The sequence below is a fragment of the Ovis canadensis genome, chromosome 10 (assembly GCF_042477335.2).
Source record: "Ovis canadensis isolate MfBH-ARS-UI-01 breed Bighorn chromosome 10, ARS-UI_OviCan_v2, whole genome shotgun sequence".
NCBI classification, from domain to species: domain Eukaryota; kingdom Metazoa; phylum Chordata; class Mammalia; order Artiodactyla; family Bovidae; genus Ovis; species Ovis canadensis.
Window position 1 is genome coordinate 65,717,263 of NC_091254.1, and position 72,089 is coordinate 65,789,351.

A 72,089-nucleotide genomic window follows, 5' to 3' on the forward strand; every position below is an offset into this window, starting at 1 on the left:
TTCATTTGTGTAACATATACAGACCAATTTAAAACATTATGTCCAACATGATCATATTTTATTCCTGCTATAATCTTAAAAGGTTTTAAATTATTTTCTAATTTCACACATATTGGTAATTGCCACCAGTAACTCCCTCTTCACAAAATTTATTTAAAAATTGTCTTGCACTATTATTATGGATGTAAGGCTCAGCTGAGAGGATGAAAAAAATTCATATATATCAGTAATACTATCCTCTATTTTTGAAGCATAGCAACCAAATTTTAAAGCATAAAACTAAAAAATATTGGCTCTAATTAGCCATGAAAAATTAGAAATGACAGGTTGCAAAATGATTTGAGGAACAGAATTTTATTTCCTCGTCTTATAGTTTTACATTCAATATCACCATTATTCACTGTCTGGAAACCACAGAGACATTACCAAAGTATGTTAGGAGAAATGATAATACTTCATAAGAGGACAGGTATCAGGGCTGCAGAACTGAAAAATACAGAGGATGTGGGGAAAAGGGAAATCTAAAAGGTGCTACAGATGTCAAACATGCTCTCCCTACAAGAACTGTAAAGTGGTTACCATGAAAGAAAAATTTCAAAGTGGGTGTAAGTGTAAAGAACTTGGCAATGTTAATCCACCAGTTAAGACTTTGAGCAAAACTCGAGTACTGACTTTGTTTCATCAATACCATGATCCTCTAAATTGTAAGGAGAAGTAATCTAAAACGTATGTGGAAAAGAGCAAGAATAGCAAGATATTGCCAGCCTGGTACCTGATCCCTCTGAGGCTCATAGAACTGAACTTGTTATGAAGAATCCCCAGCCACTGAAAACTCTTTGCTCTGATTCCAGAAGACTATAAATCTTTGGCCACTTCTAGGCATCTCCATTGGAGAAGGCAATGGCACCCCACTCCAGTACTCTTGTCTGGAAAATCCCATGGACGGAGGAGCCTGGTGGGCTGCAGTCCGTGGGGTCGCTAAGAGTCGGACATGACTGAGCGACTTCACTTTCACTTTTCACTTTCATGCATTGAAGAAGGAAATGGCAACCCACTCCAGTGTTCTTGCCTGGAGAATCCCAGGGACGGGGGAGCCTGGTGGGCTGCCGTCTATGGAGTCGCACAGAGTCGGACACGACTGAAGCGACTTAGCAGCAGCAGCAGGCATCTCCATATCAAGCTATTTGAAGGATTCAGGAGAGTTGAATTGATGTTGGCTGTAAGCTTCAAAGGTTTTAGATGACACTGACAGGGAGAAGGAGGAACCCATACCTGACTAAGTTAAAACTTTAATGAATGTTGTAAAACAAGAGACAGGAAGAAATTACTTCTGAGATCTGTAAACAATAATCCCCTTGTTGGTTCTGAGCAGGGTTTACTGATTGAATAGAGATGCTTCAGTTTCTAATACAGTGGATGCAAGCATTGAAGGCAATTAGTGAGATTCAAGGAGACATTGAAATACGAAATCTGGCAAATAATGATTTACATGGCTTTGAATATGGTGATTTCCAAGTTCTGAGGTTGAATATTTCTATAAAACCTTTACTGTAGACACATGTTTACATTTTTCCTTCTTGTTATATGGTGATATTTTACTGACATAGCAGTATATAATAACATTCATTCTTTTTTTGTGTCTACTGTGAATTTATATTAAAAGAAATATGAAATATTAGCTTTAGAGCATCAACTAGCATAAGTTAAAAATCCTGGTAATCTGCTTCCTGTCTCTATGTACCTATTCTAGATGTTTCGTATAAAAGAAATCCTGCAGTATATGTTCTTTTGTATCTGTGTTCTTGCACTTAGCATCATATTTTCAATGTTCATCTATCATATATCAGTATTTTTTTGGTCACTAAATAATATTCCTTTGTAAAATGCATTTTAACTATCAATATATTATGATGATAATTACTGTCTCTCTTTTTTTTTTTCAAAAAATTACATTTATCCTGAATTCTTGGACAGCAAGAATTCAATAAGAAAATCTGATATATTTTAAAATTAATTGAAAGAATTTAGAAGGCCAAGATGTCAGATAAAAGACCCAAGATGGGAAAATCTTTTAAATATATTTTCAAAGACTGAAAACAGAACTGCTCTCTTGTGTGTGTACTCCCCTGAAAGCTTGCCAGTTTTTCTTTTTTTTATTAGGTGGCTTTTGGTCACTTAATATATATATTTTTTCCATTTTGTTCTTTGACTACTCAGTTTTTTCTAGGATTTCCATAGTGTTTCCTCTGGTCTCACTGTCTTCAGTGAGTTTAAGTGGTGACTTTTGGTCTCTACCTGAAGATCCATATGCTGGCATCATAAAAACAGAGATCACAAATAAGAAATAAGTATGTGATTTCTAAAACTAACTAAGGCTGAAGCACAAAAATACATGGTTAAGATTTCTTTAAAATAGCAAATAAAATGCAAATGAAATAAGTCCAAATTTCTTGTAATATCATAATTTTGAAGTGTGGTTTCATATGGAGAAATGACTTGCTTTAACTCAAAACAATAAAATGAACTGGCTGGAGAAATAGGAGTTGCAATTTTCAATGCTGATATAAAAAAAGGTATTTTTCATTAGAAGTTCATTAGGTTGTAATGAACTTACAGTGATATTTTGAGAACAGTAATCAGCCAGGAATAATCACTTGACTCAAACAAATCATCTATGAAATGGAATTCTTTTCCTATACAGGAGCATGTTAATATTAATAGATTGTATGTCACTGTATTATAAGGAAATGATGGTGCCCTTCCCTGGACCACACAAAGGAAATACGGATGAACCTCCTAATAGATATTTAACTTTTTGACTTATTCAAGCAGCAAGTCTGGGGTGAAATTGATGTGTAAGAAAGTAGGGAGAGGAGCCTAAATATGTAATTTCATCTTCTGTATCAAGAATAGAATAGATGTTTTCCTCTTTCCCTTTGAATCACTAGTTCTATACACATTTATTCTGATCACTCCCAAAGAGAAGCACTTAAAAAATAGATTTCCTTTAAAAATTTCTCATAAGTGGTTTCTGTTGACCTAATGCTGTAAAACATTGTAAAGAGATTTTACAGTAATAATTCTCAGTGCTCTAAATTGAATATAAAACATTACCTTTGCCTTCCTTATATTCAGGGAAATTGAACATAATATTTTTGTTCTGCCAAAGCCCAAACTGTGCATGCTTTATATATTTGATGGACAAAAAACAGCCATTCCTAGCAACAAACTTAAATTGCAATATGCTACAAGTCACCAGCATTTGTAGCATGTAGTTTTTCAAAGATAACTTGTAGAAAGACATCTTGAAAGTGACAAAAAGGATCAATCAAATTTCAAAAGCTGAGAATGTGAGCAATACTAATGGAGACTAGTGTTGACTTTTATCTTTTCCTTTGATCATTTTGGCTATGCTTTCAGGTAATTATTTAACATGAGGAGTGGAAAAGATATTTGGAGAGGAGGGAACTGACACTAATTACTAGGAGAGATTTTTAAAAATGTCTCTTTGTGAGTGGGCGTGCACACATATGTGCTCCATAGTAGAACTGGGAAAGAGGTTAATTTCATGGTATTGAAAATTATTTTATTCTACTACTTTAAAATGTAATTATGGCATATAGTGTTAAAGTGGTTTGAGTCCATAATATTGCAATTTTCTCTTTACAATATCATGAAAAACTGTCATTGACTCTCTCCTTGGACCATCAACTGAAAAGGGAATCATCAGTATGCCAAATGAGCTCATTTGATTATCAGGCAGTCCTAAATGTTAGTTTTTTCCTATTTCAGTTTTCATTTTGATTTTTGGAGCAACAAGAACAAAGTCTCCTGCTTGATATTCTTACATATTTGAAATAACTATTGTGTTTCCCTGTAGGCCTCTCTTCTACCCAATAGAGTTCCTAATTCCTTCAATTATTTCCATTCATCAAAGATTCTCATACCTCTCATCATTCTAATAAAATTTCTCAAGCTATCTTCTACTTTGTGCCTTATAAAATGATCAAAATTGAAAATAATGCTTTAATATAATCTAAGCAGTTCAGTGCAGAGGGAGAGTCTAATCTACCTACTCTGATTTGAACTCAAAAATTCAATTCATGTAGCCTAAAATTAAAGCAACATTCCACTAGCTGTTAAACTGTTGGCTCACATTAAACTTGTGGTCAACAAGTGTAAGCATAAATGCCAGAAAGCCAGTTCTTTCCCCTCTCTCTTTTTCCACTTAGAAGTTTGTCTAGTTTTACACCCACTAGTATGGCTACTATCAAATAATTAGACAATAATAAGTGTTCTTGAAGATGCAGAAAACTGAAACCCTTATAGACTGGTGCTGGGAGTGTAAAATGGTGCAGCCATTATAGAAAACAGTGAGGAAGTTGTTAAAAATAAAAAATAGAACCATATGATACAGTCATTTCACTTCTAGGTACATATCCAAAATAATTCAAAGCAGGATTTCAAAGAGATATCTGTACACCCATGTTCATTACAGCATTATTCACAATGGCCAAGAAGAGAAGGCAACCTGATCTCCATAGGTGGATGAATGGAAAAAGAAATATGGTATATGTATACAATGGAATATTACTTAGACTTGAAAAGGAAGCATTCTGACACATGCTACAACATGGATGAACCTTGATAATCTTATGCTGAGACAAATAACCTGTCATAAAAAGACAATTACTGTATGATTACATTTGTATTGGCCATCTAGAGTAGTCAAACTCATAAAAACAGAGAGTATCTAGGATGAGAAGTGGGAAATTAAATGTAGTTAATTTTAGACTCATTTTAACTGTTAAAGAAGAAAGTTTAATTTTTAAAAAGCTTAAAACATCTATCCTTTAAAGATGTTATTGAGTTAAAATTGTATTGTATGTACTATTAAATAATGAATGGTTTTCTGAAAAGAAGAAAATGTAGCCCTACATAAAAAAGAAGTAACATATCAAAAATACTTTTGCTTGATCTTGCTACATTATTAGCTAGTTCCTAGATAACTTTTAAGTGTGTATATAAGATGTTGGATTTAAAATTACCTATGTGGTGTTCTAACTCTCTATTCTTTTTTAAACTCTCTGTTCTTTATGTTTCACATTCTTTTTAAAAATCGCCAAGTTTTAACTTTTTATTTTGACATGTGTTTATAGGTTTGGCTTTCTTGTCATTAATGAGATGCCAAATGTCAATAATAACTAGCTGCTTAGGTGATGATGAGATAGGGAGAGATTAAGTAGGTTATCTTTATAATACTTACCAAGAAGATCGGCTATTTATTGACTATATCTGGTGAAAGCATTTTTCCCCAGCTTGCAGATTTTTAGATTGCTGAAATTGAAACTGAGGGTTTTAGAATAGTTGACTTTTGCTGACTTTTTTTCCTAATGAATTCACTTAGGAACCATAGAGTATCACACATAGTACATGATTTGCAGAATCAAATCACTTGAGAGTCATAAACCATTGTGTTATTGTAATCAGAGTAAGACCTTCCTTATACATGGAATCATTAAAGCAGTTGAAATTTAAGTATGGCCTCATTCCAGCTACTAAAATTTAACATCAGGGAATGGGGAAGAATTAGTTTTTCCATTAGGCACCATACCTTTGGTCTCTTTATTATACAAAAGGCTTATCAAGTCAAGAAATTCATACTTAAAATGCATAATTGGTTTTTAGCTTTTAAATAGAACATGAAATTTGTTATGCAAGATGCTGATGTAGAAGTTATAATTTTAAAATATGGGAGGGCATCTTTGTATAGAGCATAGGATAGGCATACAATTTTGTTTCTCCATATAGTTATCAAGTTTTCCTAATACAATCTACCAAATTATCTATCATTTTCTCCTTGTTTTGAGGTACCAGGCTTACTATATTTCAGGTTCTGCTGGGCCTAATTCTGGACTTCATATACTAATCTATTTTTCTATTTTCTGTTTTCCTATTACTGTGGCAGAAGCACACAGACACCCAAATGCTATGGTTCTGACACTCATTAGTGAACTGAGGGAAGGAACCAAAAGTCAACAATTCTTCACCACCTTGTCGGGAACACATAGTGCTCTTTTTGTTTTTGATCACCTTAAAGCCCTAGACATACACCACACCTAGAGGAAAGCCAAAAATAATAGATAATATAAAGAGAGTGATGATTCCTAGTGACTTCAAACATTTTGGCCTTGAGACTCGTACATATTGTTGACTTTCTTTTGATGAAAAAGAATGCTCTTCTTGAGGTGTATCTCCAAATGACTTAGTGAATTAGGCTCACCTTGGATAGATGCAGCTTTCTTACAATGTTTCTCAGGTGGAATATTATTATTTCCATTCCTACCACAATAGCACTAGTTCTCTCCCCTGCTGACTTAAAAAATGTGCGAATTTTGAATTAAGTTTTACTTGGAGCAAAATGAGGACTATAGCCTGGGAGACGGTATATCAGATTGCTCTGAGAAACTGCTCCAAAGAGGTAGAGAGGAAGGTAAGTATATATGTGATTTTGGTGAAGACAGAGTACACAAAATCAAACATTCTTTTTTTTTTTTTTTTTGAAGGTTTCTGCTAGTCCTGAGGAGCAGCCATCACTATGAAGTGCTTTTCTAGATATGAAGAGATGCAAGAATTGGGCTCATAAAATCATCTCTTGAAAATATATAACTAGCAAAAGAACTGTTCTGCTAGTTTTCCTAAGAGTTGAAAGTCAACAGTTGCAGTAGTGCATGGTTTAATTCTTATTGAAGTAGATGGCAAGTGCCAGTTTGTAGTTGACACCCCTATTACTCATAATTTGGTCTTATAATAGCTATCTATATTTTCACTATAATCATACCTCTTGGTCACTTCCCACCCTACAAACTTATCAGATTGATTTAAAATAAATCTTGGGTGGTATGGGATATCCTCATTGGATTTCCCTGGACTTCTGTCTACAGACCCAATTCCTAAATCAGCATTTAAAAACCCTGAGACCCTAATCAAGTCTTCCCACCTCATTTCTCAATACCTGTGTGTATCAGATCATCTTCAGATAAGCTGTATGCTTTGCTGTTCTTCAAGTATGCTCTGTGATTTACCACCTCTGAGTTTTAAAATATCATAGAATTTTAGAGCTTGAAGAAAACTTGAAAATGATCTCACTCAATGCTCACTGAACAGATGCAGAGACTGAGGACAATGTGGTTACAAGTAAAAGGATTTGCACTGCCATTAGGATCCCAGACTCAGAGACCAGTGCTATTTCCACTATACCAAATTTACTTTTTTCTTGCCTTTTCCTCTCACTCCAACAAACTCTCCTTCCCTTTCCCTGCCTGTCAAAACCCTTCCCTTCCTGAAAGGATTAGGTGTTACTCTCCATAAAGATTTCTCTGATCATCTTAGTTAAAATGATTTAATCTGGAACTCTGCACTCCTCTTCATGAACTTATATTCAGATCTGTACTGTGGTATTTATGTTGTATTATCTCCCTCCTCCAAGAATGTATGTGTTTTGCAAGAAAGGGATGGCAAAAGAAGCACCCTTTTGGTCCACAGCACATTGAAATTACTCAAATAAAAATATTTGAGTAAAGGCCCAGAAGTGACTGGGTAATGAATCATTCAAGAATGATTGATCACCTGTTTTTCCATATTATATGTGTGCTGGGGTATAAGAGAGAGACCCTGGAATAGTATGTCTTTTTCCTTGAGCTAAAACTAAACATCTTGAAAGCTTGCCATGAATTTCCACTTCTGTGATTTTATAACTAACCTTACATCATCTTGAAATGAGAGTGGTAACAGCTCCTTGTCAATTTTCCAAATATTAAACTAATCACACTGCTATTAGAAGAATCATCAGAAAGAATCTAATGAGAATCAGAGGGCTGTAAACTCATTTGATACTTTTTTCATTTCCTACTTTTCTTACTTTTCCCCCCAAAGCAACATGTATGGATGGGTGTCCAAAGTGTGTTAATGTGAGTCAGCAGATAGTCAAAAGAGAGGAATGAATATGGAAATAATATATGATTATTAGATTTATTTTTTGAAAATAGAAACTGTATGGTAGTGAGTATTAGATGATTACTGATAAGTAGAAAGCAAAAATAGTTAAAAGACATTTATAAAATTCTAAGTAAAAATCAGTTCACCAAAAATGAAGTGGTGTTCTGGCTACAGGTCTACTGGAAGACTTCAGGTTGGTACTAAAACAATAGTTAGCACTGTTTATTTATTTATTTTTTTTGTAAAGGAAAAACTGGATTGTTTCTGGCTGTATTCCAGGCCCCAGTTATTCTGAAAGAAAAGCACAGATGAATTCATTATTAAGGAAAGATTTATTTAGTAATTTAAAAATTTCAACCTATTAGAATTCGGAGAATGGGCAAAAGGTGTCATTCACTCCTTCGTTTATGAGAGGTTGCCACAGTGTCAATCAAGACAGAAAACGCTACAGCAGGTTTAATTTCTGTTTTTCCTTTTTTTATTGACTGAAATGCCACTGATTCAAATGGAATTGTTTTGCTAATGCCTCTTAAAATTATCATATTTCAGGGATAGTACAATTTCCAAGTACTGTATTGACCAAAACTTTGTAGATTAAATGACAGTGCCAATATTGTAATTTGTCCTCATCTTGCTTCTTTGTAAAAGAAAAAATAATGAATGCTAATGGAATGGAGTTCTAGATCTTTCTACTCAAAATCAAAATTTGTTGTCATATCTACTTAGTGGAGAAAATTTAAACTTTAAATTAAAAAGAAAATTGTTGGGTTCAGATTTTCTAAAAGGAACTTTATCAGATTACATTTCAGGACAGAAAGGTGTAACATCTAAAATTTTGCTTTATGAAGTGAAATGAAGTCACTCAGTCATGTCCAACTCTTTTTGACCCCATGGACTGTAGCCCACGAAGCTCCTCCATCCATGGAATTTTCTAGTCAAGAGTACTGGAGTGGGTTTCCATTTCCTTCTCCAGGGGATCTTCCTGACCCAGGGATTGAACCCAGGTCTCCCACATTGCAGGCAGAGGCTTTACCATCTGAGCCACCAAGGGCCACCAAGGAATCCCTGGTGGCTTTATGAATCCCTTTGCTTTATGAAGTTAGATAAATCTTGAATCAACTCATAATTCATTATCTAATCTGCTTGAAATCAGGGAGGCCTCTTAATCATTCCAAGATTGTTTACTCATCTATAAAATGGACATTGAATGAGGTTTTGGTAAGTAACAAATATAATGTATTATACAAATCATTCAGTATGGTATTCAAAACATAGAAAGTTCTTAATAGATGGCTCCTTCTACTAATGGTGGTTTCATTATCATCATTGCTGTCATCAGTAGCATCACAATAGTCAGAGCTTAGGGCACACAAAAATTAAGGTGATTCATACTGATGTCCTGTCTAGACATGCAATTGGTTCCAGCAATCATTAGCATTATGCATGGATGATCCATTCATTTTAATGACCAAGTCATACAAAATTGTGCAAAATTAAATTGCTTGATAACTTCTAAATATATAATCAAATTAGTGCTGTAAATAATAAAATATCCAGCAGCTACTTCTGGAAATGCAGATCTAATTGTATTAACTCTCCTGCTTAAGGCCCTCTAATGACTTCTCACTCTACTTTGAATACATTCAGATACTTTAAAATACCCTTACAGGGTCTACAAGATCTGACTCCTGGCTCTCCCTCTGGCCTCATTCCTTCCCTTTCCCCTCTCTCCTACTCACTCTATTTACTAGATATTCTTGCCTTTTGTTTGGTCCTGAATATGCCTACCATCATCTCTGTTATGTCACTGTTTTCTTTCTTTCCTGTGTCTAGTTACTATCCAAAGTTGTGTGTCTGTGTTTGTGCAAATATAGTAAATGTATATACATATATATGAGCCTGGCAGGCTGCAATCCATAGGGTGGCACAGAGTCAGACACAACTGAAGTGACTTAGCATTTGCACATGCATATATGCATATACAGTGGCATCAATATATATTTATACTTATTTTTATACATACAATCAAATACATATATTTACATTTTATCTCCCTTTTAGAATGGAAGTTTTACAAGACCCAAGACAATTGACATAATGCATAACTTTTGTGTCTTCAGTGCTAGCAACAGAGGCACATTGTAGGCACACAAATATTTTGTGAATTAATAAACAAACGCATAAATGAATGGAATATGCTGAGATGTGGTCAGTTCATTTTTACCTTAAATTGTACCTTAACCTTGAAAGATCTTCCCATTTTGTAAGTAAAGAAAAACTGTTGTTTATATGTAGTATTTATTTTTGTTTTCTATTTAGAAATCTTAGTATATAAATTAACTGTAAAATTTCTGTAGGAAAAGACCTACTTTTGTATACTCTATTGCATGCTTTTTAAGCTCAAAAACCAAATATCTAAAAAGTTAATCATGATGTTTTTTGTAAGGTCAAAGTTGTTATGTACAGAAGCCTGGGGACAGGTTCTAACAGAATTTTTCATAAAACTAGTTTCACAATAGCTTGATAATTCAAGGCACAGAGACTATTCACACTTTTCTATTCTGAAATGCTGGGAATTTACATTGGATAGAGTTTGGAACAGAGCAGCAAAACATGCATTTTCATAGATTTGTCCACTTGAGGGATTTTAGAAGTTGCTTTTCCGCCTTTTCTATATTGCTCGTTTCAGAGGGTCAAAGCTTCAGAGTTCAAAACAGTGATCTCCTGGGAGCTATGGATTTGTCACTATGGCAACAAGCACAGTAAATCAGTAATCAGGGACAGGAGAAAAGATTGTCTCTTATTGTTCCCCAAGTAAAAATGGTAGCAATAAAACTCTACTTCTTCAAAACAGATACATAATCTTAGTGTAAAGGTGACCAGTCTCTTCATTTCTGGCATTTTATTCTCCTGACCTAAAAATTGAAACAAGTGAAAGAATATCAGTTTTGAGGAAAATAATTATTTACCTGCTCTAAATTGCAGTGCCACTTATTAATGTCAATTTCTAACCTTAATATACAAACTACTCAAGGTCAGAGTAAGCATAAGTGAAGGTTAATTGCTATTCATCTAATAGAATAGTAAGAGAAATGTAAGAGACATTTAGATTAACAAAGAAGAAACGTTAGAGGTCAAAACAGTATCTTACAAAGCTAATTGCATTTCAGCAATCATGAACAAGGCTCAGAAGTTTGGGCACCTGGAGAAAATCTACCTTCTGGAATCTAGAAATGAAGTAACTAGAGTTGTGAATTCTGCTGTTTCTCTTCATTAAGAAGCCACCTGCTTTATAACGAACCGCCACACAGTTCTCCATTGTGGTAGTGTTAATTTGTATTCCCACCAACAGTGCAAGATGGTTCCTTTTTTTCCCACACCCTCTCCAGCACTTATTGTTTGTAGATTTTTTGATGATAGCCATTCTGACCAATGTGAGGTGATACCTTATTGTAGTTATTTGCATTTCTCTAATTATTAATAATGTTGATCATCTTTTGGTGTGCCTTTTGGCCATCTGTATGTCTTCTTGGAGAAATGTCTATTTAGGTCTGCTCATTAAAAAATTTTTTTTTAATATATTGAGCTGCATGAGCAGTTTATGTGTGGACATGATGGGGTAGGGGAGGAGAGGTGAAATGAATTGGGAGATTAGAATTGACATGTATATACCACCATGTATAAAACAGATAGCTGATGGGAACCTGCTGCATAACATAGGGAGCTCAGCTTGTGGTGCTCTGGTGACCTGGGGGTGGGGGCGGGGATGGGGTGATGAGGAGGGTGGAAGGGAGGGGTTATATGAAAATATATAGCTGATTCTATAAAGCAACTATACCCCAATAATAAATAAATATTTGTTGGTAAAAAAAAAAGCCATCTGCTGGTTGGCGTTGGGACTGGGTGGCTTCACAAGGAAGCACTATCCATGGAGACTTGAGGCATGTGACAAAGGTCAGAGCTTGACATAACTGTTGGCATCAGCGCTCTTGGGAGCACTGATCACATTGTACTGTAATGACTGTTTACATTTTGTCACTGTTGCCTAGACTGTGAGGTCTATGTGGGAGGAGACTAGATTTTATCATCTTTCTAATAGTAAATGCCTATTCACCCTGCCTAATATTTAGAAGCTGCCAAAAAATCACATTGAATGGATGCAAAAAATGACCAAATAAATAGATTCTGTGATGAATTCAGCATTCTGTCCACTTCCACCCAGTCATCTGTCTCTGATAATGATGCTCAGGGACCAGTTATTAAAGGATATGAATTTGTCTTTAATAGGACTAACTAGTTCAGAATCAGTAAGTCATCAGTTCAGTCGCTCAGTTGTGTCTGACTCTTTGCAACCGCATGGACTGCAGCGTGCCAGGCTTCCCTATCCATCACCAACTCCCAGAGCTTGCTCAAATTTAATGTCTATCAAGTCAGTGATGTCATCCAACCATCTCATCCTCTGTCACCCCCTTCTCCTCCTGCCTTCAATCTTTCCCAGCATCAGGGTCTTTTCCAATGAGTCAGTTCTTTGCCTCAGGTTGCCAAAGTATTGAATAGGCTATGCAAAAGCTTTTTTTTCTTAATTCTCCTTTCTGAATCTGACATGTATATGTTATGCTAATAATTCTTTGAGGTGACAAGAGTCAAAGAAAATTGCACCTGGTGTAATTAAACAGCCAAGGAAGACTTTATTCAAGACTATTGTGTAGGAGGGTTCCCTTTTCTCCACACCCTCTCCAGCATTTATTGCTTGCAGATTTTTGGATTGCAGCCATTCTGACTGGTGTGAAGTGGTACCTCATTGTGGTTTTGATTTGCATTTCTCTAATAATGAGTGATGTTGAGCATCTTTTCATGTGTTTGTTAGCCATCCGTATGTCTTCTTTGGAGAAATGTCTATTTAGTCCTTTGGCCCATTTTTTGATTGGGTCGTTTATTTTTCTGGAATTGAGCTGCATAAGTTGCTTGTATATTTTTGAGATTAGTTGTTTGTCAGTTGCTTCATTTGCTATTATTTTCTCCCATTCAGAAGTTGGTGGGAATGCAAACTAGTACAGCCACTATGGAGAACAGTGTGGAGATTCCTTAAAAAATTGCAAATAGAACTACCTTATGACCCAGCAATCCCACTTCTGGGCATACACACCGAGGAAACCAGAATTGAAAGAGACACATGTACCCCAATGTTCATCGCAGCACTGTTTATAATAGCCAGGACATGGAAACAACCTAGATGTCCATCAGCAGATGAATGGATAAGAAAGCTGTGGTACATATACACAATGGAGTATTACTCAGCCGTTAAAAAGAATTCATTTGAATCAGTTCTGATGAGATGGATGAAACTGGAGCCAATTATACAGAGTGAAGTAAGCCAGAAAGAAAAACACCAATACAGTATACTAACACATATATATGGAATTTAGGAAGATGGCAATGACGACCCTGTATGCAAGACAGGAAAAAAGACACAGATGTGTATAACGGACTTTTGGACTCAGAGGGAGAGGGAGAGGGTGGGATGATTTGGGAGAATGGGAATTCTAACATGTATACTATCATGTAAGAATTGAATCGCCAGTCCATGTCTGACGTAGGGTGCAGCATCCTTGGGGCTGGTGCATGGGGATGGCCCAGAGAGATGTTGTGGGGAGGGAGGTGGGAGGGGGGGTCATGTTTGGGAATGCATGTAAGAATTAAAGATTTTAAAATTAAAAAAAAAAAAAGACTATTGTGGTGTTGGAGAAGACTCCTGAGAGTCCCTTGGACTGCAAGGAGATCCAACCAGTCCATTCTGAAGGAGATCAACTCTGGGATTTCTTTGGAAGGAATGATGCTAAAGCTGAAACTGAAGTACTTTTGGCCACCTCATGCGAAGAGTTGACTCATTGGAAAAGATTCTGATGCTGGGAGGGATTTGGGGCAGGAGGAGAGGGGGACAACAGAGGATGAGATGGCTGGATGGCATCACTGACTCGATGGACATGAGTCTGAGTGAACTCCGGGAGTTGGTGGTGGACAGGGAGGCCTGGCATGCTGCGATTCATGGGGTTGCAAAGAGTTGGACACGACTGAGCGACTGAACTGAACTGAACTGATTGCAGTCCAGAGAGAGACTGACTTCAGTTCCCTTGAAACAAAAGACAGACAGTTCTTAAGCACCCAGGTCTGTTGTTTAGTTGCTGAATCATGTTCAACTTTTTGTGACTCCATGGACTGCAGCCTGCCAGGCTCCTCTGTCCATGGGATTTTCCAGGTAAGAATTCTGGAATGAGTTGGTTCTCTAGGCGATCTTCCCAATGAAATGATCAAACCCGGGTCTCCCTCATTGTGGGCAGATTCTTTACTGTCTGAGCCACAAGGGAATTGACACTTATTGATGGTAAGCTCCTACCCTCTCATAGAAATTGGGAGATATGGGCTTTACCTTCTTTGATTATATCCAAAGAGATAATTCCAGGTCCTAGAGAAAGTCAGTCCTAGGTTGTAAAACTAGAAAAAGGCTTGGAGAAGATTTACACCTTAAAGGGGGGAAAAAAAATTTATCATTAAAAAAATTAATTTTAATATAGTTTTTTTTACAGTTTTGTGCTTCTGTTGTACAGCAAAATGAATCAGCAATATATGTGTGTGTATATATATATATATATCCACTTCCTTTTGGACTTCCTTCTCAGTTATGTCACCACAGTGCAGTAAGAAGAGTTCCCTGTATTATACAGTATGTTCTCATTAGTTACCTATTTTATATACTTTAAAAACATGCATTTGGGATTGACACGATTACATGTTTTTAAAGTAAATGCTCTTTCAGAAAAGGGAGATCAGGGCATATTGTCAAGGAAGGAGAGGGTGGTTTATTTTTCACAACCCCCCGCCCCCACCAAAACTGTCAACAATGTACAGGAGGAGAATGAGGATTTAGAAAAGTACTAGATTTTATGACTAGAAGACTTCATAGAGAATTTATAGCTTCAGGTAGCAATGAGGCAAAAGCCAGTTTTCAGGGAAAGTGAGTAGCTGGGAATCAGTAGCAGGAGGAATCCACTAATTGAAATGTTTTAGTAAAATAAGTAAGAGGAAAAAATGATTATTCAGAGGTAGGTAGGGGGAACAGAATTTGAGCATCTTTAAGGTAACCATAGGGAAGGATACAGAGTGATAAATACTGGGTTATTATCCTCAAGAATTTGGGAAGGAATCATACAAAGATCACATATAGAAGGATTAATATTAAACGGAGATGAGACACTTCTCCAAGTGAAAACAAAGTGAAGTATATATAGAAATGACGATCATGTTCTTCCATTTTGCTCCTGACATAAGTATCAACATTGAATTTTTTTACTGGGAAATAATGACACTCTTGCTGAAGACACATAAAATGCGAGTTTGCCAAGACATTAAGTCTGTGACCTACACTGCTGCTGCTAAGTCACTTCAGTCGTGTCCGACTCTGTGAGACCCCATAGACGGCAGCCTACCAGGCTTCCCCGTCCCTGGGATTCTCCAGGCAAGAACACTGGAGTGGGTTGCCACTTCCTTCTCCAATGCATGAAAGTGAAAAGTGAAAGTGAAGTCGCTCAGTTGTGTCTGACTCTTAGCGACCCCATGGACTGCAGCCCACCAGGCTCCTCCGTCCATGGGATTTTCCAGAGTACTGGAGTGGGGTGCCATTGCCTTCTCCATGACCTACACAAATAGGTGCAAATAAATAACAATAAACAGAGGACTTAACTTTAAATATTTCTCTGGATGCAACTTTTAACTTCCCAAATACTCTTTCCTGACAAGAAAATTTAAGAGCACTGTATAATCTATTACTGTTGTTTAGTCCCTAAATCATGCCTGCCTCTTGGGACTCTATGGACTGTAGCCTTTCAAGCTCCTCTGTCCATGAGATTTTTCCAGGCAAGAATACTGGAGTGGGTTGCCATTCTCTTCTCCAGGGGATCTTCCCGACCCAGAGATCAAACCCACGTCTCCTGCGCTGGCAGACACCAAGCTATCAGGGAAGCCTGTGTAATCTATCAGTTGTTGGGTTATTCGTTCTTATTGCTTCTTGGTGTATTGTCACTTTTTGGTCATATCTTCTGTAAGTGCTTTATTTTAATCTGTAGCTGACAAAGCACTCATCATCTCAGCGAGAAATTAAGAAAAATATTGTTGTAAACTAATAACCTAAGTACTTTAAAACTTTTGACAGGTGCCTTTTATATTTGCCCTATACTTTAATTTATGTTCATGAGAATTTCTCTCCACCTCTACCACTTTCTTCTTCTCCACACCATTTCCATCCCCATCTCCACCCTATCTCCATCACCACATATCCATCTCCACTTCTATCTAGATAGGTTTGGAGCTTGTTTAGTTTCCAGTAAGCATTCAGGCTCTATCTAAAATCTCTTGTATTCAAAAATAAATTGGATTAACTGGCATTACAGATCTGTCATTTTTAGTCTCCTGAAAAGTCCCTGATTTGGGGATCATTGGGAAATTCTATTAAACTGTCATGGGTGGGGCTTCCTTGGTGGCTCAGTGATAAAGAATCCATCTGTCAATGCAGGAGATATGGGTTTGATCCCTGGTCTGGGGAGATCCCATATGGTATGAAACATGTGCACACCACAATTACTGAGCCTGTGCTCTAGAGCCTGGGAGCCACACCTACCGACCCTTCACGCTGCAAATGTTGAAGCCTGAATGCCCCAAGCTCATGATCCGCAACAGGAGAAGCCGCTGCAATGAGAGGGCCAAGCACTGCAACAAAGAATTGCCCCTGCTTGCTGCCACAACTAGAGAAAAACCTGCCCAGCAATGAAGAACCAGCACAGCCAAAAAAATATTTAAATAAATGATGTAATGGATGAAATTTAAGAGGAGAATACAAAATCCCTCTGCATATTACTGTTATTGTGACACTTCCCCAAAGCAGGGAAATGAAGGCTTTAAAAAAAGTCATTTAAAAAAATTCTTTTAATCAACTCCCTAAAATAAAGTTTTAGATATCTTACTACACCACTACATCTCTCTATTATATAAGTAAGCCAAAAAATATTATGACAGTAGAGATATATAGATCTTTTCCTTTGCTTTCAAAATATCTAAAAATAGAATCTGTTTACATAGTATGCTGGTAAAAAGCTTATGATAACAAAAATTAGGAATGAAAAATCCCAGACGGTTAGGGATTTAGAGTTCACATACCATCTGCAGTTATTATCCTTGTGGTAATTGTGTACATAAAGCTACCAGATTGGATTTCAAAAGTTCATAGGAAGTATTTACAAAGCCAAGAACAATTTTCTTTGTTGCAATTCTTAACTTACACAAATGCACTTCAGAACAGCAGACGAGAGCGCTTGTATTTTCCAATCACTTAAAGACCACTTTAAGAGCCCAAATCCACATGGTTCAGTGCGTCTGGTTATTAACATTTCTCATGGTCTTTTGAGCATATTTGTTAAACAGTTTTTAATTGCTATTTTCTTTTCCTCTTTAAGCAGTAGTCTTTCAAATGAAAAGAAAATCCTGCATAATTATTATTATTTTTTGCATTGAAAATTTAAAATGAAAATTATGACAGTGTTCTGAGCAAGCATTTGAATTCCTTTTCCTTCATTATGTGACCCTGGCTTTCTGAAAGTGTCAGCTATCATTTGGCTCATCACTGAATCATCATCACTATATGCATTGCCTTAGACTGGAGGCTGGACATAAGTTTTTATTTATTTCTCCAGTGCTTGATTTAGTGTTATTTACAATCGAATTTAATGAATATTTATGAATATTTTAAAAATTCAAATTTTAAAAATAAATTTAAAATACCAATGACAAATGTGTTGATATAGTTGTGGAGAAACTGGAAACTTTGCATAGTTGGTAGGTGTGTAAAATTGTGACGTACTATGGAATACAGTACAGAAGTTCCCCAAAAGATTAAAAATAAAACTACCACATGATCCAGCAATCTCACTTCTGGATATTTATCCAAAAGAACTGAAATCAGAATCCTGAAGAGATATTAGGTCTCTCATCCTCACTGTAGTGTTATTCATAATAGGGAAGATGTAGAAATAATCTAGCAAGTGGGTAGATAAAGAAAAGGTGGCATATGCATACAGTGGAATATCATTCAGCCTTGAAAAATAAGGACATTTTGCAATATGCAACAACATGGATGAAACTTGAGCATGTTATGCTAAGGGAAATAAGCCAGTCACAAAGACAAACACTCCATCATTCCACTTACATGCTGTATCTAAAATAGTCAAATTCGTGGAACCAAAGAGTGAAATGTGGTTGACAGATGAGGGGAAGGAGGAAATAAGCATACTTTGGCATAAAATTTCAGTTAAACAAGAGGAATAAGCTCTAGAAATTAGCTGTACCACACTGAACCTACAGCCTACAGTCAATGACACTGTATTGTGCATTAAGAAATTTGTTAAGGGTAAATCTCAAGTTAATTTTTCTTAACACAAGGAAATAAGATACAAAAAAATTAGGTGAATAAAATATTTTAGTTCCACTTAAGCCTTAAGATTTCATGTATAGGACACAAAATGGATTCAGTTCTCATTGTCCTCATTGCATTGTCCTGCTAGCTTTCTGCAATTTTTTTTTTTCCTGGACAATTAGATAGAACTAAATCTTTCTTTGCCATTAAGTTGCCACTTCAAAGTAAAGAATAAAATTTATCTAGGTAATTAAAGTGGACTCCGGGTACGTATTACTGTAATTCATAAGTTTATCTCAGAAATATTGAGCACTTACTATATGGCAGGATTTCTGCTACAGGTGCTTAATATAAAGTGGTGAACCTGACAGAAACACTTCTACCTTCACGGAGTTCCCATTCAAAAATAGGAGACTGGCAATGCCATACAAACAATTATAATTCCCAACTGTGATAAGTCCTATGAAGGGAGAAAGCAGTGAGTAATGAGAGAGCAATTAACACCAGGAAATCTACAAAGATTCAGAATGATGGGAGAAAGTCCCTCCTTAGGGGTCACCATAAGCAGGGACCTACTGTCATTGTGTCCCGGTGAAGACGGAGTCTGTTATTCCAGGAAGAATGAGCTGTGCCCCTGGAGGCCTTGAGTTGGGAAACAGCTTGGTATATTTTTGAACTGAGAAGAGGGTTTAGCACAATGGGATGGAGAGAGAGGAGAAGACGCATGGGAGTTGGGAAGTTGGGGAAGATAGAGGCCAAATGATGCAGGCACTTGTAGCTCATGATACAGAGTTGCTTGTTTTTGAAGCCCAATGGGAAACTGGGAAAAATACAAATATGAGGTTAGCATGATCTAAATTCTTTCTTTCTTTAACTGACAAGTCTAGCTTACAGGAGGCGAGGACTTTGAGTAGTGAGGGAGTGGGTGGCAGGGAACACTCCCTATTGAGGAAATAAGTCAGGAAGTATTGGGTTGGCAAAAAGGTTCATTCAGGTTTTCTGTAACTGAAAAATCTGAATGAAATTTTTGGCCAAGCCAATTCATCTTTGTCTGCTTTAATGAATATGAGTTTGTTGAGGAGCAACAGATAATTATAAACATGATAGATTCTGTGTTTTGTTAAAATTACTTATGTTTTTGTCTATGTTTTATGACTTTTCTTATGTTTAGAATCTGTATAAAGTCTTATCACTTATTTTAATTTGTCTGAAAATTTAAGATCATAATACCATAACTATGGCCTGCATCATGTCATCCAATACAATTTTATTAACCACAGGCTATGTGATAAATATTGTGCATAGCTAAGGTGATGGCACCCCACTCCAGTACTCTTGCCTGGAAAATCCCATGGACGGATTTTGCAGTCCATGGGGTCGCAAAGAGTCGGACACGACTGAGTGAGTTCACTTTCACTTTTCGTTTTCATGCATCAGAGAAGGAAATGGCAACCCACTCCAGTGTTCTTGCCTGGAGAATCCCAGGGACATGGGAGCCTGGTGGGCTGCCGTCTATGGGGTCACACAGAGTTGGACACAACTGAAGCGACTCAACAGCAGCAGCAACAGTAGACATCTACAACTGTCATCCTGTCCCACCCTATCTCTCTCATGCCTGTTGTCTTTTTTTGCCTTTTTGGATCACTAAATTGTAGAATCACTACTCACTCTCTTTACCATCTTCTTCTTACACTTAAAAAAAATTATCATTTCTTTATATCTCTTATCAAATGACAACTGTAATTCAACTCCAGAGAGACTGATACTGCTGAAACAGGTAGCTCGAGCTAGTATTATAGAAGGAAATAAATCTCATCTCATGCCTTAATTATTAGAGCTCAGACTATCTAAATTTGGTGCTACTTCTATAAATTATGTTATTTTGACAAGAAGAAGACTGGAAAATAATTCTCAAAACTAAAAAAAGATCAGCATCTTATTTTCTATCTAGACCTATTAGAAAAGACCTCAATGCTAGGAAAGATTGAGGACAGAAGAAGAAGGGGACAACAGAGGATGAGATGGTTAGATGGTATCACCAACTCAATGGACATTAATTTGAGCAAACTCGAGGAGATGGTGAAGGACAAGGAAGCCTGATGTGCTGAGTTCATTGGGTTGCAAAGAGTCACAAAGTGACAGAACAACAACAAAATTTACATTTAACTGTATTTCTGTATCAACCTATTTATCTGGAAACATACACATTTAAAGAAAATATCAGCCCAAAGTAATTCTGGTTCAGAATTAGGAAAGGTGTACCAGTAACGCTGAAGAAGCTGAAGTTGAATGGTTTTATGAAGACCTACAAGACCTTTTAGAACTAACACCCATAAAAGATGTCCTTTTCATTATAGGGGACTGGAATGCAAAAGTAAGAAGTCAAGAAACACCTGGACTACCAGGCAAATTTGGCCTTGGAATGTGGAATGAAGTAGGGCAAAGACTAATAGAGTTTTGCCAAGAAAATGCACTGTCCATAGCAAATACCCTCTTCTGACAACACAAGAGAAGACTCTACACATGGACATCACCAGATGGTCAACACTGAAATCAGATGGATTCTATTCTTTGCAGCCAAAGATGGAGAAGCTCTATACAGTCAACAAAAACAAGACCAGGAGCTGACTGTGGCTCAGATCATGAACTCCTTATCACCAAATTCAGACATAAATTGAAGAAAGTAGGGAAAACCACTAGACCATTCATGTATGGCCTAAATCAAATCCCTTATGACTATACAGTGGAAGTCAGAAATAGATTTAAGGGCCTAGATCTGATAGATAGAGTGCTTGATGAACTATGGAATGAGGTTCATGACATCGTACAGGAGACAGGGATCAAGACCATCCCCATAGAAAAGAAAAGCAAAAAAGCAAAATGGCTGTCTGGGGAGGCCTTACAAATAGCTGTGAAAAGAAGAGAGGTGAAAAGCAAAGGAGAAAAAGAAACATATAAACATCTGAATGCAGAGTTCCAAAGAATAGCAAGAAGAGACAAGAAAGCCTTCTTCAGCGATCAATGCAAAGAAATAGAGGAAAACAACAGAATGGGAAAGACGAGAGATCTCTTTAAGAAAATTAGAGATACCAAGGGAACATTTCATGCAAAGATGGGCTCGATAAAGGACAGAAATGGTCTGGACCTAACAGAAGCAGGAGATATTAAGAAGAGGTGGCAAGAGTACACAGAAGAAATGTACAAAAAAAGATCTTCACGACCCAGATAATCATGATGATGTGATCACTAATCTAGAGCTAGACATCCTGGAATGTGAAGTCAAATGGGCCTTGGAAAGCATCACTACAAACAAAGCTAGTGGAGGTGATGGAATTCCAGTTGAACTATTTCAAATCCTGAAAGATGATGCTGTGAAAGTGCTGCACTCAATATGCCAACAAATTTGGAAAACTCAGCAGTGGCCACAGGACTGGAAAAGGTCAGTTTTCATTCCAAGCCCAAAGAAAGGCAATGCCAAAGAATGATCAAATGATCGCACAATTGCACTCATCTCACATGCTAGTAAAGTAATGCTCAAAATTCTCCAAGCCAGGCTTCAGCAATACATGAACCGTAAACTTCCTGATGTTCAAGCTGGTTTTAGAAAAGGTAGAGGAACCAGAGATCAAATTGCCAACATCCACTGGATCATGGAAAAAGCAAGAGAGTTCCAGAAAAACATCTATTTCTGCTTTATTGACTATGCCAAAGCCTTTGACTGTGTAGATCACAATAAACTGTGGAAAATTCTTCAAGAGATGGGAATACCAGACCACCTGACCTGCCTCTTGAGAAATCTGTATGCAGGTCAGGAAGCAGCAGTTAGAACTGGACATGGAACAACAGACTGGTTCCAAATAGGAAAAGGAGTACATCAAGGCTGTATATTGTCACTCTGCTTATTTAACTTCTATGCAGTGTACATCATGAGAAACACTGGACTGGAAGAAACACAAGCTGTAATCAAGATTGCCAGGAGGAATATCAATAATCTCAAATATGCAGATGACACCACCCTTATGGCAGAAAGTGAAGAGGAACTAAAAACCTCTTGATGAAAGTGAAAGTGGAGAGTGAAAAAGTTGGCTTAAAGCTCAACATTCAGGAAACGAAGATCATGGCATCTGGTCCCATCACTTCATGGGAAATAGATGGGGAAACAGTGGAAACAGTGTCAGACTTTATTTTTTGGGGCTCCAAAATCACTGCAGATGGTGACTGCAGCCATGAAGAAGAAAAGTTATGACCAACCTAGATAGTATATTCAAAAGCAGAGACATTACTTTGCCAACTGAGGTCTGTTTAGTCAAGGCTATGATTTTTCCTGTGGTCATGTATGGATGTGAGGGTTGGGCTGTGAAGAAGGCTGAGCACCGAAGAATTGATGCTTTTGAACTGTGGTGTTGGAGAAGACTCTTGAGAGTCCCTTGGACTGCAAGGAGATCCAACCAGTCCATTCATGGCTATATATGAGGAAACAATGGAAAGTGTGACAGACTATATTTTCCTGGGCCCCCAAATCACAGCGGATGGTGGCTGCAGCCAAGAAATTAAAAGATGCTTGCTCCTTGGAAAAACAGCTATGACCAACCTAGACAGCACGTTAAAAAACAGAGACATTACTTTATCAACAAAGGTCTGTGTAATAAAATCTATGGTTTTTTCCAGTAGTCATGTATGGATGTGAAAGTTGGACTATAAAGAAGGCTAAGCACTGAAGAATTGATGCTTTGAGAGTCCCTTGGACTGCAAGGAGATCAAACCAGTCAATCCTAAAGGAAATCAACCCTGAATATTCATTGGAGGGACTGAAGCTTCAATATTTTGGCCACCTCATGCTAGAACCAACTCATTGGAAAAGACCCTAATACTGGGAAATATTAAAGGCAGGAGGAGAAGGGGATGACAGAGGATGAGATGGTTGGATGGCGTCACTAACTCAATGGACATAAGTTTGAGTAAGTTCTGAGAGACAGTGAAGGACAGGGAAGCCTGGCGTGCTGCAGTCCATAGGGTGGCAAAGAGTCAGACATGACTGAGCAAATGAACAATAACAAGTGTAATTCTTAAAATGAGCAAATAAAATCCCTAAAATTGGAGAACAGTTTTGCATACTTAATGGTTTGATTAGGTATTTAAGCTAATTGCCATTTCTTCTCTCTTTTTGGTGATGAATGCTCAAATGTTTAGCTACTTTTTTTTTTTTTTTGGCTATTGCCACAAATTGTACTGGCTCTCATTAGAGTTACATCTTTTGTCCATTTACAATGCACACTTTAGTCACTCTTAAACATGCCTTTCTTTGGTTATTGCCCATACTCTTGTTAATGATGACTTCTCTGATGCTTCTCGAAAGAAACACACTTAGCAAGCATTGTGGAGTTGAACTCCTGAGTTTCTGCAATGATTTTTCTATGGTTCTTCCTTAGCATTTCTAGATTTTCTGTGTTGTAAGAACTGAAGTTTAATATTTAGTAAGCACATAAATTTCTTGCATAAAATTGAATATTTTTATAAAAGTTTTTATTGTATTGAGGAAAATATGCACAGATTAAAGGAATAAACATTGAGAACTTGTGTTTGAAAATTTAGCTCCATATTTTGAAATATTTGTCAGTGTTATGAAAATACTTATTTCCCACTACAAGTATAAATTAATATATTTTCCTTAATCTAGATGCAAAAAAATTTAGTCCCATATTTTGAAATATTTGTCAGTGTTATGAAAATACCTATTTCCCACTGCAAGTATAAATTAATATATTTTCCTTAATCTAGATGCAAATATGATCAATTGTTTTAGTAAAGCTATATGACAGTCTCACAATAATTTAATGGTTAAATATGTCACTTTCTTGTAGGTGAATTAATCATTGATAATATATGCAGCCATCATGAAGATAGTCTTTCTTCATTGTTGAGAAGATGAAAGACATATTATACATATATATCAATTTATCAATATTTATCAGTTTGTTTCTGAGCATGGTCCTGAGAAAAGAATGATATAACAAACATGTGTTCTTAGTATGCTAGCCCACTGATTTGAAAAAGGTTTCCCCTAGGACATACAAATAAGGAAAGAAATGCAATCAAATGAACAATATAGAATTAAAAATCACTCCCATTTTTCCACATGCAACAAATCAGTCATTGTTTTCTCAGAAAAAAAATACAAAGTGTATATATAGAATTGGTAGTCTCATTGATTTCAAAACCTAGGAAAATATTTTTATAAACAAGGGGCTTACATTGGTTACCTTTCACTTGCTTAAAATTACCAGATGTTGTGAAATTACTCAGTCATGTATGAGCACCCACTGTGTATTGTCCTTGCAGCAATCCTGTCCTTCCAGCCCCTGACTTTTTTTTAAAGGGATTTGTAGGGCAATATATATGTTGTTTTCTCTGAAAATGCTGACAAGAAGCCAAAACACTAGAGCTCATGTGTGTGAGATCATGGTTCCCTCTATACCTGCAGAATGCTTATTAAGGAATTTTTTCTCTAGTATGCTGTAAATGCTTGTTTGTCGATGATGTGGTAGTAAAAATTCTTAATATTTCTTCTGTCAAATCAAAATTATGGGTGCTAGTTTATGGTAACTGGGATCTAGTTAATTAGATTTTTTTACAACAAAGGAACCCTTTCAGTATCTTTACCTATCATATTGGAGAAGGAAATGGCAACCCACTCCAGTATTCTTGCCTGGAAAATCCCATGGACAGAGAAGCTGGTAGGCTACAGTCCATGGGGTCACAAAGAGTTGGACACGACTGAGTGACTTCACTTCACTTCACCTATCATATTAGCTCAAGGTTTGAGGATAACTTGCCCAGTTGACAGCTATCAGTTGAGGATGTCAACAGGATCAGGTTGAAGAGCTGAATGCTGAAGACCTGTTAGCCTAAAGGTCAGTGATTTCTCAACACTGGCTATGGAATAGAATCACTTGGAAACTTAACTAATACTGATTGTCAGGTTGGAAACACAGATTCATTCAATTGGAACCAAGGGCAGAGGGCAACTGGACACAGGTGTTTTTAAACGTCCCAGAGGCGCTCCTCAATGTTTAGAAAAGGTTCAGAAACTAGAGAGTGATTTCTTTTTAGACGGAAAGTAAAGAATTGGAAAGTCTTAGTTAGAAGGACTGCAATATGACATTATTTCTTTCATTGGATCTGAGGTTCTTAAATCGTTGGGGGACCAGCAACATTAGCATCTGCGAACTAGTTGGAAAGGCAGATTTTCAGGCCCCAGAATGGACCTACTAAACCAGAAGTTCTGTGGCTGGAGCCCAGAGTTCTGTTTTAAATCTTTTAGGTGATTCTAATGTAATTTAAGGGGCTTCCCTGGTAGCTCAGTGGTAAAAAATTCACCTGCCAACGCAGAGACATAGGTTCAATCCTTGGGTTGGAAAGATCCCTGAAGAAGAAAATGGCAATCCACTCTAGTATTCTTGCCTGAGAAATCCCATGGACAGAGGAGTGTGGTGGGCTACAGCCCATGGGGTTGCAAAGAATTAGATGCAACTTAGCACCAGCAAGGACAAAAAGTTTGAGAACCATCATTTTAGGTAAAGCCTTAGTTAACATAGATAATATGGAGACCAACAGTTAAAGCTCTTCCCATTCATTACTCAGAGTTCCATTAGATAGAAGGTACCCAATCAAGCAATTGATGTACATCTTGTCGACAATAAATAGCTTTATCATTGGAATAAAGTAGTTGACATAGATGACATTTTATTATTCTAAGAACCTTCCAAGAATAATGAGTGACATGGCATAAATATCCATATCCAAAAGCAAGTGCTATTCCAAAGAATATTTTCTGAATGTTTTTATTCCTTTGCTATTACAATCCCTGAAACACAATGGCCTCTCCCTAATTTTCAAATATATTTCCAAAACAAACCATTTCTCTGTTAGTTAAAATTAGAGCCAGAAAAATGGATTTTCAGGTGATTTCCTTTCTTGTCTGAAGGCCAAAATTGCTATCAAGACAAGAAAACATATTTATATTCTGCGGTGGAACTGAATGTCTTCCAAGGATCATAAGAATAATTAGAATCCCCATCACTACTCTCTTGACCGACTCCAAGTATTTTATCTATTTAAGGAAAACCTCATCTGTCTTCTATCTCTGGCCTGGAAGTTTGTAGTACTCCGTCATTGTTACTGTTAAATTTGGTTTTCTTTATGACATGCAGTTTTTTCCTACTGGATTTCTACTCTCAACTTTGAATTCCTATGCTGTTTATAACTTCTTCCTTTTCCTGTTACACCTATTTCTTTTTGATAAGCTATGCCCTTTCACTGTTGTACAGCATGAGTCAAATCCCATCACATTCCAATAATATCTCTCTGTTCATGTGTACTTCTTAGGGTTAAAACTGAGAAATAAGTTTGGGCTTTGGACTTTGAATATTCAGATATAGTCATCTGGGTCTAAATACTAAATAGTTAAATGCCAGAGTTAAAATTCTCTTTCTGTCTCATGGAATCACAGAAATACAGGACTAGAAAGAATTTTGGTTTTGGGTAGTTCTGGAAACTGTTTTATGGTTTTTCTTCTCATGTAACAATCATTATGCTACCTAGCAATTACTAAGAAACTTTAAACTTGTTATTTCTGTTTTTGTCCTTCAAAGAACAATTTAAATATCTTTTCCTTCAGCTGCTAATTATTCCACCAGGAGTACATTGTTGGTGATGTAATGTGGAATTTGAAAAACCTGAATTATGTTTGTCATTGCAAACAATACATCTTTGTTTTTTTTACATCGACTCTTATTTTCCGGAATCTAGACCCTGAAGCGGAATGATATTATAACCACATTTTCATGTCTTTCTAAGTCTTGCCTTTGGAGGCAAGTTTGTTCATTGGTTCTCAAACTTCACAGTGCATCAGAATCACCTGGAAGGCTTATTCAAACACAGATTGCTCCCCAAGCCCAGAATTTCTGATTCAGTAAGTCTGCAGAGGGGCTCAAAGTATTGCCTTTCTAACAAATTTCCAGCTGATGCTGCTGGTGCTGTGGCCACATTTTGGGTACCACAATTAAGATGATCTTCCTTTACTAGATGAAAAACAAATGATCTAAAAAACATCAAAGTTGCCCTCAATTCCTCAAATAACTACTTTTCATCTCATTTCATTTCTCCCTGTGGTAGCCAGAGTGATCATCTTAAAATATGAACTAAACCTGTATAGGACTCTTGAGCTTGGTTGCCCATCTGCCCCAAACTTTTTAGCATCTTTCAGGGGCTATTGAAGTAAAATCCACTCTCCAAACCCTGAGCCCCTTTACATGAATTACAAGGATCAGCATAAACTCTAGCTTTATTGCTCTCATCTCAGGGCACACTTTCCTCTCATATTATCTCTTTTTAAAATGTACATCTTATGAGCTAAATACTTTTTTATTTTCCTCATTGCACTGATGAGGGATACAGAGAGAGTAAGCATTAAACCCAAAGTCACATATATCTTAAGTGCTTGAGTCAGGATTCTTAGCTCCATCTGACTCACACAAGCACAGTATTTTATCTATTCCTTTGACAGAAAATGTTTAGCATTGACATATATACACTGCTGCTACTGCTGCTAAGTCGCTTCAGTCGTGTCCAACTCTGTGAGACCCCATAGCTGGCAGCCCACCAGGCTCCCCTGTCCTTGGGATTCTCCAGGCAAGAACACTGGAGTGGGTTGCCATTTCCTTATACACTACCATGTGTAAAATAGATAGCTCGTGGGAAGTTTCTGTATAACACAGGGAGTTCAGCTTGGTGCTCTGTGATGACCTAGAGGAGTGGGATGAGGGGGTGGATGGAGTCTCAAGGAGGAGTGGATATATATATATATACATATAGCTGAATCACAATATTGTACAGAAGAAACTAGCATAACATTGTAATTGTAAAATGTTCCAATTTAAAAAAAAAAGAAAAAAAAATACCCTGAATCATGAACCACTTCCCCTTCATGAAAGGGGAGACCTGGAAAAAAAGGAGTCTGACCACCCATTTTATTCTTAAAGGGCCCAAATGATGGTTGTGACAGATAGAGTTAGGGAAGTCAGGAGGGCAGTTGGCAATGGGGAATTTGCTTTTAGAAGGACAGAGCATGCAATGATGCTCAGGAATTCATGATTCTACCACTAACATCTCAGTGCCTCAGTTTCCTCTCGTACAAAATGAGGAGCTGATCTGGAATTAATCCTTTGGATTTTATCTAGCTTCCTAAAGGAAGCATGTAAATGAAAGAGAGGAAGTGAAAGAAAGATATTGGGGCTTAAAGAGTCAGTGAGTGCTCAAGGTATTGAGTCATTAGTCTCCCTCTGATGTAAAAGGAGAAAATGAGACAATGATTGAGATTAAAGAAAACTGCCTTTTAAGAAATTACTTAGGTGGGATAGTTAATACAACCATGTGTAGGATGGAGGCTGTCTCCAAATTAACCTAAGAAGTCTAAACTAAAATATGTAATGGTCAAAGTCAAGTAGTCTTTATAGGAGAGAGAAGCTTTATAGGAACTTCATAGGAGAAATAAGCTTCAGTTTGTACAGTGCGATGTGAAGTGTGTGTATTCAGTTTGGGTGGCGTAATGTGAAAGTGTTAGGAAATTCTAGCTGCCCCTCAAATATTATAATATTCCTGACCCTCTTAAAATATTGATTGGGTTTCTACCATTAAAATAAACCCATTTGAATGTAGTTTGTATTGTTAAAAAAAGGAAAATGATAGGATTGACTCTTAGCAGTAGGGTTTTAATTGCCTGAATTTGAGTAAATGAATATATGGTCCAGGCAAACCGCTATTTTGGATGTTAACTGAATTGTACCTGTTCAATTATAGATTAGACTGTGTATATATATGTATTGTATATAATATAATATCATAGTATATGTAATATAATACAAAGATAATATATATGCATATGAATAAAATATATGTACATGTGTTTTGTTATGCATATGATAATTGTGTTTTGATACTACAATAGGACCAATGTTTATCTAATGCTTACTGTGAGCCAAATTCCAAATTAAGTTCTGTAGAGATGTTATCTCTTATTCATCACAGTTTATGAGATTGATAGTGATATTTCCCACTTTTCATAGGTGATGGAACTGAAGTGTAAAACAAAGATAAGGAAAAATTTCCTAAGGTCATACAGTTTCTAAATGATAGAGCCAGGATTGGAATGTAAGACCATTTGGCTTCTAAGATGTATTTGTCATCTTTGTCTATTTTCCTCAGATCCCCAAATTGACCAGAGAAAAGAAGTTTTTAAGCAATGTTTTTCATGTGTTTTTTGCTTATTTCTCCATTACTCAACACAGTTGGGTACCAGCATAATATGGAATATTCTCTCTTATGAGAACTCAGGTACATGGAAATGTTTTCAAAACTTAGTAAGCAGAGGCCACTTCCACTTTTATACTACAACTCCTGTTGGTAGAGCCTTGGCCAACCCCACAATATTTCTCTTCTTCTGGAGATAAACAATAGAACCTTCCCTCTCCCAAATATCTGACAGTCATAGAGCTTTGGATAGCCTGGGAGGGAGAGGTTGGCACTTCAAGTTGCTATGAGAACCTTCAAGATAATGACCATAACTTTTGTATGTATTATGCTGTAAATGTGCTTAGTATGGGCACATTGGGTGCATTGATTGAAATATACAATTACCTCAATTTAATGTTGCTACCTGAGACTGGATTATGTTTGTATCATCTTCTTATCACTTACTAATTTATACAACTCCCTTTAGCTTTCAGTAGATTGACTTATATTGCTGTGGCTATCCACTATTGATTAGGAGACTTAGAAAGACTTAGAGAAACATTTTTTTTTTCCTGAAAAAGTAGACAAGTAATTTGTTTGTTATGTTTTCAGTTATTTCATTTATTTTTATTGGATCAAGAACAGAAACTTTGAGACTTAAAAATAATGGAAATGTAATTCATCATGCAAATAAACTATTATTCATTTGGTTTAAATGATAGATTTGATCTAATAACATGTTTAAATTTAGATTACCCCCTTTTCAGTGTTTTGCCATTCATGTTCTTCTCTCTGGAGAACTTCCCTTTGCTACCAATAAGAAAACAGGTCTAGAAAATGATGTGAGGTGAAAGAATTTTACCAGTGTTTGCCTGAAAGAAACAGAACTTTAACGGCTGGAAAAAATGATCAAATATACATGAAAGGTAGAGACATGGAAAGAGACAACATCCATAGAAAATGAAAAGAAAATATGGGCTCACTTGCATCTTCACTGAAACCAGGGTTTCTTGCAAAAGGGTGTTTTGCAATCACAAATTCAGGGGGAAAACACTCCTGGCAAGCAATTACTCTTAGTGTTTGGCAGGAGATTGAATAAAGTTCTTCATAACATTTTCAAATGTCTGCAGCTTCCCTCAACTGTCACACACACTGCCCACAAGGCAGTAATTGGCTCTGGTTGACTCCACAAAGTTGCTCTCGTGAGTAAATTAGGACTAAACTAAATTTCTTCTTCCTAGTCCTGTGGGAAACATAGTGAGATACAGTCAAAATGAAGCCATTCAGAAAGAAGAATTAACTTTCTCATCTTCAGATCTGAAACATTTAGGCAATAATTTTGGTAATATATTTATTATGGCCAAGGGGAAAAAATGGCTAAATTCTTATACAGTGGAAATTGCACATTTGCTCAGAACAGAGTACATCTTTAAGTCAAAAATGAAAGCACATCTTCTAGTAGGAATTCCATTTGGAATTTCCAGTTGGCAAAGTGCTTCCAGTTTTGAAAAAAGTCACAGCAAATGACATTCCATTTGGGTCTAACAGAATAGCTAACATTGAAGAGATGTCACAGATCAAAATGAAGTAGGCTTTTCTTGGGTTAGTCTTCATCTCCACAGAAAATTCAGAAATAAGATGGATATGGGAGTCACTGTTGTTTGAATTGTATATTGATATCCTTGCTGCATTGGGAACTATTGCAAGAAGGATTCAGTTCATTTCAGTTCAGTTGCTCAGTCCTGTGCAACTCTTTGTGACCCCAGGGACTGCAGGACGCCAGGCTTCCCTGTCCTTCACCAGCTCCCAGATCTTGCTCAAACTCATGTCCATCGAGTTGTTAATGCCATCCATCCATCTCATTCACTGTCATCCCCTTCTCCTCCTGCCTTCAATCCTCCCAAGCATCAGGGTCTTTTCCAATGTGCTAGTTCTTTGCATCAGGTGGCCAAAGTATTGGAGTTTCAGCCTCCACATCAGTCCTTCCAATGAATACTCAGGACGTGACTGAGTGACTGAACGGACTGATTTCCATTAGGATTGACTGATTTGATCTCCTTGCAGTCACTGGAGAAAGGAATGGCAAACCACTTCAGTACGCTTTCCTTGAGAACCCCATGAACAGTATGAAAAGGCAAGAAGGATTCAATCAGTTCAGTTCAGTTGCTAAGTCGTGTCCAACTCTTTGCGACCCCATGAATCACAGCACATCAGGCCTCCCTGTCCATCACCAACTCCCAGAGTTCACCCAAACTCATGTGCATCGAGTCGGTGATGCCATCCAACCATCTCATCCTCTGTAATCCTCTTCTCCTCCTGCCCCCAATCACTCCCTACTCATTCATAAAGGCTAAGAACTTAATTAAGGAGTGAATGTGCTATAGTTTATAACTGGGATACAAGTTGGGTAGAGATTTTTGTGAGACGTCTTACTATAAATATCACTTATGGTAACATAAAGGTATTTGCTCAAATACAAAGATATTTTTCTCTGAGGGACTAAAAGCAATTGCTTCAGTTGGAATGAAAACAGTGATGCTTGGAGAATGTACTCCAAGTCTATTTCTTTTGTTCCTGTATAATAGAAACTAGTAATTTAAGTTATACATTAATGTGTGTATTATTTTCCTAGGACTGTATAGTACAGTAACAGAAACAAAGTTTAAAATCACTAGGTTTGGTTCTTCCTGAGAACTGTAAGGAAGAGTCTTCTCCATGCCTTTCTCCGGGTTTCTGGTGGATTGCTGGCAGTCTTTGGCCTATAAATGACTCACTCCTTCATCTCCACGTGATGTTCTCTTTGTGTTTCTGTCTCTTCATATCATCTTCCCTCTATGCATATTTGTCTCTGCAGCCAAATTTCCCCTCTTGATAAGGAGACCCGTCATATCGGATTAGAGCCTGCCCTAATGAACTCGTTTTAATCTGATTATTTTTTGCAATGACCCTCTCTCCTAATATTAGGTCACCTTCTGTGATGCTGGGGATTAGGACTTCAGCATATCTTTTTTCAAGGAACACAATTCAACCATAACGGTGCATCATCAGTAAAGCTCACATTTTTAAAGGAACTATGATCCCCCATGTTTTGTAAAGCTGGAAACATTGGTTTAGAGATCTTATGCAGTGAAACAATGCATTGTCTAGCTGATGGAAGCTTTCTCAAAACCTAGACCCAGGACACCTGACACTTTCTGAAGTTACTTTTGGTATCTGAAACACTGATTACTTCTTAGACAGTAGCACTAACATTTCATCATAAATGTGTTTCATACAGAGAGGAAGCTGTAGAAACTCTATCCAGAGAGAAGGAAAGGTAGGCTGCTCCTTCTCTGATTTGTCTACATTCAAAGGCAGCAGGAAAGGGAACTCTTGCTCCCCAGTGCTTCCCTGAATCACATTAACAGTATCCAATAACTACTCAACACAAGACTGCTCCTTTTAAAGTTCATATTCAAGCTATCTTTCAATAGTTTGCTAGTCTCTATGGTCCATGTCCATGTAATGTATTAATTACCACTACCAGCTCATAGTAGTTCTTTCCACTCCTTTACTGTCCCTGACACTATAGCTACTTTTACTGGAGCTATCTGACCTATGCACAATTCACTGATGCTTTTGTTCACCCTGTCTTACTTACATACACACAGACACACATATATTGGGCTACTTATGTACATTTACAGTGATATAACTGCTCATTCATGTACATCAACAGTGTGTAGGTCAATACTGGTATGGTAAACTAGAGATATCCTAGGGAAGTTCCCAAACATCTAATGCTCTTTCTCTTATTCAGTCAGTGGTGGAAAGTCAAAAAAGACTTCTGATCAAGTTGTTCATTGAAATATATAAATATTAAACTGGAAACGGACATGAATTAGGAGGTTATTGAAACTGCTGAAAAAGAAATAAAGAATACTTAGCCAAAAACAATGTTAAGAAAAATGCAAAGAAGGATTTTAACTTCTCTGATGATGACTGCTGCCACGAAATTAAAAGACACTTGCTTCTTGGAACAAAAGCTATGACAAACTTAGCATATCCGAAAGCAAAGACATCACTTTGCCAACAAAGATTCATGTAGTCATAGCTATGTTTTTTTCCAATAGTCATGTATGGATGTGAGAGTTGGGCCCTAAAGATGGCTGAGTGCCAAAGAATTGATGCCTTTGAATTGTGGTGCTAGAGAAGACTCTTGAGAGTCCCCTAGACAGCAAAGACATCAAACCAATCAATCCTAAAGGAAATCAACCCTAAATATTCACTGGAAAGACTGATACTGAATCTACAATACTTTGGCCACCTGATGTGAAGAGCCCGCTCATTGGAAAAGACACTGATGCTGGGAAAGATTGAAGGCAAGAGGGCAGAGGAAAGACTGAAGAAAGAGGGCGGCAGAGGATGAGATGGTTAGATGGAATCACCGACTCAATGGACATGAATCTGAGCAAATTCTGGGAGATGGTGAAGGACAGGGAAGCCTGGCACTCTGCACTCCATGGGGTAACAAAGAGTCAGACAGGACTTAGTGACTGTTAAACAACAACAAGCTTCCTTCAAGGTGAAAAACCAAACAAAACATAAGACCTGGAAGTTAAATGAATATATTAGGTGAAGGGTAAAGAGTCAAAATTGGCCAAGTCAAAATTAGTTGAGGCAGTAACATACACACACACACAGAGGAGGGTCTGGTTTGGGTGACAGAAGAAGAGACAATACATTTTGTTTTGGACTTTGAGAAATTTAGGCAAAGAATGCAGTCTTTCAGGATGGTTGACTTTTATGCCTTTTTGCTAATTTTGTAAAGTAAGGATTTATTTTTCCTGGTCTGGGTCTCTTGATCATTGGTGAATGAACTGGCATAGAAGGCAGCTTGAGTTCAGAGTCTTCTTCCCAAGCATGTTTCAATCCACTCTAAGTAGGCAGCTGCCTGTTATGTCCAACACTAGATGCCCCCCGCCCCGCCCAGCCTACTCTTCTCTCAGGGATTTGATTTTGATACCAAAATGTTTGCTCATCTACTCTCTTGAACTGTTTAAAAAAGTACCTTGACATTTCTAACTAGCTGATGATTTATAAAAATTCTAACTCCCACTTTCCTACCAACAAAGTTATAACAATATTCTCACCCATAAATATGATTCCAAGTATATTATAAAAACAATTGCCCTCATTCAATGAAAAAGAGCTTTAGAGGATTATATACTTCAATTCAGTTTCACCAGTGCCTGTATTGAAAGAATATAGTCTTCTGGATCATTTTCCTTCGTTTTAAAGAAAAGTGATGGGAATTTAATCATCCCTTATGTAGGCAAAATTTGAATGGGATGAAGATAAATATATGATTTGAGTTTGAGTTATGAGAGAAGAGAAAAAAAAAAACAAACAAACCAGAACTCTAAAGCTAGAGTTGAATATCTATAGACAATCGCTAGACATCACACAATTTATCACAATGTGAGAAGTGACATACAATTGTAGGGGCCAAAGGAAAACCCAGTAGGGCATCTGCCAGCATCATCCAAGCACCTGGAGGAACGTGAGTTCTATTGTGAATATTTGAAAGCCCACATATTCCCTACTTTGATTTAAATACACTCTAAGCAATCAATAGTTGGAGTTTTATCTTACTATTTATAATTTATGAATTTTCTTATGCCGTTGAAATAGTCACAATTTCCAATACCCAATTTTTCCCCCTGCACTGTCACTCACACTACAGCATTCTTGGCCATTCAGTTCCCTTTGTCATTCCTTGGATTCCTCATTTGCAAGAGTGGGGGGCATTCCGTTTGTCACTTCCCTCTCTCAGACCGCTGGGAAGACTGATGAGATCATGTGTTGAAAGCCTACTGGACTCCTTGGAAACAAGATGCAACATATGCGCAGTGTTTCATCCTTATCTATCTCCACATTGAGGTAAAATGAAGTAAAATGAACACAGCTGGGGCTTAGATTATAGTAGGATTCAGGGACTGAAACTGTCATTTGTGAAAAGAATACTTCTCCCTTTGAAGCAGGTTTTCTTTCCAAGGACCTTGAAAATGAGATGCTGAAAATTTTTCCTTTTCTAATTGATTCCCCGCATGTGATATGTTCGGGAGGGAGAAATTTTCCTCTACCATTCTAGGTTCTCTGGCTGATCTAAGAATTAAAATGACTTGAGATAGATTTGTCGGGGGAGTAATTTCCTTGGTTCTGTCTCACTGCAGCAAAAATTTGAAATGGCAGACCAGTGTTACAGCTTTGTTACAGCTCAGTTTTACTTGGCAAGCAAAGGAAAATACATCCTCTAGGTGTGAGGGTGTGTCGACCCAAAAGAAAAGAGTGGCTCAATTTTGGCTCCTCTTTTTATATGTTTTTTTCTCCTCCCCCTGAGCCTGCCCTGTGTTAACTGTGCTAGCCAGGAAGGCTGTTTGTTTCACCCGAGGTTCTCACTCCGGTCCTCAGACCTTCCTTTGTTCTATTTTCCCAGACTTCTCCCTTCTTTTTCTTTTAGCCACCACCCATTTTGGACACCATTTTCCTATTCTAACTACCTAACAGATTAACAGGTGAAAATCCAACAAAAGTTTAATAACATGGATACATAGGAGAGACCCAGAAAAACAGGTTACTCACTAAAATGGCCAGAACTGTCACCTTAAACACCATTTTAAGCAATCCAGAGGATGTTGGAGATAATGGTTCAGGACTCCAAAGGGGAGGAAGGCATTTCACACGAAGATGATAAAAGCAAATGTTTGGTAAACAAACCTTTGGTGAACTATGCAGGGACAATGGGAAATAGAGAGGAATTTCAACAAGCAGACTTTGCTAGGTTTGTTCTGTCTACTCCCCTAGTTCATACTATAGTCATCTATGGTGACAGTCCTCTTCCTGGAACAGGTCCTCAATATACATTCTTTGAGGCAGTTAGGGGGAAGCTCAAAATTCCTTCCTGAGTCTTTTGGATTTTACATTGTTTTCAGCTCAAATTAACCCACATGCCAAAGAGATATTTTTGTGTTTGCTCAGTTGTGTTTGACACTTTGTGATTCCATGGACTATAGCCTGCCAGGCTCCTCTGTCTATGGAAATTTCCAAGCAAGAATACTGGAGTGGGTTGCCATTTCCTATTCCAGGGATCTTCCTGACCCAGAGATTGAAGCTATGTCTCTTCCACTGGCAGGTAGATTCTTTACCACTGAGCTACCTGGGAAGCCCCCAGAGACATTTGGGGGCAGTAAATTTTGCTCCACTACATGTCTTTCTGCCTGGAGTTCATTGTCATCTCACAATTTCCTTGTAGCAAGCAATGTTTTCACTTTTGGGGGTAACTTGGAAGCTTTCTTACTGAAAATGGAAGACTCTTAAAAATAAAAAGTGGCACAAAAGGAACAATAAAATATAGGAAGCAAGCCTCTAAATTATGTGCTTTTAGATAATAATCACATCCTTGCAGTGGCATTGCAATATGCAGGGCACATCACTGACTTAAAAAGAAAGAAAATAACTTTGAATTTGTGTTAATTAAATGTGAAGCGCTGCTGTCATCTTTCTCTATAAAAATTAGCAGAGATAATCATTTTGGTACATTAACGTAACTGTACTTCATATAGTTTAATCCTTGGAATGAAGCAAAAACAAAACAAAAAATAAAATAGTTATCACAGAGCTATTAATAAAACAAATAGTAATTAGTGAGAGATGTGACCAAATGAAAATCAATCCTAGGTAACAAAACAGAAGGCTTCCCTTGTGGCTCAGATGGTGAATAATCTGCCCACAATGTCAGAGACATTGGGTTGGGAAGATCCCCTGGAGACGGGAATGGCTACTGGCTTTAATATTCTGGCCTGCAGAATCCCACGGACAGAGGAACCCAGTCCATGGGTTCACAAAGACTCAGATAGGACTGAGCAACAAACAGTTTCACTTTTTTAAAGAAAACAAATTTCTAATGACATTTTAGACATGATCTTTGCTTTCAGAAGGAAAGGGACTCAAATATTTCAAAAATCCTTTCCTCTACTAAGAGTTTACAGTTCAATGAAAGATTTCATTTTTTGTATGTGTTGTCATTTTTTTTTTTGGAAACTATTTTCAAAAATCTGAAAATAAAATCACCATCTTTTCTTATTAAAAATGTGGTAAGGTAAACTATGCGAGATAGAATTATATGAAAAAAGTGGGAAAAGAAGTAGTTTTCATCATTATGTTCTTTAAAAATGGAATCCAGATGTTAAAGTCTGGACTTTTGAAACTGTAGACATATCTAACATTGTCAAAATAATTCCATTTTTTAGAGCGGCAAGTAGGAGATGTTCTTTCCTGGATTATTAGTGAAAATAATTCCATTTTTTACAGTGGAGAGTGGGAGATACTCTTTCCTGGATCATTAGTGTGAAGGACACAGAGGTTACAGGAGGGGTCCCTCTAACCTGTGAGGACAGGTACATGTACAGGGATATCTGTGTGTGTGTGTGTCCAACTCTCTATGACCCTATGGGCTGTAGCCCACTTTCATTTTAGTAAACTAAAAACAGCTAATGTTTTATTGAATACTTACTGTGGTCCTCATATTTGTGTATATTATCTTGTTTAATCTTTACAACAATTTCTTTATTTTCCTCTTTTATAAAATTAGGATAGCTTTAGTCCCTAAGTTCACAGAGCTAGGAAGTAGAAGAGCCTGGATTGAATGTTACTTGGCAGAAACCTGTGCCTATCACTGTTATCTTCTGATAAGGAAGAAAGATAGATAGATAGATAGAAAATTTCTGTAAAAGTAATTTAAAAGATGATCAAATAGTCAGTGGATGTGCTTTTATTAGTGGATTCCTGACCAATTTTTTACTAGACAGATGGTAGATGGTACTTTGGGGGCATGGACTGTGTCTTATTCATTTCTGTGGGAAATTCAGTCTCATGCCCAATGTCTGTGTGTAGGAAAGATGTCTTAAATAGTTGTCCATAAAGGAGATATTGTTTCCTCCTTGAGGTAGACAACAAAGCTGAGTAAGACATTAAGCAATATGCCCCTCATCTGTAACTAATAAGGAGCAAAGTCAGCATCATAGCCCAGGACTGCCATCCATGGCTCTTCCCACAATACCACAACTTCTCTACTCATTTCTTCTCTCTGTTCCCAGATTTTTAGTTTTATAAGGCTCTTTTTAAAAAAAATTGCTCTTAATCACACCTTAAGCTCGGAAGGCACCTATTAGTTCAATGTATATTAATACTGAATGGCTTTAGATTTCAAAAGCCATGTAAGTAGGGATTTGCTGTTTCTACGGGGATTTGTTGATGCTTGGGGCTGGTGCACTCAGACGACTCAGAGGGATGGTATGGGGAGGGAGGAGGGAGGGGGCTTCAGGATGGGGAACACATGTATACCTGTGGCGGATTCATGTTGATGTATGGCAAAACCAATACAATATTGTAAAGTAATTAACCTCCAATTAAAATGAATGAATTTATATTTAAAAAAAGAACAACATTTCTAACGTCATCTCATTTAATCTTCTCAACTATTCCATGATGCATTAGTGACTGTAGTCTCATTTTATGAATGAGAAAATTGAGGCTGTTGTTGTTGAGTTGCTAAGTTGTGTTGGATTCTTTGGGAACCCCACGGGCTGCAGCAAGCCAGGCTCCCCTGTCCTTTACCATCTCCCAGAATTTGTTCAAATTCATATTCATTGAATTGACGATGCCATCCAACCATCTCATCCTCTGCTGTACCCTTCTACTCTTGCCCTCAATATTTCCCAGCATCAGGGTCTTTTCTAATCAGATGGCCAAAGTATTAGAGCTTCAGCATCAGTCCTTCCAATGACTATTCAGGGTTGATTTCCTTCAGGTTTGATTGGTTTGATCTCCTTGCTGTCCAAGGGGCTCTCAGGAGTCTTTTCCAGCACCACAATTCAAAAGCATCAATACTTTGGTGCTCAGCTTTCTTTAATGGTCCAACTCTCACATCTGTACATGACTACTAGAAAAACCATAGCATTGATTAGATGGGTCTTCATAGACCAAGTAACATCTCTGCTTTTGAATATGCTCTTTAGGTTTGTCATAGCTTTTCTTCCAAGGAGCAAGCATCTTTTAATTTCATGGCTGCAGTCATCATCCACAAGGATTTTGGAGACAAAGAAAATAAAATCTGTCACTGCTTCCACTTTTCCCCCTTCTATTTGCAATGAAGTGATGGGACCAGATGCCATGATCTTCACTTTTTGAATGCTGAGTTAGGTCATACAACCAATTCAGGTCAGCCTGACTCTTAAAACCCAAATTCATTCAACTACACTAAAATGGTTGGCAAAGTATAGTATTTCTCAGAGCTTTATTTTAATCTGTACAATGAATGACTGATATTGCTTTCTTTTGCTCAAGAGAACCAGATTTTATCGAGTCCTTTTGTAACTGTAAACTCCAATGTCAAAATACTGTTTTCATTGAGTGTAATCAGCACTCATTAATGAGCTCACCTGGAAAATGGTAGAAGCTTGTAAAGGGAACAGTGATTCTTCAGAGAGAGTAGAATTCTTTATCTACATCCTTTTGTCTTCTGCCAGGCAGCTTAATGCACTCACCCATCCGGGGACCTGCCAACTCTAAGTCCCAACCTTCTCATCAGCATCAGCTAATCACTGGGTTCATGGTGCCACCCACCTAGCCTTCCTTTTGCAAATCACTGACATTCTTCTTTTCAGCAAGAGCCAGTAATTCCAGCCCCTTTCTACCCTTTGCTGAAGCTCCTTCTTATTATCCATAGAGACTTAATACTCACACTTAAAGAGAAGCCTGATGTCGGGGTGTCAGCAGATGCCTGTTGCTTCTGCTGCGGCCAGCCAATGGCCTAGGCCTGAGGCAATTGGGCTAGAATGAGATTCCTGCTACTTTGGGGAAAAGACTGTGTTGGGACGCTGGGATGGTGGTGTCAGATTAAAATTACTGCCAAAACAGAGCAGAATAGCAACAGGTTCATTAATGTTCCAAAGAGGATCTGAAGTCATGCTTGGAAGATATAATCTGTAAGGTGAAATTTATACCTGAGAATTTATTTTTAAGGTTGTCTTGCTTCAGAATAAAGAGATGAGATGACAAATATCTGCCAGGTTGTAAAATATTTAGTAATTTTGAAGATTTGCTTCCCTGATTTTGGAATGTGGGTGGATACTGTGAACCTGTGTGTGTGTGAGGGTCTTAAAGAATAATTCTCAATCCCTGTAGTGAATGTTCAAAGCTTCATGCGTCAGACTCCAGGATCTTACATACTAACCAGTGTTGGAGGGTAGATGTAAGGACACCTAGCTCCCTTCTCCTCCTGTTGACATAGTACTGGGGTCATGCCCAGGGAGCCCCGAAAAGATAATCTTATCCCTGGAGACTGGCCAGGAATGGTCTACCAGGCTGCTGGGTCTCTTGGCTGGGGAGATGGATTTTGGGCTATTTATAGGGTGTATGTTGGAGCTTTTCCACTTGCCTAAGCTGGAGGGCTTTCGGGAACTGTCTCTCTTCTCCAGTACTGTATTTGATTATGCACTATGCCCAAACCAACTGGAGTCTCTTGTGTGGTTACAGCCCTTTCAAGTCCCTTTTTTTTTTTTTTTTTTCTGTTTAAAATGAAAAGTGTCTACTGAAAGCAAGCAGTATTATCCTGCCAAATCAATGTAACTAGGGCTAAGTCACCTCCTTTTGCCCCAAACTACTGTATTAAGGGGGATTTTCTCTGTCTTAGCTGTTCATCTGCAGAGGATAATTCTATTCACTAGTGCTACATTCACAGTTAAAAAAAATGTTATGCTTAAGCTGGCCAGGCTTACCTATGTGTGTGTGTGTTTTGTGACCCCAAGGACTGTAGCCCACCAGGCTTCTCTGTTCATGGAATTCTCCGGGCAATTCCTGGAGAGGGTAGCCGTTCCTTTCTCCAGGGGATCTTCCTGACCAAGGAATCAAACCCAGGTCTCCTGCATTGCAGGCAGATTCTTTACCATCTGAGCCACCAGGAAAGCCCAAGGGCTTACCCATATCCACAGCTTTTCTAACTTTCTAGCACCAGAAGCCCTTCTCTAGGGAGCCAGTTTGCCAGAGGAAGACTGACTCCAGAGAAGTGTTGCTGTCCAACTGCCTTGTAAAACCAGAACTTTCAGTGTAACATTAGGAAGTAGGTTCTGCAGTCAGGCTGGCTTGTTTAAAATAGGTCCCTGGCTGTGTGATTTTGGCCAACTTTCTTAAAATCTCTGAGCCTAGTTTGAAAACAGAGATGCTAATTTCTATCTTGTGGACTGTGGAGACGGAAGGTGTTAGTCTCTGATGGGTTCCATAGATACGCAGTCATCTTGATACAGCCCTGGTGGCCAGGGTTCCACCCAACCAGGTGGGCACTGTCTACATAGCTGTTAGTTTTGCCATCAGCAGCTTTTACTGCTAAGCTGAGTGGACAAGAGGAAATGGGGTCAGCATAATACATTAAACAAAAGGACTTGTTAGGAGCTCATTTAAAACCTCAGTTATCTCCACTCAACCAATCCAGCACCTCAACCTGGAAACATTTGGGAGAAATTATACTTACAAAGAAGATATAATGCAGATGGAGATGGAGCCAAATAAATAAGAGTATTTTGACTATTACTGATGTTAGCTATTATGCTTTATACAAACAGGGCTGTTGTGGCCTAGGTAATACCTGTTACATATTTATACATCTCTGCCTAACCTCATTTAATGTACAGCTATTGTTTTGGCTCTAGAGTTCATATTAAATGGAAAGATAGGATAATTAAGTCAAACCATATGGCAGAAAGTGAAGAGGAACTAAAAAGCCTCTTGATGAAAGTGAAAGAGGAGAGTGAAAAAGTTGGCTTAAAGCTCAACATTCAAAAATGAAGATCACGGCATCCAGTCCCATCACTTCATGGGAAATAGATGGGAAACAGTAGAAACAGTGTCAGACTTTATTTTTTTGGGCTCCAAAATCACTGCAGATGGTGACTGCAGCCATGAAATTAAAAGACGCTTACTCCTTGGAAGAAAAGTTATGAACAACCTAGATAGTATATTCAAAAGCAGAGACATTACTTTGCCAACTGAGGTCCGTCTAGTCAAGGCTATGGTTTTTCCAGTGGTCATATATGGATGTGAGAGTTGGACTGTGAAGAAGGCTGAGCACCGAAGAATTGATGTTTTTGAACTGTGGTGTTGGAGAAGACTCTTGAGAGTCCCTTGGACTGCAAGGAGATCCAACCAGTCCATTCTGAAGGAGATCAGCCCTGGGATTTCTTTGGAAGGAATGATGCTAAAGCTGAAACTGAAGTACTTTGGCCACCTCATGAGAAGAGTTGACTCATTGGAAAAGACTCTGATGCTGGGAAGGGATTAGGGGCAGGAGGAGGAGGGGGCGACCGAGGATGAGATGGCTGGATGGCATCACAGACTCGATGGACATGAGTCTGAGTGAACTCCGGGAGATGGTGATGAGCAGGGAGGCCTGGCGTGCTGCAATTCATGGGGTCGCAAAGAGTTGTACACGACTGAGTGAAACTGATATGATCCCAGGGATTTATGATAAGCTTTTTTATTTTGTATTCCTGTTTCTTCCTTAAGCATTTTCATTTTTGCAGTTGTGATAGGTACATCTTGAGATTTAAACAGAGTGAAGAACAGGCAAACTCAAAAAGAAAAAAATAAATAATTCCAGGTCATCCAAACTGAAATCATATTTCGGGTCATCAAACTGAAATGTGTTTGACCTCTTTCTGTTTCTACAGCTGTAAAATGAAAAAAATTACAGTCAAGTCTATAATTTTAAGGAATAGGAATGAAGCACAATGAAGTACTTTTAAAATTCAAATAATGCCCACCTTAATTTCCAGCTTTTAGCACAAAGTTGGCACAAAACAGGCAGTATAAGGGCTAGTTTCATGGGTCAAATAACATTATATGTGGTATATAGTTCTTTGTTTATCTAGCAAATTCTCTGGTAGAACAGAAAGAACGCTTCATTGGGAGTCAGGAAACCTGGATTCTGGTCCCAGAAGGACCTTGGACTAGTTGGATGACTTTTCTTCTTGGAAATTTCTATTCCTTATTTGCCACTTGAAGGAGCTGATGCTCTTTAGTTCTCCCATTACTGACACACTAGTGATTTTATTTAATCAACGCAGCTGGGTGATAGTGCCTACAATTCTCCTCTGACATCTAGTAGAGGCGAGTAGTTCCAGGGTGCAGGAAGAAGAGGAGGAAGAGGGAGGGGATGATGCGGGAGCAGGAGAAGAGAAGGATATGAAGAGGGAGAAGAGAAAGGAAGATTCCTTTAGATGTCAAGGGGGTAGTACCAGCCCTGCATGAACTTCTGAAATAAGCCCAATTTGCCTTTGTCATCCTCCTTCACTTATTCAGTCCTCAGCTCCCATGCTTCTCTCTCCAGATGAACAATGTCTAGCTGACGCTCTACTTTTCCCATGCTCCCAAGGTCTGCCCTACCCCAGAGGCATCCACACCCCAAATACCCTCCCTTTTGGCTCCCAATCTAACCACCCACACATCTGAACTTAACTACATGTTGGGAAAGACCTAATTAATTAATGCTTAAATAAGAATGATTTAATGTTCAACCTTCCTTCAGATACTTGGTTATATATTTTAAAAAGAGGCTGCCTGCAAGTGCAGTAACCCAAGTGAAGGACAGAGTGCAAAAGGATGAGGTCAGAGTTCCATGCCACAACCATCCGAGTCCCCTGGGATTCTCCTTCCCTTGGCCGTGCTCCAGAAGCCCCTCCTGCTTTCCTCAGCCTCTTCTCTTTCTTTTCATCAGAGCACATGGATGCTAGGAAGCTGACTGTTACCACAATAGCTCCCTTGGTGCATCAGGGCATCTTCATGAACTGCATCAGTTTATAAACAAACCAACATAGCCAAGAAAATGAGGAAAGAATCAACAGCTTCCTTGGTGATGACATCAGGAACTGTGACCATGAGAATGGAGAAGGCAGCATGTGCTTCTCTTAATTTGACCAAGGCTTGGATTGTTAGAACGTCAGGATGAGAGCAAGGAGGGCAATCCGTGTCTACCCGAAATGAGGGATAACAAAAGGGATTTCTTGGGTCATCTACCTTCTCCAGAAAGCCTATTTATTCCCAGCCAGTATTAAAGTTGAGCAAGATACAAGGAACCAGTGTTTTCCCACTTCAGCCTTCCCTGCTTTTTCCATACCTGTTTCAGTAAGTGTGGCTCAGGTCAGAGGTTCTGTTACAATTGCAATCAAAAGGCATGGAACCCCAGCTCCTTGGCTACATTAAAGGGAGGATCAGTCCTCCTGACCTCTCCCAAGGAGTGATGAATGCAGCAGCAGAGTAGACCTGGAGTCCAAGGATTTACCAGAACACCTGCCTGTGACCCCAAGGACCAAACTCCTAATCTTGATTACACTGGGGTGTTGTGTTCCCCTACTTATGTAGCTAAAAGCTGATAACACAGGGGCTGTATCTCCCTTCTAGAGCCCCAAATCCCTTGTTGCTGCTCCAGAATGCAGTGGGTGGTGGAAGACACCTATACCCTCTTGTCTTTGACTGTCCCCAGTGATGTTGTTCTAGAAGGCTTGGTGTGTGTGCTGCCTTGTTTACACAATAGGAGACAGAATACACAAATAATCATCTAGGTTAGTGCTTTGCAAATATTTCTATATTACTGAGAAAAAAGGCCCTTGGGAAAACCTCATGTACAATTCTCAGAGTTTCCTGGATAGGCTGAAGATAGGTTTAAAGGACCCTTGCTTAAGACCCCTGAGAGAGTAAATCATCCTTGATTCTTGATCTGGACAGTTAGTGCTTGAGGTATCAGTTATCTCTGATAGTAGTTTGTATGGTGTTAGAGCAGGTGTGATCTCAAGACATTGTAAATATCATATACATTCTATATTGGCTTTCTTTTCCCAGACACCATACCTAAAGTAAAACCTCCCCTTTGCCCCATGATGCTCTATCCTTTCACTATTTATTTCTTCTTCAAAAACATCTACTACCACCAGATTAAAATGATCTGCAAAAGTTGAGAATCATGGGCTATGCTATTTTTTAAAGTCTATTATATATATATATATATATATATATATATGTATATATAATTTTATATTGGTATAAATGGTTAACAGGATTACCAGGTGGTTCTCATGGTAAAGAACTCACCTGCCAGTGCAGGAGACATAAAAGACTCAGGTTCAATCCCTGGAACAAGGAAGATCCCCTGGAGGAGGGCATGGCAACCCACTCCAGTATTCTTGCCTGGAGAACCCCATAGACAGAGGAGTCTGGTGGGCTACAGTCCACAGGGTTGCAAAGAGTTGGACACAACTGAAGGGACTTAGCATGCACACACATAGCTGATTAACAATGGTGTGATAGTTAAAGGTGTATAGCAGAGCAAGTCAGTCATGCATATACATGTACCCATTCTCCCCCAAACTCCCTTCCCAAGCAGTCTGCCACATAACATTGCATGAACTTCCCTGTCTATAAGTAGGTCCTTGTTGGTTATCCGTTTTAAATATAGCAGTGTACATATTGAGTTATATTTTCAAATAATATGCTCAGTATGTTTTCCTTCAAATTATAAACAACATTTCAGATGATGCACATCTAAATTTACAGCAGTGATCTATTTGTTCATCCAAAAAAGTACAGTGAATTATTGTCCTTATATTTTAAGATTCTTTTGGGTAGTCTTAAGTGTGTTTGTTATACTGCTAGACAATCCTGAGAATATCTCAGTCAGGGGAAGGGAATTAAAAAGCACATCAATATGGATGTATGTTTATTTGATCTCATCACCAGCATTAGTTATTGCCTCCATATTTATGATTGGAATACATAATCTCAAATTCCATTAAATCTTATTCTTCTAGACCCAGCAGGCTCTTGTATCAGCTAATTAACACAAAACTTACTGCTCTCATTTTTTGGAATACCAACGAGTTGTCAGAACACAACCCTGACTGTATTGCTAGGTTGGGAAAGACACAGCATAGACAGAGTCCTCTGTCCCATGAGAAGGTGGATGGGGCTATTTCTGATCATGTCTCTACATTTGTAGAGTTGACTGGAGATCAAGAAGAGAGTTCCATCACAGTATCTCAGACTAGAGAATATAGTGCTGAGTGCACATTCAGTCTCTAAGATTCTCTCCAAGATGGTGCCTCAGCATCACGTCTCAGCTAATGGTTTGGTCAGGTATACTGATTGTATACCTACTATTCACGGTATTTTTGGGGGCTCCAAAATCACTGCAGATGTTGACTCCTGTTATGAAATTAAAAGACACTTGCTCTTTGGAAGAAAAGCTATGACCAACATAGACAACATATCAAAAAGCAGAGACATCACTTTGCCAACAAAGATCCACCTAGTCAAAGGTATGGTTTTTCCAATAGTCATGGATAGATGTGAGAGTTGGACTATAAAGTTGAGTGCTGAAGAATTGATACTTATGAACTGTGGTGTTGGAGAAGATTCCTAAGAGCCCCTTGGATTGCAAGGAGATCCAACCAGTCCATCCTAAAGGAAATCAGTCCTGAATGTTCATTTGAAGGACTGATGCTGAAGCTGAAACTCCAATACTTTGGCCTCCTGATGCAAAGCACTGACTCACTGGAAAAGACTCTGATGCTGGGAAAGATTGGGGGCAGGAGGAGAAGGGGATAACAGAGGATGAGGTGGTTGGATGGCATCATCAACGCGATGGACATGAGTTTGAGTAAGTTCTGGGAGTTTGTGATGGACAGGGAAGTCTGGCATGTGGCAGTCCATGGGGTCTCAAAGAGTCGGACACGACTGAGCCACTGAACTGAACTGAACTGTTCACAGTGTGCTGGTGGCTTAATACAGTTGATAGGAAAGCACATTTACTGTTTCAGAAGTTAACTCTGAAACTGCAGACAACAAACTATGGTATTGTTATACAAAGTAGCAGGTGGTAAATGCCAGAAAAGGGTATAGATTGATTTTTATTGCAGGACAGAAAAGGGGCAGAAGGATTGAAGATTACTTCTAAGTGGAGATAAATTAGAGACCATGTGATGTGGGAGAAACCATTGGACTGAACCTTGAGAGTAAGGACTACTTGAATAGGCTTTGATGGAGAAAAGTGACCCTTAGTACCTGAGCAATGGTATAATACTAGGAGCCACAGAACTCTCTAGCACAGTGCTCATTTATTTGCCATAAATTGCAAGTCACTTCTGCTGTCCTATCTCTGCTTAAGTCATCTTTTCCCAAAGATTGGCCTTGGCTTGGCAATGGCTGCAGAGACCAAGGGGAATTCTTCATTAATGCAGTCTGATGCTTCTAACTACTTTGCTGATAAATGCTGGAAAGAAGCAGATTAATGAAGGCTCTACAGTATCACAGAGGCTTAGCTAAGAATACAAATCAGTGTAACATCCAGTTTGGGAGGAAATTTTTGAAAATCTGCACTTAAATAGGGAAGTTGACCACAACGAAAAAAGTTCTGTTTTTCGGATGCTGGCAGAAAGCAAATAACGATTTTACTAGTCAGATAGAGATGACAGATGCTCTGAAGGATTACTCTGATAGTTGGGAGGAAAAAAGCCAGTTTTCTTCAATTGTAACTGATATATAAAGGAGATGTCACAGGAATAGCTTATATGTCAAACAAATTGACATGTTTGGGGGAATTTGGTTTCCAAAGAAGACTTTGAACACAGGAAGAAACAGAAATAGCCTCTGAGGGGACAATAAATTGAAATTGAAACCAGATTTTTTGCTCCGCCTTCATTGTTTGAAATTCAATATACCCTCTTACTAAATCTGCTTGTGCTTTTACCCTTCTATTAAGCCAAATTTCTTTGTAAATATATTCCAAGTGCACTTACACATATATGTAAAACTTTACATGCATTCATAAATGTAATTACTACACATCTGCTTTTTCAAGTGAAATCCTTTATTTTTGTTCTTCGTGTTAACTCCATCACCACCTGGCCTCATTTCCAACCATACAATCCTTTACTCAAAATAAGCACAGAGTATGTGTTGTTCCATATTCTCTGCAAGCTCATGTAGTCATATGGTTCCAAACTGGGAAAGGAGTAGTATGTCAAGTTTGTATATTGTCACTCTGCTTATTTAACTTATATGCAGAGTACATCATGCGAAATGCCAGGCTGGATGAAGCACAAGCTGGAATCAAAATTTCTGGGAGAAATATCAATAACCTCAGATATGCAGATGACACCACCCTTATGGCAGAAAGTGAAGAAGAACTAAAGAGATCCTCTTGATGAAAGTGAAAGAAGAGAGAGAAAAAGTTGGCTTAAAACTCAACATTCAGAAAACGAAGATCATGGCATCTGGTCCCATCACTTCACGGCAAATAGATGGGGAAATAATGGAAACACTGAGAGGCTTTATTTTGGGGGGCTCCAAAATCACTGCAGATGGTGACTCCAGTCATGAAATTAAAAGACACTTGCTCCTTGGAAGAAAAGCTGTGACCAACCTAGACAGGATATTAAGAAGCAGAGACATTACTTTGCCCACAAAGGTCCACCTAGTCAAAGGTATGGTTTTTCCGGTAGTCATGTATGGATGTTAGAGTTGGACTATAAAGAAAGCTGAACACCGAAGAATTGATGCTTTTGAACTGTGGTGCTGGAGAAGACTCTTGAGAGTCCCTTGGGCTGCAAAGAGATCTAGTCCATCCTAAAGGAAATCAGTCCTGAATATTCGTTGGAAAGACTTATGCTGAAGCTGAAACTCCAATACTTTGGCCACCTGATGTGAAGAGCTGACTCACTGGAAAAGATCCTGATGCTGGGAAAGATTGAAGGTGGGAGAAGGGGTCGACAGAGGATGAGATCTTTGGATGGCATCACTACTCGATGTACATGAGTTTGAGTAAGCTCTGAGAGTTTGTGATGAACAGGGAAGCCTGGCGTGCTGCAGTCCATGGGGTTGCAAAGAGTTGGACAAGCCTGAGAAACTGAACTGAACTCAGGTAATCATAATTTGCATATACAAGTACACAATTTGCATATACAAGTATAGGGAGTTTTGCATTGCTTTGTTTTATACAAAAACTAGCAAAATATTAGTCATACTTCTCAACATTGTTTTTCTACTCATTTTTTCTAGAAATCACTCCAAGTCAAATGGTTGACTTTTCAACCATTCTTTTAGTGATTGCATTATGTTTCATGGTGTGGATATATAATTCAAGGTTATTATACTTTGCTTTATTCTTGGCGAAGATAGTTTTTAATTGCCATCAAAATGATTATACTCGTAAATACCTCCAAAATTAGTTTTAATTTTTAGATGGCATTAAAATAATCATAATCCAACTGACAACAAGACAAACTTATATAAGCATGTTTTCACATCAGCCATCAATACCAAGAAGCTAATTAGACTTGGGCACATTGCAAGGAGAAACTAGAGATTTCTGCTGCTCATAGTGTACCTCCTCCTTGCATCAGAGGTAGTTAAAGCCTTCACCTTCACCATCTGGGCAGGGGAACAGATAGGTAAAGACCCACATTTCAGTTATTAGAAATGAAATTAGTTTGGGCTGGTTTCCATTGCATACCTGCCTACTTGGGATTATTCTTTTATATGGACAATGCTTGCCTTCAGTCAGCTTCTATCTGCATTCTGTCTCCTTCATCCCTCCTTCCATATTATACAAAGTCAAAACCCTTTCTTGCTCTCAGCTCCTAGGCTTTTAATATGCTTCTCCTATGCTTCTGGCTCAGTTATTTTTCCTGAGTGATCTAATCTTCCTTTTTTGTACCATGCTTCCCAAATGTTCCCTAGGCCTTTATCTCAACAGCATCTCTGGCTCCTACTCCCCACCACAAAAATCACTCTCCTGTTTGTTAAGCACTGATTAAGTTTGAATTGTGGGAATTGCTATTGACTTGCTTTTCTCCTTTGTGAGTTTACCCAAGCCCTGAGTGCCCTCTGTTTGTCTCACTCAGCACAGTTCATGGAGCCTTCTGTGCAGCCAACACTCTGGAGACATTTGTTGGACTGACTTTGTCACATTGAGAATCGGGGCACTGCCATCTTGGCTCACAGTTAGTCACTTGTCCTCTGTGGCCTCCACATAGAGTTTACTTACCAGCTCCCATGAAACATCTCCTACCTGTTTCCTCCTCCCCCTCTCCCTCTCCATTCGCTTCCTTTTAGCACCTTATTATTTCCCTCTTGTGCTGTTGTACACTTTCTCTGAGTAGCAATCATGCTTCTTTTCTCTCTCTTCAATTATGTATATTAAATGAAAACTTGCCAGACCTTAGCTCTGACTTTAGTGCTCCCCTGGCGGAAAACCTGCAGTGCTTTCAGTCAATTGTATAAAACCTAACTCTTCAGCCTGGCTTTCTAATGTCCTCCATGTGGTGCGACCAAGTGTATGTCCAGGCTTATTTGTACTACCCTACACCCTCTTGTCATATACTAAATAGTGTATATTTTCATTTTCTGTATGCAGATTTTGGCTGCTTAATGTTGCCTTCTTCATTTTCTTTTTTGCACCTTAAATATAGACTCCTCTTTATTGTTGACTACTTAGCCATTCTGGAGACTGTGAAGATGACTATCAGATCTCACAAGACTTGTCTTGATTTCTTATATGCAAATATCACTCTCATCACTAAGTCTATTGCTTTCTGTTTATGCCATTCTTATGGTTCCTTTTATTTGATATATATAATATTTTTTATTTGTTACATTAAATGATATTATTATATTATATGTTTTATTTGCTACATATAGTTACACATAGTACATGCTTTTAATAGATAATCATTTATATAAGTATATAAACATACACAGATACATGAGATGGTGAAGGACAGGGAAGCCTGCTGTGCTATAGTCCATGGGGTCTCAAAGAGTTGGACACAACTGAGTGACTGAACAGCAACAATATATTTGTGGTTCTCTTTATTATATATATACTTGATTACTAGACTGTAAACCTTTGAGAGACCATGGTTTGTTGATATTTGTTTCTGGCCTTATATGTTTCAAACAGGTTTCCTTACTATAATAAATATTTTAAAGAACAGTTCAAAATCCCCAATAACTTGGACCAGTTTTAGCAATATTTAATAGAAGAAAATTAAAGCCAGATCTTTGTGACTAAAAGTCTAATATCCTTAAATGTTTTTTCTAAGACCTTTCTAAATTTAAACAAGTCATCTTTCAGTTCAGCTCAGTTCAGTTCAGTTCAGTCGCTCAGTCGTGTCCAACTCTTTGCGACCCCGTGAATCTCAGCACGCCAGGCCTACCTATCCATCACCAACTCCCGGAGTTCACTCAGATTCACGTCCATTGTGTCAGTGATGCCACCCAGCCATCTCATCCTCAGTCGTACCCTTCTCCTCCTGCCCCCAATCTCTCCCAGCATCAGAGTCTTTTCCAATGAGTAAACTCTTAGCATGAGGTGACCAAAGTACTGGAGCTTCAGCTTTAGCATCATTCCTTCCAAAGAAATCCCAGGATTGATCTCCTTCAGAATGGACTGGCTGGATCTCCTTGCAGTCCAAGGGACTCTCAAGAGTCTTCTCCAACACCACAGTTCAAATGCATCAATTCTTCGGCACTCAGCCTTCTTCACAGTCCAACTCTCACATCCATACATGACCACAGGAAAAACCATAGCCTTGACTAGATGGACCTTAGTCGGCAAAGTAATGTCTCTGCTTTTGAATATACTATCTAGGTTGGTCATAACTTTTCTTCCAAGGAGTAAGCGTCTTTTAATTTCATGCCTGCAGTCACCATCAGCACTGATTTTGGAGCCCCAAAAAATAAAGTCTGACACTGTTTCTACTGTTTCCCCATCTATTTCCCATGAAGTGATGGGACCAGATGCCATGATCTTCGTTTTTTGAATGTTGAGCTTTAAGCCAACTTTTTCACTCTCCTCTTTCACTTTCATCAAGAAGCTTTTTAGCTCCTCTTCACTTTCTGCCATAAGGGTGGTGTCATCTGCATATCTGAGGTTATTGATATTTCTTCCGGCAATCTTGATTCCAGCTTGTTTTTTTTCCAGTCCAGCGTTTCTCATGATGTTCTCTGCATATAAGTTCAATAAGCAGGGTAACTATATGCAGCCTTGATGTACTCCTTTTCCTATTTGGAACCAGTCTGTTGTTCCATGTCCAGTTCTAACTGTTGCTTCCTGACCTGCATACAGATTTCTCAAGAGGCAGGTTAGGTGGTCTGGTATTCCCATCTCTTTCAGAATTTTCCACAGTTTCTTGTGATCCACACAGTGAAAGGCTTTGGCATAGTCAATAAAGCAGAAATAAATGTTTTTCTGGAACTCTAAATCCCTTATTATTATACAGTGGAAGTGAGAAATAGATTTAAGGGTCTAGATCTGATAGATAGAGTGCCTGATGAACTATGGAATGAGGTTCGTGACATTGTACAGGAGACACGGATCAAGACCATCCCCATGGAAAAGAAATGCAAAAAAGCAAAATGGCTGTCTGGGGAGGCCTTACAAAAAACAAGTCATCTTTACCTGTATATTTTAAGTAATACTCCTGGATATCAAATACTATTTCAATGAGTTATTCCCTATTAACTAATATCTTGGCACAATAAAGAATGGGAATACTTTTGGCGTATTTCAAATTTCCTAAGATACTCTAACCCATATGGCACTTCCATCATTGAAAAATGAGATGTGATATTTACATTTACAGAACACAGAAATGCCAGACCAAGGCATTTCTCTCCATTTTTTTTAAAGCTTGTTCCTTCTTAAGTTTAAGTAAAAACTAGCTGCATTTTGACCAAAGTAAAAATATGTTCTTTGTTATGTACAATTATTGCTTTCTTAGGGTAACTGTTTTTTAAAATAATTCGCTCAAATAAATGAATTTTTTATTTCTTCCAGACAAATTTGTATTAAGCAAGAAATTTGCCAGCCAAAATGAATCAAAGGACAGGAAGAATCTCTCAAGATTATTGGAGAAGGAATTTTACATTGTAATAATAATAGGTGAATATGTGCATGTATGCATGTGTGTATGTGTATATACTATATATATAGTTATGTGTTACATACACACACACACACACACACACACACACATATTTGTGTTGCTCAGTTGCTTCAGTTGTGTCCAACTCTTTGTGACCCTATGGACTATAGCCTGCCAGGCTTCTCTGTCCATGGAATTCTCCAGGCAAGAATACTGGAGTGGGTTGCCATGCCCTCCTCCAGGGGATCTTCCCAAACCAGGGATTGAACCTGTGTCTCCTGCATTACAAGCAGAGTCTTTATCCACTGAGCCAAGGGGAAGCCCCCACATATACACACATCCAATCAATTTTTTGCCAACATTTATTATATAAAATTGTACCAGCAGATACTTTTTGGTTTCTATATATTAATTTTTTGTTCATGTTAGGCAGTGCCTTTGAAAAATAAAAACCAAAATAAATAAAAACAAGAAACTCTACCAGTTGGTATGCTATTGTCCTCTTAAATTCCTGATGGGTCTGGATCTGAGCCACAGTCGACATGGGCATCATTGCACAGAGAATATGAAGAGACATGTTTTTGAAATCTAAAGTCCTGAGAGTTCACTCTTATCCTTACAAGGGAAATTTTGGCAATTATTGAGAATCTCGTATACACAAGAATAAGAAATAGTATTGCATCTTGATTGATGACTCTTTCTCAAACCTTAAAATACAAATGAGAGTGTGATTACCTCCTGTCATAGGAAAAATGATTCAAACATGAGCTGTGTATTGGAAAACCAATGGACAGAGGAACCTCGCTGGCTATAGTGCATGGGGTTGCAAAGGGTCAGACACAACTTAGTGACTAAACCACCATCACCATTACCAAGGAAAGGAAATAATGCAATTTACCTAGATCGTTATATTCTTTAAAATTGATTAAAGGGTTTTAGAAAGAAGTTTATTGAGGGACCAAAATTTAGCCTGGCACTAGGGTTTCTCCTGGATCAGAAAGCAAGGGCCTTTTCTTTCTTCTCATTGCTTAGTATGATTCATCTTGTCTTTCATGGACTTTGGTCTTATTTTGACCACAATCTAAACAAGTAAGCTATCAAACAGATTAATACAAACTCCCCTGAACATCTTGTACATGAAAAGATCAGCAAAATCTACTATAGCCTTACTAAACTTTTGAAATATGGCTATCATATAAGTGTGCCAGTATCCAATCATCAGAATATATATTACCAGGCAAAAATCCTAAATTCAAATGAAATTGTAGAACAAGATTAAAGCTAATATCTAATGCATATTTGATATCAAATTAGTATCAAATACATTAATATCAAATACGAGTCATTACATTGTAAAGTCACATTTAGTCACGTTTCAGAATATATTTTTGTGCAGTACTGGGTTTAGTGAGGGCTTCCATAGCAGCTCGATGGTAAAGAATCTACCTGCGATATAGGAGACCCAGGTTCAATCCCTGAGGTGGGAAGATGCCCAGGAGAAGGGAATGGCAATCCACTCCACTATTCTTTCCTGGAGAATTCCAGGGACAGAGGAGCCTGGTGGGCTACAGTCAATGGGGTCGCAAACAGTTGGACACAACTGGACAACTAACAGACATTTATTGGGTTTATTGGTAGTATCCATGATTTTTAGTTGCTTTTTGTTCAAATACTTTTCTTGGAAAATGATTGCAGTTTTGGTTTGCATTGATCTAGAATTCTGCAATATTTTTGATCAATGTGTATTTTAATTGGTGATATATTTTGGGACTTTGCCGCGAGTATCTTCCTGGCTGTGTTTCTGCGGATTCTGAATTAAGAATAACTGGAGATAAGTGTTCAGGCTTGGATCTATCCTTAGTGGGCTTCCCTGGTGGCTTGGATGGTAAAAAAAAAATCTGTCTGCAATGCAGGAGACCTGGGTTTGAGCCCTGGATTAGGAAGATCCCCTGAAGAACGGAATGACTACCCACTTCAGTATTCTTGCCTGGAGAATTCCATGGACAGAGCAGCCTGGTGGGTTACAGTCCATAGGGTCACAAATAGTCAGCACCACTGAGTGACTAACGTGGACTCTGTCCTTAGTGGTTGTAGGGTTTCAGGTCTTATGTTGCTCCTCTGCATAAATGAACATCTCATGCTCATTTGCTAAGTCGTGCCCAACTTTTAGTGACCCCATGGACTGTAGTCTGCCAGTCTCCTCTGTCCATGGGGTTTCCCAGGCAAGAATACTGGAGTGGGTTGCCATTTCCTTCTCCAGGGATGGGGATCAAACCCATGCCTCCTTCATTGGCAGGTAGATTCTTTAACACAGAGCCACCAGGGAAGCCCATATGAAAAGAGTTCAACCTGGATGTGGTGATTTCTGATGTCCTTCTCCACTCCTAACCTTATCAGCGAACATATCATACCTTTTATGTGTTACTTAGAAGGCACTTTCCAGATCCCACTTGAGGATTAATCTCCATTCTCATCATGTTAGGCTTCAGTTCAGTTCAGTCGCTCAGTCGTATCCGACTCTTTGCGACCCTATGAATCGCAGCACGCCAGGCCTCCCTGTCCATCACCATCTCCCGGAGTTCATTCAGATTCACATCCATTGAGTCAGTGATGCCATCCAGCCATCTCATCCTCGGTCGTCCCCTTTTCCTCCTGCCCCCAATCCCTCCCAGCATCAGAGTCTTTTCCAGTGAGTCAACTCTTTGCATGAGGTGGCCAAGATACTGGAGTTTCAGCTTTAGCACCATTCCTTCCAAGAAATCCCAGGGCTGATCTCCTTCAGAATGGACTGGTTGGATCTCCTTGCAGTCCAAGGGACTCTCAAGAGTCTTCTCCAACAACACAGTACAAAAGCATCAATTCTTCGGTGTTCAGCCTCTTCACAGTCCAACTCTCACATCCATACATGACTACTGGAAAAACCATAGACTTGACTAGACAGACCTTAGCTGGCAAAGTAATGTCTCTGCTTTTGAATATGCTATCTAGTTTGGTCATAACGTTTCTTCCAAGGAGTAAGAGTCTTTTAATTTCATGGATGCAGTCACCATCTACGGTGATTTTGGACCATCTACGGTGATTTTGGAGCCCCCAAAAATAAAGCCTGACATTGTTTCCCCATCTATTTCCCATGAAGTGATGTTAGGCTTAGAACCCTGTTATTGGCTTGCTAATCTTTCTAGAGTGTGGGTTTACAGCAGGGAACATAGTCTCATCCTCAGACAGACATAGTCCCATATGAAAAGCCTTACCCAAGATGTGGATGGACTTGGTTCCAGCTCAGAGCTCTTGTTCACTGCATGGACCCTGGAGGATGGGAGCCCACCAGCTGGAAATTAGGTTCCTCTGGTGGGTGTTGGTATGATACAATATTTCCCCAAATCTGTGACACTGGGAATGTTTATAGTGTGATGCCCCCTCCCTTTCCCTGCTTCCACTGCTCAATACATATTTATGAGGGATTTTGTTTATTTAAATTTGATTTTTGCTACATTTGGCCACCAGGCTTGTAAGCAATGGAAGTTTGTATTTTCTAGCTACTTACCAACTGCATAGTATCAATAAGTCAGATTAAAAAAATAGATGTGTTTCTGGCTGTTCTGGGTCTTTATCGCTGTGCACAGGCTTTCTCGACTTGCGGTGAACACGGGCTACTCTCTAGTTGCGGTGGGTATGCTTCTCCTTGCAGTGGCTTCTCTTGCTGTGAAGTACAAGCTCTAGGGTGTGCAGACTTCAGTATTGGCAGCTCGCAGGCTCCAGAGCACAGGATCAGTAGTTGTACCACACAGGCTTAGTAGCCCAGTGGCATGTGGGATTTTCCCCCACCAGGGATCAAACTGGTATCCCCTGCATTACACAGTGGAATACCAACCACTGGACACCAGGGAAGCTCAATAGAAGTGTCACTCCTGAACATTTAGGCTGAGTCTCATTTACTCTTCACTATTTTGATTCTTTAAAATATTTAGACTACAAGGGAACATTTTTTAAAAGTCTGTATCAAATCTAATTTTCTTGAGACAATTCACGAATTAGTGTCTGTTTCAAATTTTACATCATATTCAGGAACAAAACAACTCCTAAACACAAGTCTCTTTCCCTCTGGCTAATAAACTATAATCACCTTCTTTTCTAAACAGGGGCTCTTTATTTTCCCTCTGACCTTGGGCTGCTTCTGAGGCCATTTTGCTGTTTCCAACCCTCTCTCTCAATGTCAGCTTATCCTTAGGTGCTAATTAAAATGGCAGGTGTTAAATTGATCATTAGCACGTTTTGGCTACTGCTCTGCATGCAGAAGTCCCTCAGGTGATTCTTCGTTCCTCCCAATATAATCCCTCTTTCTCCAGACATTTTCTCCACTTCCTTTCTCCAGTAGTTCCAACTGCTTCTTAAAGAGAAAGCAGATAGCCTAGCATGTCTGCCCCAGCTGTTCCTCATTTATTTCTCAGGCCTGTCCCCTCTAAGTGCTAGAGCCAGATTTTTTTTCCCCTTTGGTAATGGACCATCATTTTATTTATTTTCAGTAGTTTGGAAAAAATAAAACAAAGCTTTGTTAAACAGTTTTCATACATTCCTCTTTCAAACTTTCTTAGTATCCAAGTAGACAGCTTGAAAGTGAAAGTGAAGTTGCTCAGTCATGTCCAACACTGCGACCCCGTGGACTGTAGCCCACCAGGCTCCTCCGTCCATGGGATTTTCCAGGCAAGAATACTGGAGTGGGTTGCCATTTCCTTCTCCAGGGGATCTTTCCGACCCAGGGATCGAACCCGGGTATTCTGCATTGTAGGCAGACGCTTTACCGTCTGAGCTACCAGGAATGTTATATGTATGTGTAAACACACTTTCTATATTCACTCATTCTTTGCTGGACCCTTAGGTCATTTCTATATCTTGACTATTGTGAATAATGCTACAGTGAAAATGTGGGTGCAGATACTTCTTTGAGATCCCAATTTCAATTATTTTGGATATCTACCCAGGAGTAGATCATATTTTCAATTTTTTGAGGAACCTCCATACTGTTTTCTCTGTTTCCCATTCTGTCACTAGATATTGCTATACTATTTCCCACCTGGGCTGTGTTAGAAGTTGGAGAGAAGATGTTACTATTTCCTGTCTAGGCAGATTCAGTATTTTAAAGATCTTGTCTCTGGAGGAGCCAGATGAATGGAGAGGAAACTAAAAGTCAGTAGATGGCTAAGGCATCCAATGTTTAGCAATTCCTGAATTTTTAAATGACAAACTAACTTTCCAGGTTTGAAGGGTATTTATGGTTTGCACCAGAAACCTCATGGTTTCTCCTTGGGCAGCATTTCTCAAACTTATCTGCAACTGAGTCACCTGAGGGCTTTTAAAAACTACCGATGCATGCACACTATTATGTGTGAAATAGACAGCTAGTGGGAAGCTGCTGTATAACTCAGCGTGTCCAGCCTGGTGCCTGTAATGACCTACAGTAGTGGGATGGGAGGGAGAAAGGAGGCTTAAGAGGGAGGTGACAATATATATATGAGTTCAATCGCTCAGTTGTGTCTGACTCCTTGTGACCCCATGAACTGCAGCACACCAGGCCTCCCTGTCCGTCACCAACTCCCGGAGCCTACCCAGATTCATGTCCATTGAGTCGGTAATGCCATCCAACCATCTCATCCTCTGTTGTCCCCTTCTCCTCCTGCCCTCAATATTTCCCAGCATCAGGGTCTTTTCAAATGAGTCAGTTCTGTGTATCAGGTGGACAAAGTCTTGAAGTTTCAGCTTTAGCATCGGTCCTTTCAATGAATATTCAGGACTGATTTCCTTTAGGACGGACTGGTTGGATCTCCTTGCAGTCCAAGGGACTCTCAAGAGTCTTCTCCAACACCACGGTTCAAAAGCATCAATTCTTCAGCACTCAGCCTTCTTTATAGTCCAACTCTCACATCTGTACATGACCGCTGGAAAAACCATAGCCTTGACTAGATGGACCTTTGTTGGCAAAGTAATGTCTCTGCTTTTGAATATGCTGTCTAGGTTGGTCATAACTTTCCTTCCAAGGAGCAAGCATCTTTTAATTTCATGACTGGAGTCACCATCTGCGGTGATTTTGGAGCCCCAAAAAACAAAGTCAGCCACTGTTTCCACTGTTTCCCCATCTATTTCCCATGAAGTGATGGGACCAGATGCCATAATCTTAGTTTTCTGAATGTTGAGTTTTAAGCCAATTTTTTCACTCTCCTCTTTCACTTTAATCAAGAGGCTCTTTAGTTCTTCTTCACTTTCTGCCATAAGGGTGGTGTCATCTTCATATATAAGGTTATTTATATATATATATAATATGTATGATATATACGATATGTATATATACATATGATATATAAATATATATACATATATACACATATACATATATATGTACATATACATGTGTATACACATATATGTATATATACATATGCAGTGTTCTTGCCTAGAGAATCCCAGGGATGGGGGAACCTGGTTGGCTGCTGTTTATGGGGTCGCACAGAGTCAGGCACTTAGTAGCAGCAGCAGCAGTATACATGTATATATATGTATGTATATGTATATATATGTATATATATATTCATATATAATCATATGTGTGTGTATATATATGTATATATATATTCATATATATATCATGTGTGTGTATATATATATACACACAGACACACACAAGTGTGTGTGTGTATGCCTGATACACATGGTTGTACAGCAGAAACCAACACAGCATTGTAATTTTCCTCCAATTAAAAAAATAAATTTAAAAAATAGTAAAAACAAACAAAAAAAAGGCTTTCCTGGTGGCTCAGAGGTTAAAGCATCTGCCTGCAATGTAGGAGACCTGTGTTCAATCCCTGGGTCAGGAAGATCCCCTGGAGAAGGAAATGACAACCCACTCTAGTATTCTTGCCTGGAGAATCCCATGGACAGAGGAGCCTGGTGGGCTACAGTCCACGAGATCTCAAAGAGTCAAATAAAACTGAGCGAGCGACTTAACTTAAAAAAAAAAAAAAACAGAAAACACTACAAATGCCTGTGTTTCATCTGGACAAACTGTGACTTAATTAGACTGCGGTGTGATCTGGGCTTTGGAATTCTTTTTTTTTTTTAATATAAATTTATTTATTTTAATTGGAGGTTAATTACTTTACAATATTGTATTGGTTTTGCCATACATCAACATGAATCCACCACAAGCTCCCCACTAGAACCTAATCTGAAGCAAATGTTGAAAATCAGTGTTTTACCTCAGTTTACCCTGTCATCTGAGCTTCCCTGGTGGCTCAGATATTTAAGAATCTGCCTTCAATTCAGGAGACCTTGATTCAGTCCCTGGGTTGGGAAGATCTCCTGGAGGAGGGCATGGCAACCTACTGTAGTATTCTTGCCTGGAGAACCCCCATGGACAGAGGAGCATGGGGGGCTACAGTGCCTAGGGTTGCAAAGAGTCAGACATGACTGAGTGACTAAGCACTCTGTCACCTATGTGGAGCAGGAATCAGAAGCAAGAATAAGATGTTACAGCTACTATCCTGGTGAATTTCATGTTGTAAGTGGTCCCTGGAGATGAAAAGAGAGACTTCATCCTCTGAGGCTGCCAGTGAGTTGCAGTGATTCTGATCTCCATTTAAATGCATCCAGAGGTTGCCTGGGTCCCACCAGCCAGTTTAGGGACACTTCCTGCTGAGGATGGAGAAGGGCATGGCAACCCACTCGAGTACTCTTGCCTGGAAAATTCCATGGACAGTAGACCTTGCAGGCTACAGTCCATGGGATAGCAAAGAGTCAGACATGACTGTGTGACTGACTTTCCTTTTTTTCCCTTTTCCCTGTTGAGGGGAGGAGCTAGAGATGGCCCCAAAGTGCTTCACCAACAACTACCTTGAGCAGGGCAAGATCCTCTAGGGGCCGAGGTGGGAACTTGGGGAAAATAGAGAGAGAGCACCCTCCTCCCAATTAGTGCCGCTTCATTTGCCACGTTTACACATGAATCAAGCATATGTAAAAGCTCTGTAGTTTTGAGGCCCATGGGTTAAACATCCCATAGGCTATTTGCAGAGTGAAAACATGCTAAATGTTGGGTTGACAAAGAAGTCCATTCTGGTGTTTCTGGAACATATTAGGGAAAATCCCAAGCAAACTTTTCGACCAAGCCAAAATGTTTGTATAAGATGGATTCTTTGATTTTTATTTCTGAATAGACAAGGTAACAGGGATTACCTGGAATAAGCAAGATGTTTAGGCATCCTTTTGAGGAGGAGGAATCCTCCCTCTGTGTCAAACCTCCCTCTGTGTTAGACTTAAGCAGCAATTTTGTTAATTAACACAGTCGCTTATTTAACAAGTATTCATTGAACTTGTCCTCATGATGAAATACAAAATTAGGAAGCCTGTCCTTGAAGCATTTGCTGATGTTCAGGTTAAAAAAATGATGTAGGGAGATGCTGCAGATGCTAGAAGAGGAGACGTGGGGGGCGGAAATATGGAGGAAGTGGTCACATTTAATAACTATCATGGGTGGCACGCTTGCTATTATCTCATAAAGTCAGGATTCTTTCTATTCATACTTTACAGGAGAGGAAATTGAGGTACGGAGAGCATATGGATCTTAGTGAGTGCCACATGGCTTATTAGAACTGTGACTAAAGGAAGGTTAATGGGCTCCAGGGCTGACTTTATATGATTGAGCTCTAGTGCTTGATGGTGTCTATGTGTGCAAGTCTGCATGATGAAAGAGTCTTTTTTCTTCTAGGTAACACAGGTGACAGGTGCAATTTGGGAAGAGAAATCTGCCTGAGAAAGTCAAAAGAGAATCAAAGAAACTTTTGGGGTTTCAGCCTGTAAGCACTTACAGAAAAATGAAGTAGAGAGTTCCAGGTGAATGAGAAAGCATAGCATGAAAATATAGCCATGAAGGGAAACAGTATATGATGAAACTAAACTAGAATTGTTGCTTTTGAACTGTGGTGTTGCAGAAGACTCTTGAGAGTCCCTTGGACGGCAAGGAGATCCAACCAGTCCATTCTGAAGGAGATCAACCCTGGGATTTCTTTGGAAGGAATGATGCTAAAGCTGAAACTCCACCTCACACGAAGAGTTGATTCATTGGAAAAGACTCTGATGCTGGGAGGGATTGAGGGCAGGAGGAGAAGGGGACAACAGAGGATGAGATGGCTGGATGGCATCACTGACTCGATGGACATGAGTCTGAGTGAACTCCGGGAGTTGGTGATGGACAGGGAGGCCTGGCGTGCTGCGATTCATGGGGTTGCAAAGAGTCGGACATGACTGAGTGACTGAACTGAACTGAACTGAACCTTGAATTTTAATCTATAATATATGATGACACCATGAATGAATCTAAGTAGGCAGAACTTAATCCATTTTGTGTTTAAGAAACATGCAGGGATGAACGGCAGGGAGTTGAAATGGCATTGCTGTGTATGCTGTGTGCTAAGTTGCCTCAGTCGTGTACGATTCTGCGACTCTATGGACTGTAGCGCACCAGACTCCTTTGTCCATGAGATTCTCCAGGCAAGAATACGGGGGTGGGTTGCCATTTCACTCTCCAGGAGATCTTCCCAACCCAGGGATCGAACCCACATCTTCTACATCTCCTGCATTGGCAGGCAGGCCCTTTACCATTAGTGCCACCCAGACAGTATTAGAAAAATCAACTAGGAGATTTCTGAATTTAAGCACTTTGGAGAGAAGATGGTCTGAATTAAGGTAGGAATAGTGGAGAGAAAGAAGTGAAGATAGAATATGTAAAAGAATTAGAATTTATAACTCTGTGTATTAGTGACACATTTGATATGGGGCAGGGGAAAGCTAATTAGGATTATTGGGTGTATGGGGTGATATTGACCCATTTATACTTTCAGTTGTGCAGTGAAGATTTATCAAGTGTTCTCATGACAGTGTTCGAAGTGCTAGGTGATAACGCTGAACAGCCCAGGCAGAGTCTCTGTCTTTAGCGATTTGCACCCTACCTTGGAGAAGTGAAACAGCATTATAATGAATAGCATTATAATAAATAGCTCAACAGTGGTTCCAGTGGCAAGAGCAAGTAAAGAAATTAACAGGCTGATAAGAAAGCGAAGGGGATATTAATTTGGTTGGGAGGGCAGAGGTGAAGAAGACCTATTTGGGGAGGGAGCGTTTGAGCTTAAAACTGAGTGATGTGAAGGACTCAGCTCTGTGAAGGGTCGGGGAAAAGAGATTAAGACAAAGGAAACAGTAAGGACAAAAGTCCTGAGGCAGGACAGATGCCATGGTCCAGAAATAGAGTTTAATAGAGGATGTTTAAAGTGGAGAAGGGGCTTCTGTGGTGGCTCAGATGGTAAAGAATCTGCAGCAATGCAAGAGACCCAGATTCAATCCCTGGGTGGGGAAGATTCCCTGGAATTGGAAATGGCAACTTGCTCCGGTATTCTTGCCTGGAAAATTCCATAGACAGAGGGGTTACCATCCATGGGGTCGCAAAGAGTCTGGTACTCCTGAGTGACTGAGCGCACACACACATAGAAAAGATCAGTGGTCACCTGGATGTGAAGAAGAGAAGACAAGGAGCAGGAAGGGAGAGGGAAGAATATTCAGTACCCTGTTTTTTCCTCATGTCAGCTAAAACGCAATATGAGAAAAAATTAGTGCATTGGATATATTATTATTATTTTGATTATGGTTAAAATTTGACATGGGTCAAAGCTTATCAAATTACACAGTTTACATAAGTGCAGATTGCTGTATGTCAACACAATACCACACTAAACCTCTTTCTAAAGCATCTAGAATAGGAGAAAAATTAAGATAGGGCCAAAAGTGAAATGACATTTACATATATAACTAGTATATTCATATAAAAACAGAGAAAGTGGAAGAGAAAGTATATTCAAATGTATTTTAGGAAAAAATTAACTTTTCCGAATCACAAACCATGCAAAGCTTTTAATCAAAAAGTCTCACTATTAACAGCAAAATTAATAAAAATCACATAGTATTAAATATTAGTGATAATATGCACAGAGTAAATACTATAGACTATATTTTTAATTTATTTTATAGGATCTGGTTAACAAATATGGATTTTTTGTCTACTAATTATGTATATAGTTAATATAATTTATACAATTATATTTACATGTTATTTAAATTCCTATTTTTGTATTTATTTACATTTGCATAAGCAGGAAAGAATAAACAACAAGAATTATGTGGGGACTTCCCTGGTGGCTCACTGGTAAAGAATCCACCTGCTAATGCAGGAGAAGACGTGGGTTCAGTGTCTGGGCTGGGAAGATCCCACATGCCATGGGACAACTAAGCCTTTGAACCACAACTACTGAGCTTGTGCTCTATAGCCCAGGATCCACAACTACTCTGCCCACAAGCTGCAATTAACAAAGTCTGCATCCCTAGAACCCATGCTCCACAACAAGAGAAGCCGCCGCAATGAGAGGCCTGAGCACCGCAACAAGAGAGTAGCCACTACTTGCCGCAACTCAAGAAAGCCTCTGCACAGCAATGAAGACTCAATGCAGCATTTAATTAATTAATTAAATCATAAGAAAGAACTTTTTGGAAGTCAAGCATCTGATAAAGTGTGTGTACCGAGATCTGGCAGGATTGCTCAGTGCCAAAGGCTGCATGTACTACCTGAGCTAAGAAGGAGTCCTAAACAGAAGAGCTCACTGCGTAATTCTCATCTCTCTTGTGATATCCGATATTTCTCTGTCTGAGATGGTTTTTTATAGTCTAAAGTCTTCTGGAAAGAATAATTATCACTTATTGTCCATCTCTTTAATCAGAACAAAACTTTAAAAAAAATTATAGAAAGGAATACCCATTGATAACCTTTTTTAAAAAAAAGAGTAGGGATGGTTTGACTAGGAGAATGTTCTGTAGCAAGAAGGAACATGAACACATAGAGGTCAATAGGAATACAGAAGAAGTTTCTAAACATTCAAAAGGTTAGTGATAGGAAAACAAAGACAGTTTTGCATACTCGGATGGCTTTTTTCCCCCTAGAATTTGAGAAAATCAATTTCTGAATTGACGCTTTTCATCCCGAGGATATCAGAACAATTTGAAAAATGAAAACTTCAACTTTCTCAAAATCAACTTAGTCCTCCAATCTAGCCAGATTTCTTTAGTCCAGTGTAATCATTTCTATTCCATCTTTTGAGGAGCCACGAAGAAAACAAAATTTAAATGAGAAGTTGATGTATCTTTATTCTACTTTGTATGCATCCTTTCTCTCTGATGTTAATGGTCATAGAATTTATGCTCTCTCTAAAAAGTTGATGTTTTGCTGTACTAAGCAAGAACTTACTTTATGACTTATTATACATAATATTGGCTTCCTTGGTAGCTTAGCAATAAAGAATCAGCCTGCAATGTAGTGGACTTGCAGGAGTTGTTGTCCAGTTGTTCAGTTCAGTTCAGTCACTCAGTCATCTCCGACTTTTTGCAACTCCATGAACCACAGCATGCCTGGAGTCCACCCAAACCCATGTCCACTGAGTCGGTGATGCCATCCAGCCATCTCATCCTTTGTCATCCCCTTCTCCTCCTGCCTTCAATCTTTCCCAGCATCAGGGTCTTTTCCTGGGTCAGTTTTCCACATCAGGTAGCCAAAATATTGGAGCTTAAGCCTCAGCATCAGTCCTTCCAATGAACATTTAGAGTTGATTTTCTTTAGGATTGACTGGTTTTATCTGTTTGCAGTCCAAGGGACTCTCAAGAGTCTTCTCCAAAACCACAGGTCAGAAGCATCAATTCTTCAATGCTCAGCCTTCTTTATGGTCCAACTCTCACATCCATACATGAACTGGAAAAACCATAGCTTTGACTAGACAGATCTTTGTTGACAAAGCAATATCTCTGCTTTTTAATACACTGTCTAGGTTTGTCATAGCTTTTCTTCAGGAGCAAGCGTCTTTTAATTTAGTGGCTGCAGTCACCATCTACAGTGATTTTGGAGCCCAAGAAAATAGAGTCTGTCATGGTTTTGTTTCCCCATCTATTTGCCATGAAGTGATGAGAAAAGATGCCCTGATCTTAAGTTTTTGTATGTTGAATTTAAACCAGCTTTTTCACTCTCCTCTCTCACCTTCATCAAGAGACTATTTGGTTCCTCTTCACTTTCTGCCATAAGTGTGGTGTTATCTGCGTATCTGAGATTATTGATATTTCTCCCAGCAATCTTGATTCCAGCTTGTGCTTCATCAAGCCCAGCATTTCATATGATGTACTCTGAATATAAGTTAAATAAGCAGGGTGACAATATACAGTCTTGACGTACTCCTTTCTCAATCTGGAACCAGTCTGTTTTTCCATGCCTTGTTCTAACTATTGCTTCTTGATCTGCATACAGGTTTCTCAGGAGGTTGGTAAGGTAAGTAAGATATACCCATCTCTTGAAGAATTTTCCAGTTTGTTGTAATCCATGAAGTCAAAGGCTTTAGCATAGTCAATGAAGCATAAGTAGATGTTTTTCTGGAACTCTTGCTTTTTCTATGATCCAGTGGTTGTTGGCGATTTGATCTCTTGTTCTTGTGCCTTTTCTAAATCCAGCTAGAACATCTGGAATTTCTCGGTTCATGTTCTGTTGAAGCCTAGCTTGGAGAATTTTGAGCATTACTTTGCTAGTGTATGCTGTTGCTGCTGCTGAGTTGCTTCAGTCGTGTCCGACTCTGTGCGACCCCATAGACGGCAGCCCACGATAAGTGCAATTGTGCGGTAGTTTGAGCATTCTTTGGCATTGCCCTTCTTTCAGATTGCAGTGAAAACTGACATTTTCCAGTTTTGTGGCCACTGCTGAATTTTCCAAATTGGCTGTCATATTGAGTGCAGCACATTTACAGCATCATCTTTTAGGATTTGAAATATCTTGGCTGGAATTCCATCACCTCCACTGGCTTTGTTTGTAGTGATGTTTCCTAAGGCCCACTTGACTTCACACTCTAGGATGTCTGGCTATAGGTGAGTGGTCACACCATCATGGCTATCTGGGTCATTAAGATCTTTTTTGTAGAGTTCTTCTGTATATTCTTGCTGCCTCTTCTTTATATAGTCTGCTTCTGTTAGGTCCATACCATTTATTGTGCAACTTTGCATGAAATGTTCCTTGGTATCTCTAATTTTATTGAAGATATCTCTAGTCTTTCCCATTCTATTGTTTTCCTCTGTTTCTTTGCATTCATCATTTAGGAAGGCTTTCTTACCTTTTGCTATTCTTTGGAAATCTGCATTCCAATGGGTATATCTTTCCTTTTCTCCTTTGCCTTTCACTTCTCCTCTTTTCTCAGCTATTTGTAGGAGATACGGGGTCAGGAAAATACTCTGAAGGAGGAAATGGCAACGCATTTCAGTATTCTTGACTGGAAAATTCCATGGACAGAGGAGTCTGATGGGCTACAGTTCATGAGGCTGCAAAAGCACACACACTCACATATAAATATACATGCATAATATTATATATATATAATGATTTTATAAGAAAGCACTTATTTTTCTGGGCTGCGTAGCATGGGAAATTTAAAGGCTGTGCCCTTGAAACAATTGTAAACTCTGTTGAGAAGAGAAGGGTTTGTATGTGAAATACCCAGGGAAAAATTCAAAGGCAAATAAAACAAGGGATAGCCCGGCTACTGCAATCCCCCGACCAACTTTTCCAATTACAAAATCCATTTCCTTATACTAAATACCACTTTTTATGAATTCATTTTTTTAAGATATAAGAAAATCTAATCTTTCCGAATCTCTAGCTAAGCTTACAATTTTGGCACTTAAATAGTAATCTCATGTTGCAACTCTACAAGCAATGATGTTTTCCAAAATTTCAAGTGATCTCTTTCTGGTTATAATATACCTTCAGTCTGGCTTTTATTCTGCTGCAGAAACCAAACCTGGTCTACTTATTTGCAACTAAAATTTCCTGACTTTTGAGTCATATTTCAAATGCCCTGCAGCCTTGTCTGTCCAAATCCTACTATTTATTGCCCATATAACAAATCCTCCATTGACCCTTCTTTGCTCACACTGTATGGAAGGGATCTCATGCCTAAATATTAGTCATTTAGTTATCTGTTCAAATAATATTTATTAAATTATGTCACACATGTTATATTAGAAATAAACACAAATTACTAAGGGAACTCTCAGAATTGTTATCTTTTAGGGCTTGATGTAGGATAAAGCGGAAAGTGGATGAAGATAAATCTTAAAAGCTAGAACTAAAAACTATCATAAAAGGTCTTATATTCCTTGATAAGGAATTTAGATTTTAATCTTGTATAATACTTCTGTGAGAGTTTGTATTTTCAAAGAGGACAGTACAGTCTTATGTTAAAATCACTGGGGCATATGCCTTACTATCTTTCTTGAATGTGAAATCCTTAAAGACAGAGGCTGTGTTTCATTCATCATTAGATACTCCTCTACATTACTTTCAGTGCAAACCTAGATCATGACTCTTGTTCAATGGAGTTCTAGAAACCCAGAGAGACCGCAAAGCTCTCCCTTGAGAATCTGCCTAAAGTTTAGGTGAGCTAATGGGATCAGCTAGTTAAGTAAACAATTCAAATTAATACATTCGAGTGAACTCATATGATTCTATGTGAGTTTTATTTAATGTCAAGCCAAACTAGTCCAGAAAATATGATTGTTCAAGTTCCCTTAGCAAAGTGAACTCGCCCACGTTGTACATGCATAAGGTTTTCAACACTAATTAGTGTACTAAAAAGAGCCTCTAATATGATAGAATGTATTCACCCTAATGTTGCTATGAGAACTTGCCATTTATATTTTCATAAGTGCAATTTTTCTCACTGAAGCAGCTACAGAAAGAGCAAGCATTATTTTCCATGATACACCTTGCATGCTGCTGCTGCTAAGTCGCTTCAGTCATGTTCAACTCTGTGCAACCCCATATAAAGCAGCCCACTAGGCTCCCCCATCCCTGAGATTCTCCAGGCAAGAACATTGGAGTGGGTTTCCATTTCCTTCTCCAATGCATGAAAGTGAAAAGTGAAAGCAAAGCCACTCAGTTGTGTCCGATTTGCAGTGACCCCCAGGGACTGCAGCCTACCAGGTTCCTCTGTCCATGGGATTTTCCAGGCAAAAGTACTGGAGTGGGTGCCATTACCTTCTCCACATATGGATAGGCTATTTCTGAACTGTCTTGTAAAATAGAATACCACTTGTCTTTGAGTCACATTACCTAGAAGAGGAATAAGAGGACTGATTCTTCCTTTGTGTTTGGAAAGTAAGGAGTTAAGGAGAGTTTATTACAAGAAAGTGAAAATCATTGTCCCAACCAGCACCTGGGACACATGTCTAAGCCTGAAAGAGAATGGATGGATGATTTCCAATCCTGAGGGAATGAAAACACCAGAGAAGAAAATGACTGAACATCCTGGGCTCCCAGGTTCTCTATACAAGGGAAGACACTTAGACTGGGTCAGCCAGTCTCCAAGCATTTGAATACCAGCCAATTAAAATGGCTCATAATTATGGAGGAGTCCTTTAAGAATTTCTGCTTTGGAGTGGTTAAAAGATGAATTCTGGCTATGACCTGAAGATCTACTCCCACAATTAAGGGTTTAGTCTATGATTTCCTTGCGATAGAGGAGTTTGGGCTCAGACTACTTCCTCTGGGTGTTTCTGCATTACTCAAGATGAACTGTTCTTCAAAAGGGTGTACAACTAAAAGAAGCCACCAGGGTAATACTTCCACAGTTTTGAATAACAGATCACTGTGTTCAATGCAAGGAAGTTCAAGTTTAAAATAAGTGCTGCACCTGAAGCCAATTAAAGAGAGAGATCATTATTTTCTTGCTGTTTGAATCCAATTTTTAGAAAGCACAAAGGGGTTATTTAAATGGCAGCAAATGCACTGTAGAATCTTTTCTCCCTGACTACAAAGCAATCTGTTGTATTTGAGGTTAGACTAGAAAAACAATTGGGATCCTGACAAAGTAGCAGGGAAAATAAGGGTTATTAGGAACAGAATATCTAAATCAATATTATGCTCTGTCTAATTAATATGTACTTTTCTGTTGCCAAGTAAGATGTATTAGTGCAAAAGCACAATAATACTATCACTCAAGCATGTAAATAAAGTTGAATTAAGAACAAGTGAGCCTTGATAGTTACATGCATATTTCTGTATATTTACCAAGTCTTGGAAAAGTCGATAGAGTAATGATACTAAATATTTTAAAGAGTAACACTAATGTGATTAGATACTAAAATAATGCTGCTCTTGGATGATAGGGAGAAGGAAATGGCAATCCACTCCAGTATTCTTGCCTGGAGGATCCTGTGGCCAGAGGAGCCTGGAAGGCTGCTGTCCATAAGGTCGCATAGAGTCGGACACGACTGAAGCGATTTAACATGCATGCATGCATTGGAGGAAGAACTGGCAACCCACTCCAGTATTCTTGCCTGGAGAATCCTGTGGACAGAGGGGCCTGGAGGGTCGCTGTCCATAGGGTCGCACAGAGTCGGACACGACTGAAGCGACTTAGCAGCAGCAGCAGCAGCAACTTGGATGATAACTGTCAAAAGAGAAGTTTATTTGCTAATCTCAATGTGAGTTAAGATGAGGACATTTCTCCCACTGAACTGTAAATGACCTGGTCGAAGCTTGGAAATGGACCATGATTTTCTGCCAGAGATTATGAGAGGGGCAGTGAGGGTGAACAGGGCTGGGCTCAGACCTCGTGGAGGGGACAGGGGCAGTGTGAGAGTCGCAGGCAAAGGAGAAGAATCTGGAAAGTCAGGAGGTGCTAACCAATAATCTCAGACTGGTATGGGTCAGATTACTGGTCTAGAGATTAGACCTTTATGGAGGGTTGATAGATCATGTTCAACAGTAACTATGACTCATTTGTTTAAAATGTATTTTGGAAATTTGTGCAATTACTGCTCCCATGAGTTTTTCTTTTTGTCATCTTTTAACACACATCGAACAGTATTGTGCCACTTAAGATGGAAACTGTCCTAGTTTAGGTGCTATTTTAAAAATTTTGCTTAGCTAGTTAGGGCACCAAGATAATTACTCAGTGTCCAGGTCAGGCTCACTAAGTTAATATGACTCTTTTACTGAATCCAGAAAGAATCCTTTTTAACTTAGTTTTCGTAAAGACATCTATTTTAGGAAAACAAATATCACATATTAACACATATATCTGGAATTCAGAAAAATGGTACTGATGAACCTAATTGCCAGCAGGAATAGAGATACAGATACAGAGAATGGGCTTGTAGACACAGCAGAGGCAGGAGATGGGGGAACAAATTGAGAGAATAGCACTGACATATATACA